General features: G+C 46.6%; 1 protein-coding gene and 1 long non-coding RNA gene across 3 annotated transcripts; one reads left to right on the top strand and one right to left on the bottom strand.

The window, feature by feature from the left end:
- Nucleotides 1-22,175: 22,175 nt before the first annotated feature.
- On the bottom strand, nt 22,176-60,104 carry LOC118380860 (nuclear respiratory factor 1-like). The gene is made up of 9 exons (XM_052507593.1): nt 59,942-60,104; nt 51,092-51,205; nt 47,347-47,550; nt 45,416-45,514; nt 44,892-44,972; nt 43,181-43,291; nt 40,789-40,910; nt 33,282-33,406; nt 22,176-23,756 (listed from the first exon to the last, which is right to left on the bottom strand). Exons 1-9 carry the CDS (start codon nt 60,062-60,064, stop codon nt 23,596-23,598), a joined length of 1,140 nt encoding a protein of 379 aa, XP_052363553.1. The 5' UTR covers nt 60,065-60,104; the 3' UTR covers nt 22,176-23,595.
- LOC127923581 (uncharacterized) lies at nt 27,614-29,560 on the top strand. 2 transcript variants are annotated; one of them, XR_008114776.1, is made up of 3 exons: nt 27,614-28,254; nt 28,317-28,525; nt 29,504-29,560. It is a non-coding gene; the product is annotated as an uncharacterized LOC127923581 (long non-coding RNA). The 2 variants fall into 2 exon arrangements; XR_008114775.1 differs by having other exon boundaries at nt 28,298-28,525.
- Nucleotides 60,105-60,692: the final 588 nt, after the last annotated feature.

Genomic DNA, 60,692 nt, shown 5'->3' with positions numbered 1-60,692 from the left:
AGGGACATGGACACTGGGAGGAATGTCAGTGATGAACATGTGTTACTGCCAATAGGCCCCAACACAGACATGAGTTATACAGGACAACTACTGTTATACTGTCGACATCAGTTGCCGATTGATTTAATTGTTGCAAACAGGGGAGCCATGAACCTAATATTCTTGAGGAGGAACTTTTTAAACAGACAAATGAGCATGACATGCCTCTGGTCGTCGCTCAAAGTCACAAGCACTTTGGTGTTCAGAGGTGGGATTTGAAACATGCAGTACCAGGCCACAGCCTACACAGAGAGGAAGAACACCAGCCTCCACACCACTCCCCCACCCTCCTACCTTCTCCCTGTAGCCGTGGAGGATGGGCGGAGGAAGAGGCTTCCTTCCACAGGCCTGACCTCCAAGAGTCCAGAAACCCGAGCTCCTCAATGAAATATTTAGAGCTGCTGCTTTATCCGCAGTGCGTTGGTCAAAAGGGCTGCGCCACCCGGGCCTGGCTGCATGACGTAATGCACAACCTCATACTGACCTTCTGATAGGACGAGGCAGAGCCCTGTTGGTCAGGTGACCCGTGGGCTGTGCCTCTGGCGCTATTATAAAACATCTCAATTCCCCCAGGCTCCACAGCGGACTGCTATTGGTTCGACTGCTGTAGGCTAGTTGGTGAATGATGCCCTCATGGCCTGTGGACCCATTAGCTGAATACTGAGAGTAAAGATACTCACTGGCAAGGACTGCAGGACAGCGGCCTTCCTTTGTCAATACATGTGTTTTACCCAGAGCTACTGATAGTCCTCAGTGTGTATGTTTTGAACTACACAGTCATCAGTGTGTATCTTTTGAGTTACTGACAGTCATCAGTGTGTATCTTTTGAGTTACTGACAGTCATCAGTGTGTATCTTTTGAGTTACTGACAGTTATCAGTGTGTATCTTTTGACCTACACAGTTATCAGTGTGTATCTTTTGACCTACACAGTTATCAGTGTGTATCTTTTGACCTACACAGTTATCAGTGTGTATCTTTTGACCTACACAGTTATCAGTGTGTATCTTTTGACCTACACAGTTATCAGTGTGTATCTTTTGACCTACACAGTTATCAGTGTGTATCTTTTGACCTACACAGTTATCAGTGTGTATCTTTTGACCTACACAGTTATCAGTGTGTATCTTTTGACCTACACAGTTATCAGTGTGTATCTTTTGACCTACACAGTTATCAGTGTGTATCTTTTGACCTACACAGTCATCAGTGTGTATCTTTTGAGTTACTGACAGTCATCAGTGTGTATCATTTTAGCTACTGACAGTCATCAGTGTGTATCTTTTGAGTTACTGACAGTCATCAGTGTGTATCTTTTGAGTTACTGACAGTCATCAGTGTGTATCTTTTGAGTTACTGACAGTCATCAGTGTGTATCTTTTGAGTTACTGACAGTCATCAGTGTGTATCTTTTGAGTTACTGACAGTTATCAGTGTGTATCTTTTGAGTTACTGACAGTTATCAGTGTGTATCTTTTGAGTTACTGACAGTCATCAGTGTGTATCTTTTGAGTTACTGACAGTTATCAGTGTGTATCTTTTGAGTTACTGACAGTTATCAGTGTGTATCTTTTGAGTTACTGACAGTCATCAGTGTGTATCTTTTGAGTTACTGACAGTTATCAGTGTGTATCTTTTGAGTTACTGACAGTCATCAGTGTGTATCTTTTGAGTTACTGACAGTCATCAGTGTGTATCTTTTGAGTTACTGACAGTTATCAGTGTGTATCTTTTGAGTTACTGACAGTCATCAGTGTGTATCTTTTGAGTTACTGACAGTTATCAGTGTGTATCTTTTGAGTTACTGACAGTTATCAGTGTGTATCTTTTGAGTTACTGACAGTCATCAGTGTGTATCTTTTCAGTTACTGACAGTTATCAGTGTGTATCTTTTGACCTACACAGTTATCAGTGTGTATCTTTTGACCTACACAGTTATCAGTGTGTATCTTTTGACCTACACAGTTATCAGTGTGTATCTTTTGAGTTACTGACAGTCATCAGTGTGTATATTTTCAGTTACTGACAGTTATCAGTGTGTATCTTTTGAGTTACTGACAGTTATCAGTGTGTATCTTTTGAGTTACTGACAGTTATCAGTGTGTATGTTTTGAGTTACTGACAGTCATCAGTGTGTATCTTTGAGTTACTGACAGTTATCAGTGTGTATGTTTTGAGTTACTGACAGTTATCAGTGTGTATCTTTTGAGTTACTGACAGTTATCAGTGTGTATCTTTTGAGTTACTGACAGTCATCAGTGTGTATCTTTTGACCTACACAGTTATCAGTGTGTATCTTTTGACCTACACAGTTATCAGTGTGTATCTTTTGACCTACACAGTCATCAGTGTGTATCTTTTGAGTTACTGACAGTCATCAGTGTGTATCATTTTAGCTACTGACAGTCATCAGTGACTGCTGCCATCTCTAACAAGTTTCTCTTGTGAAATAGATTTGATGTCAGTGAGACTAAACTGTATATTTAAATGTTAAATCAAATATAAACTCTGTAACCATGGTAACCATGGTATAATGTTGTTACAGAATGTCATTACGTAACACACTGTGTCAATCTACAAACATCCAAACTGAATGAAACCTGCAGAAACATTTTGAGATTGGGAGAAATGTAATTCTGTAAACAACGTGCACAATGCACACATCTCATGCTGCACTGCTTGGGGGAGGGGCTCTCTGTGAGCTTAATGCGGGATGCTGGTACAAGGGTGTGGAGTCAGAATCCTGCTGTCCCAGAATGCCGCAGTGGGATTGAGGTATGGTCACCGCCCAGATGGTCTCTCCTCTCTGTTTTTAACGGAGTAGGATGAAGTTGCCTGTATACGCTGATTTTGGGTCAGTTTAGCATGTCCCCCAATGATGGTGAAAGGCCCAGCCCAGGGCAGTCAAATGGGTGATTTTCCAGTGTTTTATATATGTCCACACTGAGGTTGGAATAATACTGTGAAATTGTATAAATGATGATAATGCCATTTAATTGTTAGAGCTGTTTGAAAAGACTACATGAAATTTCAGCCAGTTTTGGTGGGATGGAATTTTGGCCTTCCATGGTGACATCACCATGCGGTTAAAGTAGTTAATAGACCAATAAGAGAGAGAGTTCCAAACATCTGCCAATAACAGCTACATTTTGATTTTCCCCTCCCAACTTCCAGACAGTTCTAGCTAAATTCTTGCTTGAGAAATGGCTCTTTACTAAGAAACTATTTTTGTTCCTTTTTGATGATTTGAATTGAAAACAACAGTTCAGTTCACGCTACTCCATCTATGTCAATTTCCATTTCATATCATTTAAATGGTATTCACCCAAACAGCATTTCACACCAGACCTGGCTTCATGTTTAAGTCCAACCTCCTCCCCAGGCTGTTTGAGGCTAGAAACGAGTTAACTCTAAGCCTAGGCCTACTAGTGATGAAAGTACAACTACAAGACGGCTTTTCCCTCTCTCATCTGAGCCTGGTAGTCAGGAGACTGGGTGCCGGTCCCAGCTGGATGAAATGACATCCCCATGGGTGAATGTAACACCATGCAAACTGGCAGGGTTTCTCTGGCTGGGGCTGGGTAGCAGGCAGGCAGGCAGCAGACTCTCTCAGGTTTCCAGCTCAGTTTCAGGGGCACAGTGGGGGCCTACTGCACATTGATCCCAGGTCTTTATTAATGGATGACCTACTGATTAAAAAGGCCTCCCAGTCCACATATACAGGTACACACACACACACACACACACACACACACACACACACACACACACACACACACACACACACACACACACACAGAGACACACAACTTACAACCTCAAGCTATATATATATTTTTTTTTACTAAAGACTGCTTGGATGGAAAATTGAAATAATATCTAAAACACTATTGGTGTTGATGAAGTCCTCATGCTTTGATGTCGAGTTTTCCTTCAAGTCTACTGTATGTTATTCAACTGATTTTTGGATAGCAGTGCCGCAAATGCCCAATGGTAGTGCAATATTCTGCAGCAATATTGCATCATCACCATCATTTTCGATTCAGGCAAATATATATATATATATGTTGCTAATATATGCCAATATATATATATTCAAAATGTATATTGACAATGATACCCCGTAGTTGTATATGGAGACTCCATTATTATAATCTGATATTATTTCAATAATTGCATCGTGTGAGAAATGGACCCTAAAGAGTAGCCTATCATATTAAATATGGGCTATCATGTTAAATTAATATTTAAATTGTATATAATCTAAGGAATTTGTTGTAGCCTATTTAATTGTATTTATTAACAATTGAATGTAACCATAGCCTGCACCAAATATCCAGCCTTCTAAACATATTATAGACTATCTAACCTAAAAACCAATGTATAGACATCTTTGCCTACTGGTTTATATTTTTTAGGGTAAATGGTGTTGTGTGGTGTCCTTTCCATCCCAGAAAGATTAATGCGTCGTAATCCGCTACACAAGGGTGGATTAGCAGCACCAGATTTGCGTTCGAAATCAGGCAGAAATATCTAGCAAATGAATTTTTTTGGAACAAGCATATTTTATCCAATGAGCGTATTCTTACATTTGTTAAGAACATATAATTCAGGTCGAGGTTGTATATGTTTTCATTTAAGAAAAGTATGATTCCTTTTTCATTCATTCAAACATTCTGTCCATTTATTTATGCAGACATTCTGGCATTGTATCATATCAACATGAAACAAAATATGCACCTTGATATAAAGAAAATGTGTCCTACCCCTAACAAATTCATTGGATTTTCCAACTGATTATGTGTCATATTGCGCATGATACTAGGTCTATAGTCTATCTATAGGCTATATCATTGGATTTTCAAAATGATTATGTGTCATACTGCGCATGATATTATACATTTAGTCTATAGGCTATATGAATTTTGTATGATAGCCTCGGGAAAATTCAATGAATAGTGTGATCAGATAAAACAAATGAAATGATAGCGAACCCGAATGTAGAGGAACAACATAATACATCAGACTCTACCTTTTTATCATCTAGGATAGGGATATTTATATCAATGTGCAATTTCACATACACTACATGACTAAAAGTATGTGGACACCTGTTCACTAAACATCTCATTCCATAATCATGGGCATTAATATGGAGCCCCCCCCCCCCAAGGTTGGGCACTGATGTTGGGCGATAAAACCTGGCTCGCAGTCAGCGTTCCAATTCATCCCAAACCATTTCGATGGGGTTGAGGTCAGCGCTCTGTGCAGGCCAGTCACATTTTTTCACACCGATCTCGACAAACATTTTCTGCATGGACCTTGCTTTGGACCTTCCCCAAACTGTTGCCACAAATTTGGAAGCACAGAATCATATAGAGTGTCATTGAATGCTGTCACATGAAAATGTCCCTTCACTGGAACTAAGGTGCCTCGCCCGAACCATGAAAAACTGCCCCAGACCATTATTTCTCCTCCACCAAACTTTACAGTTGGTACTGTGCATTCGGGCAAGTAGCGTTCTCCTGGCATCGCCAATCACAGATTTGTCTATCATACTGCCAGATAGCGAAGCATGATTCATCACTCCAGAGAGCACATTTCCACTGCTCCAGAGTCCAATGGTGACAACCTTTACACCACTCCAGCTGATGCTTGGCATTGCGCACGGTGATCTTAGGCTTGTGTGTGGCTACTCGGCCAAGGAAACCCATTTCATGAAGCTCCCGATGAACAGTTGTGCTGATGTTGCTTCCAGTGGCAGTTTGGAACTCGGTAGTGAGTGTTGCAACCGAGGACAGACTAGTTTTACACGCTACACGCTTCAGCACACCGAGGTCCCGGTTCTGTGAACTTGTGTGGCCTACCACTTTGTGGCTTAGCCCATGTTGCTCCTAGACTTTCCACTTCACAATAACAGCACTTACAGCTGATCGGGCAGCTCTAGCAGGGCAGAAATTTGACTAACTGACTTGTTGGAAAAGTAGCATCCTAAGCTTATAGGCGGCAGGTAGCCTAGTGGTTACAGTGTTGGGCCAGTGGAATAGACTTCTGTGCCCAGTGGGTTGCCTTGACTTTGCCAAAAGTCCTATAAGCCTACTATTCTACAGGATAATGTTATTTATTTGATTATTCTTATTACTGAAGGTCTACCAATGAGAATATGTAATCGAAGAAGTATGCATATTTCACATCACTTGTCCCTAAAGGTGAAGGTGAGATGAACAAAGTGCAGACTGTAACACCAATTTGCTCGAGGCATCAACTTCAGATCCCGAATGATCTTCAAAAAACTGATGTCCATCATTAACAAGTGTACATGTTGAGGGCCCGCATTATTTATTCAGTTGGCCGCTATCGCATAGCCTAAACCCTGAAAAGGAGACGCCATGCCACACGAGCGGCGGTACATCCGATACCTTTCCTGGCAGGGGGGAGAGTAGGCTGAACCCAAAACGTAATCTGGAATGGCATGGCACAGTGGGGCAGAGCGAAATTAGATTTTTAAATATTCATTGGGCTACTCTTTCTTCTATACTGTGCCTGGTGCACAGATGATTCGCAGCTCGAATTTCCACTTTTCCAGGTGGAAAACAAGTATGCGACTTGGAGAGGTTTTGACCGCGCTCAGGTTCACCGCTGACTACTACGACAATGTGTTACCAAGGATATATTTCACTGTCGCTATTCTTTTTCAAAGGGAGGTAACCAGATCAGTCATATAGGGCTACTGAAGCCGTTTGGATTACTTTAAAATATTAGGTCGTTTTTTCCCCACTGCGATATCTGTCCAATTATCAACAGCAGGTAAATGGACTCTGGTTAGCTCTCAGAGAGGAGTATGGGTAGAATTCACCTACATATATTAGACATCCATAGCTCAAGAATGCCAAACCTAGTTTAGCCTAGTGGAACGACCTTGGCCTAGTGGTGAGGCCTCAGCTGCGTAAAACCGCACGGCCTGGCTGTCGGTTCACCGGTTTGTGCGTTATGGACGATGCGTTATGGACGAATCGAGTGACGTCTTCGCCGGAGAGTTGACTGTCAACTGCTTGGACTCTCTGCACGTCATGGTCCTCACTCTTCAGGTTGTATAAGATTATGATTGCGCGGAAATAATAGTATAGCAGAAAGGTGATGTCGTCGGCGGACAATTGGCAACATTTCATTCCCTTTAGTCTTACATGCATCCAACAAGCGCATGATGATTTATTTGGCAATTATCTCAGCTGTTTGGTAAATTACAATACACATATTGGTAGACTGAAATTGTGTAAGCCTATTGTCAGCCTTAACATGATGGGTTATAGGGACAGACGTATACCGCATTGTGACAGCTTGTTCATATGAAATGCTGCTTTTTAGTTCTTCTGGATAATTATTGGCCATCTGGACGCGGTCATTTGATCCTCCTACATCAATTTAAACCAAGAACTGCAGGCTCAACAGTATTCCAGCCGACTAAACCTAATCCTTGAGTGGGGGCTGGGAAGATGCAGCCATTTTCTCTGTATCACAGGCCTATGGCTTAATATCAGAAAATGCAGCATAGATAGACCTATTCTACAATTAGAAAAATCATATGATTCAATTAAAATAAAAAGTCTAATATGCAATGCCTGATGTTGTGGCTAGCTAAAAGTAGTGCACTAACTATTTATATGAATTGAGTTTATGTATTGTCGGTAAAACAAATCAAAAAGGCTGCGTGAAATGCGCAATGGCAATTGGATAGGCTTTGCCTGCCCTACATCCATAAATAGCTCATTGTAATAATCAGAGGTAATATCAAATAGCCCTTTCTAAATGTTTTTTTTTTTATACAATTCAGCACAGGGCAAGTCCGTCGATCCGTTATACTCCCTCCCCTCTCCCTTTCCTTTCCACCCTAGACAGAGCCTCTTTTGTCTGCTGGGCACCGCAGGTAAACACCTGTCTAACTTTATCCAGACAGACACAATCAGGACTGTCTTGCGTACACGTCGTTGCAAAAAAAGAACTTACTATTATGTTTAGATGTTATATAACAGGTATCATGTTGTATCATTGCCCTCCATAAAACAATGGTAAAATGATCCACAGCAGGATTTTGCTAAACGAATTTTGGATAACTTCTATTTAATTTGTAATATGTGTATGTGAGGTCAAAATACTTGCTAGAAATATCAACTAAAAGGCATTAAAAAATAGAAAAGTTGTATTCCTAATGGTTACAACGTAGGCCTCTCGCCAATGTAGTCCCAAAACCATCAGAGCACCATAGATACAGAATCATAGAGAGCCTCTGTTAAATCAGGCAATAGCCTAAAGAGGGGCTGGACCAAATTATTCGCCATTAAATAATTTAACCCAGGGAGCAACCAATCCTCATCTGCTCAGGCTGCAATGGTCCTCCAGCCAAAATCGAAGCACTTTTAATGTTGCCTTGCCTCCCGCGAGCTCCACCTTAAAAGAAAAAAAAAAGCACTTGAGCCAGTGACATCGCAAAATACGAGAGACAGAGGCGGGTTTGGATTATTCCTTTGGTACGATAGTAAGATGCTTACAAACTAATTATCTTTTCCATTGGCAAATCCTTGCTCTCACAGCCCAAACAAGGAGCAACGGTTTGTGTGCAGAAATAGAGCCTTTGCAGCATGCGGCAGGATAGAAGGCAGGAAAACGAGGCAACAGGAGACCGGCGCACCTGGAGTCGACAAAACGCCGCGGATTGAGCCTCTCTCTCAGGTAAAAGAAAGGTTGGGAAAGAGAGGCGAATCGTATGGGGGGAACGGGGTTGGAATTGACATTTGATACTCAGGAAGTTAACGACGCCGCTTGGATTTCTTTGTTTCATTGTAATTCTACAGTTTTGCCGAGGTTTAGGCAGCTTCGAACGAAGTTTTATTTGGTCGAAATGGGGCGAGCACATAGCTTTATGTTTTAAAAAGCGTTGGCTAGTCAAATGTTGATTTGAATATGTTCTGCTCAAAGTGGTGAGCTCTGAAAAAAAGTAAACCTCAATTAAGTGTTTATTTCCCCCCCAGCTTTTAGAATAAGTCTAGTCTTAGGTTAGGTTAATGTTTCATTCGATTTGCTAATGCACATTTCGTCGCGCATCGAGAACAGGTAGGTTGATTCTTATTTTTTAATATAGGATAATAATGCGATTTGGTAGACCATCGGTCCTCAAAAACTTTTTTTAATGACTGTATTTTCCTTTAAAAATGTCTTTATTTTGTTGGAGAAACAGTTCATCTGTCAACATTACATTTCTGTAATCCGTTAGCCTATTCCAAGATAAAGCAATTCGGACATGCTTCAGCAAACTATAACAATTATTAGCCTATAAATTAGGCTAGACTAGAAAATTACATTCAGTAAAATATATAAACCTTGTGTAGCCTAACATTTACTTTTCTTATTTTGTTACAATATAACATTTGGAACAATATTTTACTGGATGGTTGTAGCCTAGCTATTACATTGTAATGAGCCATATCGTTCTTAAAAATGTCTTAGGGAAATGATTTGTATCCTACCACAGGCTACGGGTGAAATTAGAGCAGGTGTAGGCGAATTATGAGCCATTACACCTGTTTATACAGTAGTTTATACGTTTGTATAGGATAACTGCTACAACTAGTTTCATATGTCTGTATTTCATTTAGTCTAACTGTAGTGTAGAATATTTATGGAATTGTATTTTGGCTACAATCATTTGTAAATGGAAAAATGAAACGAAATCCTCCATATAGCCTAGGCTACAATATGATGATCTTAAAATTAAATTATTTACATTTTCGTTTGTTTTATTTATGTGCCATATAATGCTGCACATGTATATATATATATTATTAAAATTCGAATTTATTTCCCATTTTTACAGTCTTGATTTTTCATCAATTGGTAATTGCACTTGTCAACTAATTCGTCAACCCTATTGTGCCCTCAGAGAGAGACCATAGCAACATCGCGTCAAATCTCTCCTAAAATAACCGAAGTTGGAGGACTTGCAGACTCCGTAATCAGACAAATGCGATTAGACGAAAAGGCTTTGCAACTGTCATTGGGGTTAAATGAACGATGGGTGTCCAGAATACACCGCGGTAGAGACGGGCACGCAATACACAGCACCTTTAGTTGGCATTGAGTACTTAGTAGGCTAATGATTGTTTTGTCTCTGTACTCAAAATAGCTTAATTCATAGATAGGCCTAGGCTACGTAATACATGTGGATCAGTTTACTAATTTAATTGTTTAAAAATGTCTATGTTTAAACATATTTCAAATCAATGAAAACTCAACCTCTAACCAGAATGTCATTTATTTTCTGTTTCAAAATTTGAAATAATCTTATTGAAATATTTGAAACCTCATCTTCATTCACATAAAACACTTAGTGAATGACTTGTTTACCATACTATATTTCATTTCAAATCTGTCTGTTTACTCATAGAATCTTCTGCATTTTAGGTTCATTTTTTCATTATCTTTGTCCATTGGACGAATATAGAATTTCAAACAGCTTTTAGATAAGCAATGGGGGGGGGGGGGACACTACCGTATGTAAATCTCAGGTTTTTAAAATTAGAATGAATGGCCAATGATACACAGAAATTAGGCTCTTTAATCAGCTGAAAAAACTGAAGACAGGTCAATCTGACTGGATGCAGGGCTTTTCCAACTTGGGCTTTTTAGTGCTATTGATTTCTCCAGGAAATGGCAACAGGAGTTCTGCTCTGGGAGCCATTTGGGTGTCTGAGAAATCACTTAGAACATGGGTTGAGAGCTGGAATCAATGTGGGCTCTCCTCCACTGCAGGGCCCAGGGTGAGGGAGCTAATGGCTGAGTGTGGGGCCCATTGGGGTGGAGCAGAGCAGGGCAGTTTAGGATGGAACATCACACTCACAGACAGATGGTAGGGAAATAATAAGCTGTAAATGAGAAATAGACAGGCTAGATGACTCGTAAGGGAGAACTTGGTTTATGTCCTATGGAGGAATATAGGTTTGTTTGATGGGGGTTATTTTATGCGTGGGTTCTACTTGGAACCAAAAATGGTTCTAACTGGAACCAAAAAGGGTTCTCCTATGAGAACAGCTGAAGAACCCGTTTGGAACCGTTTTTCTAAGAGTGTATAGCCTATAGCCTTTGGATTGGATAGAGGACAATGCAGTTATGATGTCAAACTGCTGCACTTTCCCTGCAACGCCTAGTGCAAAGGCAGGCTGGCGGCCATTTTCTGTTTCGAACAGGGACTGTGTTGCATAGCCCAGAAACCCATGGGTGACCGTGAGACCCATTGACTGGCTGCCAACACACACAGACCATTGTCTCTGTTGTGGACAGAGGGCACTGCAGCATCCTGAGCTTGGCGGCACACTCACCATAAAGGACTATGCTCATTACCTCATAAAGGAATCTATGCATGATAACATTATGCTGGAGGTTTTCTCTTTATAAATAGATTACTGCTGCAATATGTATGTTGTTTGTCTGTGCTTTATAGTCAAGGGAAATGTGTTAAGGGTGCTGGTATCATAGAACAGTAGGCTATGTAGAAATAAGGGCCTCTTTGGCACAATGGAAAGGGAAAGGGGGAGACCTAGTCAGTTGCACAACTGAATGCATTCAACTGAAATGTGTTCTGCATTTAACCCAACCCCTCTGAATCAGAGAGGTGCCATAATCGAAATCCACGTCTTCGGCGCCCGGGGAACAATGGGGTAACTGCCTTGTTCAGGGGCAGAACGACACATTTTTACCTTGTCAGCTCGGGGATTCGATCCAGCAACGCAGGATGTTAGGGAGTCAGGGACAACGTCTGTTTTCTGGATCTTTCCATTGCAGCCATGTGTCTCTAGTGTAAAAGCTGGTGCAACAACAACAACCTTGATGAAAACAGTTGCAATTTGCCAGGGCACAATAGCTCCCGTGGATATCATCCACAATATTGTTCTATTTTGAATTTTGGTTTAATCTGTGAAGATTAAATGATGGAAATATTTTAGCTGCTGGGCAGAACAGTCAGTTCCTAAAAGAGGCCTGTAAAGCCTCTATGGATGGTACATTTGCATTCTCCCTGGCCTGCCTGTGCAAAGACCCTAATGTGTCAATGTATCAATGGGTAATCAATCTGCTAGGCCAGTATAGCCAATTAAGATGTCAATTGGAGGGCGTCATACCGGACTATATCAGCATTTCTCTGACAGAAGAGCGTAGGGGAACAGAGGTAGATGTAAAGAGATCACCTAGCAACCAAGGGTCCTCAGGACCACTGCTGTCACAACCAGGGTCGTGTTCATTAGGGTCCTCAGGACCACTGCTGTCACAACCAGGGTCGTGTTCATTAGGGTCCTCAGGACCACTGCTGTCACAACCAGGGTCGTGTTCATTAGGGTCCTCAGGACCACTGCTTTCACAACCAGGGTCGTGTTCATTAGGGTCCTCAGGACCACTGCTGTCACAACCAGGGTCGTGTTCATTAGGGTCCTCAGGACCACTACTGTCACAACCAGGGTCGTGTTCATTAGGGTCCTCAGGACCACTGCTGTCACAACCAGGGTCGTGTTCCTTAGGGTCCTCAGGACCACTGCTGTCACAACCAGGGTCGTGTTCATTAGGGTCCTCAGGACCACTGCTGTCACAACCAGGGTTGTGTTCATTAGGGCACGTGGTGCCAGGTAGTCCCTCCCTTTTTCAGTACATTTTCTTCCATTTTGTGCTTAATGAGCATGACCCACCCTTAAACTTGAGGAAAAAAGGCTTATGGGTAAATGTTGGATGCTTCTAAGACGGGATCTTCCTCAATGAGTCTCCATGCAGACGGTAATCGTCTAGATTCGGGTAGAAGACTTCAGGTTACTTCTGGGTTTGGTGCTACTGCCATGCTATTTGGATAACCGAATGTTGGGCCATTGGCACCCTTTGGAAGGTTAGAATGGTGGTTAGTGTGAGAGGATGACTGGCATATTCTGTGTCCTTATTAATAGTTTTTTGTTGTTCCATCTTTTTCACTTGGGGTGTTATCAGGTGAAGATGGTGTAATAAGCAATTCTGAAGGTCAGATGGGCACAGATGTCATCAGTTCAATGTCTAGTTTTGATTTACATTTGGTTGAGATGTCAACTAACGTGAATTCAACGTGAAATCAACATAAACATTTACCATGTCACTGGATTTAGGTTAAAAGTTGGGTTAAAAAAATACAAAATTCCCTTACTTTGAAGACTAATCAGTTTTCCATGTTGATTCAACTTCATCACATTACATTTTGTAGTTGAAATGACATGGAAACCATGTTGATTCAACCAGTTTTTGCCCAGTGGTTTTTGTGTTTCTGTATCCTATAATGATGCCTGATATCAATGTAATATATATATATATTTGTTTGAATGCTAAGGATATTAAGACCCCAAAACAAATCCCAGACATCTAATAAAGATGGGTGAATAGTGATGTTGAACAGCCTTTTACAAGATGACAAGCTTTGGCCAAGGACCATCTGGCATCTTTACCAAAGGGCTGGGGTAATCTCGTAGTCCTCTTCATACGTTGTGTAAAAGTACGGCATATCTTCCAGCTAAATTTAAAATATTCAAACTAAAGATGCCGGTTTTGTAACAAATGATTGGCACAAGAAATGCCCTGTTTTCAAACTTACAACTCAAGTGAATGAAGTGTGCAGTATCATCTTGGAAACAGTGAGAATTATGTTATGAATGGATGACACATTATTACACATGTACCTCTTCACTGCCCTAAATGTAGTGACTGTGTATTCACTCGCTCTATTGCTTGCACACAATTGCCAGAATTGCCAATATTGCACAGCCTTTCCCAGAAATCCAAAGATGGCAGCTCAGGGCGATTAGCAGGGAGGAATTAGTCGCGGCAGTCTACTATCTGAGGAAGTGGACTTACGGTCAGTCTCACATCTCCAAGGCATGCTGACCATCGATTTATTTCCTCGAACGCCATTCCATCCACTGCAGCAGTGCCTCTGTGGCTAAGCTGCGTCACTCCATTCAGGTGGGGAAAACATGTTGTCACCTTTCTCTCAGTCTGTTTACATCTCTCTTTCTACAGTCTACTCTCACCTGTCTCCCTCCCTCCTCACATTTTCTCTCAGTCTGTTTACATCTCTCTTTCTACAGTCTACTCTCACCTGTCTCCCTCCCTCCTCACATTTTCTCTCAGTCTGTTTACATCTCTCTTTCTACAGTCTACTCTCACCTGTCTCCCTCCCTCCTCACATTTTCTCTCAGTCTGTTTACATCTCTCTTTCTACAGTCTACTCTCACCTGTCTCCCTCCCTCCTCACATTTTCTCTCAGTCTGTTTACATCTCTCTTTCTACAGTCTACTCTCACCTGTCTCCCTCCCTCCTCACATTTTCTCTCAGTCTGTTTACATCTCTCTTTCTACAGTCTACTCTCACCTGTCTCCCTCCCTCCTCACATTTTCTCTCAGTCTGTTTACATCTCTCTTTCTACAGTCTACTCTCACCTGTCTCCCTCCCTCCTCACATTTTCTCTCAGTCTGTTTACATCTCTCTTTCTACAGTCTACTCTCACCTGTCTCCCTCCCTCCTCACATTTTCTCTCAGTCTGTTTACATCTCTCTTTCTACAGTCTACTCTCACCTGTCTCCCTCCCTCCTCACATTTTCTCTCAGTCTGTTTACATCTCTCTTTCTACAGTCTACTCTCACCTGTCTCCCTCCCTCCTCACATTTTCTCTCAGTCTGTTTACATCTCTCTTTCTACAGTCTACTCTCTCCCTCCTCACATTTTCTCTCTGTCTCTCTGCAGTGTTCTTCTTCTTCCCTCTCTCCCTCTCCTGTGGTCTCTCGTTTCCTGCAGAGTTTGGCTTTACAGGGCTGACTGACTGTCCGACTGGCTGGCTGGTTCTCTAATATGCGTTGGGGTGATGATGACTCCTGTTCTGTGTATGGCACTGGTAGAATTCACTGTGAAAGCACACTATCAGTGAATTACCATAGGGCCATAAACAGAGCAGAGAAAGAACCACTGGATGACGCCCATCCATTCCTAGAGCTAACTAAACTCTCCCGTGTCTTCCTCTGCTTGGGGTGAATGTGATATCTCTGTTTCGGGTGGTATGAGTACAGCTACGGATCTTTGATTTGGGTACCTTTGGGCCTTTGGGATGTTTGGTGTGTCGCTCACGACAACCGCATCGACTTGCATCGTCTCCGCCTCTGCTTTTCTTCTTCGCCCATTTTGGCACTAGCACATTTTTGCTTCTGTATATATGCTTTGAGCAATCATGTGTAGTGCCAATATAGGACAAGATAGATTGACGTCGTTGTTTGGGGGGAATTCAACATTCACTGTGTACTAATACTTCCGTGTCTTGTCTCCTGCATTGACAGTTGTAGGACTTTGACTTGATTGATTGATGTCTTCTCCTGTCTTGTGTAGGTCATTTTCTATTCTCAGTACAATGGAATCTGAGCCTCATTATCTGAATGGATCAACGGAAAATTCAATAGACCAATGGACCGCTTTTAAAATATATTCTGCTGACTGCAAGTGTGTGGGAGTCTCGCATGCCGTCCCCTCTGAAACCAGTCCTTTTAGCAGTGACAATGATGAAGATCAAAGTCAAGGGTTTTATTGCCTAAACTCAAAAATATCTATTAAATATAATAGCAGAGTGGAATGTTGCATGACAGCAGATAGGAGCAGATTGATTCATTGCCTGTGCCTTCTTCCCCCTGTAATAGCTGTGGTTTTAGAGACAATGCTAGACGCAACCTTAAACCATCCATGTCCCATCCATCAGAGGTACTGGTTCGCTTTTTGGACGGACAGGCCTGAATCGGCCAGGCAGCTCTCTGGCGGTGTTTGGCAATGGTAGAACTCACACTGGTGAGGTAGCTGGATCCGGTGGTTCTAGACTTGCCAACTACTGCTCCAGAGCTTCAGCTCAGCCCATCGAGACCAGTGAAGACATCATCACTCTCTATGGTGTAACTCTTCAATGTTCCTATAACGCATCTCAACATTCTCCAAATGAAGACACCTTCTGGATGGCTAGGATAGGGATAGCTTCCTCCCTGAGTGAGTGGCTGTTGGTGGTGAAGGGTGGGGTGAGTCTTCTGTATTCCTCCCCTCCACACCCCAGTCTCACAGCTCCATTGAACCAACCTTACAGCAAGTCTCACAGCTCCATTGAACCAACCTTACAGGCAAGTCTCACAGTTCCATTGAACCAACCTTACAGGCAAGTCTCACAGCTCCATTGAACCAACCTTACAGCAAGTCTCACAGCTCCATTGAACCAACCTTACAGGCAAGTCTCACAGCTCCATTGAACCAACCTTACAGGCAAGTCTCACAGCTCCATTGAACCAACCTTTATGGCAAGTCTCACAGCTCCATTGAACCAACCTTACAGGCAAGTCTCACAGTGAACCAACCTTACAGGCAAGTCTCACAGCTCCATTGAACCAACCCTACAGGCAACAGTCTCAGAGCTACATTGAACCAACCACACAGACAACAGTCGCAGAGCAACATTGAACCAACAATACAGACAACAGTCTCATTACTCCATTGAACCAACCATACAGACAACAGTCTCAGAGCTACATTGAACCAACCATACAGACAACAGTCTTAGTACTCCATTGAACCAACCATACAGACAACAGTCTCAGAACTACATTGAACCAACCATACAGAAAACAGTCTTAGTACTCCATTGAACCAACCATACAGGCAACAGTCTCAGAGGAAAAGAGGGTTTGTGTTCCAGCTACAGGAATATCAGTCAGGAAATGTGACCAGATCTGGTCTCTCCACCGTGGGACGTGACTGTATATGTAATGTACCCAGACTTTTCTTGAGTAGTTATACTAGTAAAACATAGCTTTTGAATAGAGAATGTTATTTATCATGCCTTACTAGCCTGGTCCCATATCAGCTTGTGCTGTTTTGCCAACCCCAATGGCCCTTGTCATGCCAAACAACCATAAGATGGCAAGACAGCACAAACAGATCTAGTGCCAGGCTATAGCTCCATCAGCGTTGAATAGAATGCAAGTCCAGTTCCCAAGTCTGTATAATGAGCCCCCTGTCTGTTCTGCCCATGGTCAGCCAACAGGGGGCCATGCCTCCCTCTCTGGAGTCCCAGACAGAATTAGCAAACTGTGTGGTGTCGTCTTACCCTCCTCTTTCAATGCACCTCTTTTTCCCTCCCGTCCCAACCTGCTTGAGAAAAGAGTGAGAGAGTGGGAGTCTGTATTCTCAGAGAGAGAATGACTTTGGTTGTTAGAGAAGCCCGTAGCCAGAAAGCTACTGCAGTGCTCTGCTCAGGGTCAGGGTAGATCAGGGTCAGGGTATCTGCTAGTGTAGGTGATTGGGGGGGGGGGGGTTAAAACCCTTCATCTGCTTTTGCATAAATCCTTGCTATACACTTCAGCTTCGGCTTATATGATTTGTATCGTCACTCATTCAGCCGGGGGCTGTCTGTTCTGTGCGCACGCTGTCATTTGACCTGCACAGCGGTGGTTTTAGCTTTTGTGTTGGAAAGCCATTCAAATGTAGAAATAAGGGAAGTGGGAAGATTGTGGTTGAGAGACAGCCAGTAAGCCTCGATAGACAGCCAGTAAGCCTCGATAGACAGCCAGTATGCCTCGATAGACAGCCAGTATGCCTCGATAGACAGCCAGTATGCCTCGATAGACAGCCAGTATGCCTTGATATACAGCCAGTATGCCTCGATAGACAGCCAGTAAGCCTCGATAGACAGCCAGTAAGCCTTGATAGACAGCCACTATGCCTCGATAGACAGTTAATATGCCTAGATAGACAGCCAGTATGCCTCGATAGACAGCCAGTATGCCTCGATAGACAGCCAGTATGCCTCGATAGACAGCCACTATGCCTCGATAGACAGTTAATATGCCTAGATAGACAGCCAGTAAGCCTCAATAGACAGCCAATATGCCTCAGTAGACAGCCAGTATGCCTTGATAGACAGTTAATATGCCTACATAGACAGCCAGTAAGACTCGATAGACAGTCAGTAAGACTTGATAGACAGCCAGTAAGCCTCGATAGACAGCCAGTAAGTCTCGATAGACAGCCAGTAAGCCTCAATAGACAGCCAGTAAGCCTCGATAGACAGCCAGTATGCCTCGATAGACAAATCTCTGGTGAGTGGTGCAACCTGTTTTCTGCTTGACAAACAGATTCAGATTCACTTAACTCTATTCTAGTCTCATATTGCCAAACTTAACATGCATGGGCGACATGTACATTATTAAGGAAAATGCATTTTTATCTCTTGATAATGTGATGATTGTGACTTGTGAAACCCAGTCCTGACTCTGTAATGTAAGTGCACCTGTTGACATTCTAGCTTTTACATTTTTTTCTCCATAGAAAATCACAGTCTCTCTCATGCAAATAATAAACTTATTCAAAAGACTAGCCCATTGTCTCAGACTCCTGTAACGATCTTCTCTGCTGTAGTATAGTGCATTGTGGGAAAGCCATCATCAATGCAGGGGCCTTCTCCAGATGGGCTGCACCTCTCAGGTTACACCACATTTTTCAGCCCCTTTTCTCTCTCTGTTTCTCTCTCTCTCTGTTTCTCTCTCTCTCTGTTTCTCTCTCACTGTTTCTCTTTCTCTCTATCTCTGTCTCTCTCTCTACCCCCAGCCCCTCACCCCGGCTCCCTCGGCCCTTCTCAATCTTCGTCTCTCTATCTCTTTCTCTGTCTCTCTCTCTGTCTCTCTGTGTCTCTCTCACTCTGTTGTTCTCTGTCTCTCTCTCTCCCTCAGAGGCGTGATGAGTGGTACTCAGGGTTAGGTTGGGAGAGTTGGGCTGAGGGCAGAGACAGCCGTGCCTGTACTCCTCTAATGCACCCAGGGGCATTAGTGAAATGAGATTAGGACCCATCGTTCTTACGCTAGTGTCTATGCCAGAGGGAGGGTAACAGAGGTGGTGTGAGTTGGTAGTGTTTCTCTGGAAGGTGTGGAGGCCATTATTGGGGCGTGAGGGGAGACTAGAGGATGCAGCATCAGCACATGCTGATTGGCTGTCAATATCTTTGGGTGATCTGAAGGAGAGGTTAGAGAAGAGATCAAATGTGTTACACGTTGGTGCCATTAATTCAACCCAATTAAAGGTTTATACAGCTGTATGTGAAGCAAAATATGCCTTCCATTTAAATATTTAGTCTAATCTATGATGAAACAGGTAGAGCATATGCTAACTATCATAGTTATAACCCACTATGTGACAGAGTAGAGCACTTAGTATACTGATAGTAAATGTTGCTATAATTCAGAATTATCCCCTGGTTCATCCAACACATTGTGTGTGTGTGTAGAAGTGTGGACAGTGGAGTCTTGTTCAGCCCCTTCCCTTCTCCCCCTATAGACCAATCAGCCCCTCCCCTTCTCCCCCATCTCCTATCAGCTCCACCCACTCTCCCCCATCTTCTATCAGCTCCACCCACTCTCCCCCATCTTCTATCAGCCCCACCCACTCTCCCCCATCTTCTATCAGCTCCACCCACTCTCCCCCATCTCCTATGAGCCCCACCCCCTCACCTCCATCTCCTATCAGCCTCACCCCCTCTCCCCATCTCCTATCAGCCCCACCCCCTCTCCCCATCTCCCATCAGCCCCACCCCCTCTCCCCCATCTCCCATCAGCCCCACCCCCTCTCCCCATCTCCTATCAGCCCCACCCCCTCTCCCCATCTCCTATCAGCCCCACCCCCTCTCCCCATCTCCTATCAGCCCCACCCCCTCTCCCCATCTCCTATCAGCCCCACCCCCTCTCCCCATCTCCCATCAGCCCCATCCCCTTCCCCCTCTCCCCATCTCCTATCAGCCCCACCCCCTCTCCCCATCTCCTATCAGCCCCACCCCCTCTCCCCATCTCCCATCAGCCCCACCCCCTCTCCCCATCTCCTATCAGCCCCACCCCCTCTCCCCATCTCCTATCAGCCCTATCCCCTCTCCCCATCTCCTATCAGCCCCACCCTTTCTCCCCATCTCCTATCAGCCCCACCCCTCTCCCCATCTCCTATCAGCCCCACCCCCTCCCCCTCAGCCTATCAGCCCCCCACCTCTCCTATCAGCCCCACCACCTCTCCCCCTCTCCTATCAGCCCCACCCCTCTCCCCCTCTCCCCAGCCTCACCCCCCATCTCCCCCCCCTCTCCCCATCTCCTATCAGCCCCACCTCCTATCAGCCCCACCCCCTCTCCCCCTCTCTTATCAGCCCCACCCCCTCTCCCCCTTCCCTATCAGCCCCACCCCCTCATCTCCTAAGGCTGGTGCTGGGACGAGGGGAGGGAGTGGAGATTATCCCCTGTGCTGGAGTATTAAGAAACGATTAGTGGAGATTAAAGGCCTGCCCCAGAGTCTGCACGACTCCAGGCAACAAGAATGGAGCTGGCTCAGCCAGAGAGAATCAATATCAATACGCCTCCTACTACTACTACTGTGTGTGTAGGTACTGTGTACAACTGAGTACCAGCACACACAGCCAATGATGTCATATGTAATAAAATGATATGCTATTGATATTCCGAGGCTCGACAGCAGTGTATGGTCCTGAGTGGTATTCCCTTGGACAGAGTAGCTTAGTGCTGAAACATAACTGGGTCGTGTTCAGTTGTCACGAAAAGGCCAAAAAACGGTCAGAAACAGAGTAAAACAGGGGGTACTATCTGAATCCAATAAGAAATGCAAGTTTTTGCCTTCCGTTGCAAATCACTTTATTACGGTGTGTCCTTATGAAAAAGACCTTGGTTTCCGGGGGCATGTAGAGCAGTCAGGATTGGTGGACAGGTGATTTGTCACCACAGATGCCCCCTGCTCTTCAGCCTTTACAGGTCAGGTCACACCTCACCGCATCACCGAGCCCCCCGACAGGCATCCGCATGGATCCATCTGCTGCCACCATTAGCTGATTACATCACCAGCACCCACCTCACTGACTGACCGGCTTACCACAGAACCTTCCATCATCAGACACTGGAGATGAAACAGTTAACATGAAGCGTGTGTCCTAAATGGCTCCCTATTATAGTGCATTACTTTTGACCAGGGCACATCCACTATAGGGAATAAGGTGCTGTTTGGGACGCAGGGTGCTGAGAGGTGTTAGGTGTATGTCAGGGCGCGTACACTGCTGCTCATGTTGAGTTACTATGTGCACTTAGTGGTTACTTCCTGCTACTTTGTTCATTCCTATTTTTAGTGGATACTTCATTCTATAAATCCTAGGAATATGTTTGGATGGACAAAACAACAAACAGGGATGGTAAGAATCAATCTCGACCCACAGAACTAAATCTGGTGTCTGCACTGGCCGGCTAGTCCATTAGAGTCCATTCATTTATGTAGCAGTCTGTCGTGAGAGACGAGGTAAGAACGAATGTGGCTTTAAATTCCCTGTGTAGGTGGATATTTTGGTGAGAGAGGGCAAGGCCTGTTTCCCAGGAAGCATTCAATGAGGCTTTTTTAATCTGGTGCTACAGGGTGATGCACACGTGTCACGCTCCTACCACCCCAGTGGCCAGCTGCCCTCCAACCCACAACATCCCCCACCCACATCATTTAGACATCCTCTCAACATGGTCTCCTTAAAATGTCTCCTAAACAAGCGCTTCAATACAGAGAAGAGAGCAAAGCAGGAAACAACAGAACATGGTGTATCTTTCCATCCATGAGGTTGTAACCTGCTTCCTCTGCTGTAATCTGGGAGGCAGAATGGGATGTGCGTTGACGCCTGACGGATTAGGGCCCGAACCAACGTCTCTCTCTCTCCCACTCCGCAACAGAAGGACCCAGCTAGCAAATCCCAGGCTTTAACCACGGGGAGGGCTGCACAGTGCTATACAGCTTATGATGTAACCAGGACCCTGAGCGTCCGTCACGACAGGCGTGTGTGTGGCGGGGTAGGGGGATGACAGTGGAGTGTATAGAGGTCATGGAGTTCTCATGGCAGGGTAACTACATGGATAAACCATGTAGAAGAAGAGGGGCATGGACCAACAAGGGCAACAACGACCAATATAGTGTATGATGTGAAGAACAATAGTAGGGTTTTGGAAAAGGAAGTATTTCACCTTCAGAGTTCAATGACGACACTGGCTAGTGTGACCGGTGAACAGTAGTCACTTTATTGGGCGATCACATGGACTGCATGCTTGGTGTAATTCAGTCACCTAATGTATTTCCTAAATCATTAATTCTACAGAGAGGATTCTCTGTAGTGAGCTGAATTTATTCATACCATCATATCAGACCAGACAAATGCACACGTATTCTGTACAAATACAAAAAGTCATTGAATGCTCTGTAGTATACAGTACGGCCCCCCTCAATTTATAAAATGATTTAGAATACGTTCCTACCACTGACATCAAAAGGAGCGTTTTTGTTTAATTTTTTTTTTTTTTTTTTTAAAGACTCAAGGGACAGCTACTCCTGCATTGGAGACACCAGTTGTGATATTCTCTGGAGTCAAAATGGCTGCCTAGACAGGTCATCAAAAAAAATACCGTACTAATAAATCCTGAGTCTTCAGAAATCCCAGTGTGTGTGTGGAGTGGACTACAGTACAATAAACCACACAACAACAGGTATCATATTTCAGAAGTAATGTTTCATTGGAATCATTCTAGGCAGTGAAGGTTCTTACAGGGGACAGTTGATAATTGGGATGCTTCGTAGACATCCAGGGTACAAGAAGAACATTGACTAATATAGTAGGGGGTGGAATTAGTGGAAAGGTTCCTGGGTTTCGGCACAACCTGATTGCATATGAAGTCCATGACAACAGAGCAGAGAGTGATTGTGATTTGGTAACCGCATTCTATAACAAACATGGAATAACACTCACATAGACATAGTACCAAAACGTCATTAATGGGACTGTGATATAGGTTCAGAATGAAAGGTGAATTGGTGGCGTCCCCCTTGGCTTTTTGGTTATTCTTTAAGTAAATGTTAAGGTGTGCAGAAATAAATACTAAATACTCTCTAACCCATGTCACACAATGCTCAACATCAAAGCTAAAAAAGGACATTCAAACAAAAAAAACACATCTTCTATATATACACACACACACACAGTAAACAATGCATTGATAAATCCGTCACTTTATGTTCCCCTGCAGATGTACATTAAAAATATATATTTTTACATTGTACAGAGCACAGCATGTGGAAACCATAGAGAATGATAGAGGCCTCTACTGGCCAAAAGGCTGTATTAGCATGGGCAGTGCCATTTAGGGCTTCCAACTTCATGGGCTGATCCTCCACTGACGGAGTAATGTCAAACCGAGTTATCAGGAGGTATCAGTCAATCGTGAAGAGGAAAACAGACTAATTCAAAAATGGAGATGGCCTCAATGGCACTGCCCATGCTGTCAGATGCTATAATGGCACAGATACAAAGATGAGCCCTCTATCTATCTCTATGGTGAAAACGGACTATCCATCCCTCAGCTCCCGGCGGCGGCCATTTTGGGACTTTGTTCCAGTGGAACACACCTGCCAAGGGAGGATTCAGTGTCACTGCTCCAGAGTCACTACCTCTACCGCCTGGCCGTCCAGTGTGACCGTGTTGTCAATGCGTGTGGCCACAGGCGCCATGGCCACTTGTACGGGCCGGTTCCCCTGGGCTAGGCTGGTAACCACCGTCTGGTACATGCTGACTGGGATCTGCACCAGGCCTGGAGAGAGAGATGGGGGGGATACAGGCTTAGACACGTTTAAAGAGTATAAAGTAGCCTTTTCTTCTGTTCTCCATCAACCTAAATGTCTTTTTATTCTATTTATTTCACCTTTATTTAACCAGGTAGGCCAGTTGAGAACAAGTTCTCATTTGCAACTGCCACCTGGCCAAGAATAAAGCAAAGCAGTGCAACACAAACAGAGTTACACATGGGATTAACAAACACAGTCAATAACACTATAGAAAAGTCTATATACAGTATGTGCAAATGTAGTAAGATTAGGGAGGTAAGGCAATAAATAGGCCATATTGGCAAAATAATTACAACATAGCAATTAAACACTGGAGTGATAGATGTGCCTAGGATGAATGTGCAAGTAGAGATACTGGGGTGCAAAGGAGCAATAAATAAATAATATGGGAATGAGGTAGTTGGGTGGGCTATTTACAGATGGGTTATGTACAGGTGCAGTGATTGGGAAGCTGCTCTGACAGCTGATGCTTAAAGTTAGTGAGGGAGATAGAAGACTCCAGCTTCAGCAATTTTTGCAATTCGTTCCAGTCATTAGCAGCAGAGAACTGGAAGGAAACGCGGCCAAAGTAGGAGTTGACCAGTGAAATATACCTGCTGGTGCGCGTGCTATGGGTTGGTGGGTGCTGCTATGGTGACCAGTGAGCTGAGACAAGGCGGTGCTTTACCTAGCAAAGACTTATAGATGACCTAGAGCCAGTGGGTTTGGTGACGAATATGAAGCGAGGGCCAGCCAACGAGAGCATACAGGTCACAGTGGTGGGTAGTATATGGGGCTTTGGTGACAAAACGGATGGAACTGTGATAGCAAACTGAATGCAGTCTGAGTAGAGTGTTGGAGGCCATTTTGTAAATGACATCGCCGAAGTCAAGGATCGGTTAGATAGTCAGTTTTACGAGGGTATGTTTGGCAGCATGAGTGAAGGATGCTTTTTTGCGAAATAGGAAGCCGATTCTAGATTGGAGATGCTTAATATGAGTCTGTAAGGAAAGTTTACAGTCTAACAAGACACCTAGGTACTTGTAGTTGTCCGTGTATTCTAAGTCAGAACAGTCCAGAGTAGTGATGCTAGGATGGGCAGGCGGGTAGTGATCGGTTGAAGAGCATGCAATTAGTTTTACTTGTATTTAAGAGCAGTTGGAGGCCATGGAAGAAGAGTTGTATGGCGTTGAAGCTCATCTGGAGGTTTGCTAACACAGTGTCCAAAGAAGGGCCAGAAGTATACAGAATGGTGTCGTCTGCGTTGAGGTGGATCAGAGAATCACCAGCAGCAAGAGCGACATTGATGTATCCAGAGAAAAGAGTCGGCTCGAGAACTGAACCCTGTGGCACCCCCATAGAGACTGACAGAGGTCTGGACAACAGGCCCTCCAATTTGACACACTGAACTCTATCAGAGAAGTAGTTGGTGAACCAGGCGAGGCAGTCATTTGAGAACCCAAGGCTGTTAAGTCTGCCGATAAGAATGTGGTGACTGACAGAGTCGAAAGCCTTGGCCAGGTCGATTAAGATGGCTGCTAGGTATTGTCTTTTATCGATGGCGGTTATGATATTGTTTAGGACCTTGAGCGTGGCGGAGGTGCACCCATGACCAGCTCGGAAGCCAGATTGCATAGCGGAGAAGGTACGGTGGGATTCGAAGTGGTCGGTGATCTGTTTGTTAACTTGGCTTTCGAAGACCTTAGAAAGGCAGGGTAGGATAGATATATGTTTGTAGCAGTTTGGGTCTAGAGTGCTTCCCCCTTTGAAGAGGGGGATGGCTGCTGCAGCTTTTCAATCTTTAGGGATCTCAGACGATACGAAAGAGGTTGTTTAATACAGTACGCTCAACCAGCCTCACAACCGCAGACCACGTGTAGTAACCATGCCAGCCCAGGACCTCTACAATGTTTAATGTCGTTAATTGTAATTGTTTGAAAATGTATTTTTAGTTGTGTGTCAGACCCCAAAGAAGACTGGCTGACATCATGGTGTCAACTAATGGGGATCCTAATAAACATTTATATTCCATATTTCCTTGTCTGATGTTATACATGTAATTGTGAAGTGAAATATGAATTTCCCAGAATGAGAGGACAATCCATTTTTCTATGCTATTCTATATTTTGGCCACACATACAATGCAGTATTGACAAAGGGGCTGATGAAATGGACGAATGACGATTGGCCATTTTAGTTCTGCTGTGAAGTGCCTTGGTCCATGAGGGTCTTTAAGGTGGGGTTAGGGCCTGAGAGAGAGCCATGCTAGAGTCAAAACGCATTAGGCAGCCATTTTAGAGAGGCTGCATTGCAGAACAATGGTCCAATTGAGCCTGCCTGCCTCTCCTCCCTGTCCAGCTGTGTGTGAGTGCGTGTGTGTGTGAGAGAGACTATGCCTGGGGATTACTACTGCAGTCACGTAGGTCTCTGCCCAGCCCCACAAGCTGTCACAGGCTAGGGGAAGGAGGTCATAGCTGGGTATGGTGGCGGGCGGATGCTCGGGGTCATTCCACATTTCAGTGATACACCGGCATAATGATAACGAATGCTGGCTTTTTGAAAATGATTTTTTCCTTATCCACTAGGTAAAGGATCCAGACCCCTCCTTTATAACATGTGATTAGTTTAAACGCCACATTTTAGTGTTAAAATGTAACGTGAGAAACTCAATTTAAACAGTGTCTGTCTACAGACACATAAATAAAGTCTCAATTATGTTTAATTTATAAAATCACTAAATGTAATGCCAAGTAAATCCATTTGGTCGACTCGTATGATCAATCTGTGCGTATATGCTTTCTCTAAATGAGGCCCCATGTCCCCCTCTGTAGTAGTCTAACAAGCCCCCTTGGTCCAGCTACGTGACAGAATCAAGTTGAGTTGATCGACTGGCTGTGATGATTGTATAGTAGCAGGGCTTACAATGGGGGGGGGAGTCTACCATGTCTTGACTGATTTCAAGTCAATGCTAATATGACACAATTTGCTAGCTAGCTGACCAACAACTAACAATGTATTTGAGAGACAAGCACTCATTGTGCAAATGTAATTATGTTTTCAATAAACATTTGGAGACTAAATATAGTTTACATGTTGTCAATATGAAGCAGGTAGTCTGGCATTCAGAGAGAGAGAGAGAGCCCGGTGCTTACCGAGTCAAGTACCAGACCAAGCCGCTCACACTTCACTTACTGTGACATTGAGGGCCATGGTCGACGAGTGTGTATGTGTGCTAGGGACAAAGCTAGCCAATCTGGCAGCACTTCAAACAGTGGCCCCTCCACTCCTCCATTACGGTGATTAGGTAAAGGTCAACAGGCTCAGGAGAGGAGCAGCACTGGGCCAACAGGTGAAGGGGCTGGTTGTTAGCTGAGTGGGGCCTGCTGCTAGCTAACAGACTAAAGGATGAGCTCCAAATGGCATTCTATTCCCTATACAGTGCACTACTTGTGACCGCTTTGGACAAAAGTAGCGAACTATATTGGGGAAAGGGTGCCATTTGTGATGCAGCCTAACAGCAGAAGCTACAAGGGAGGGAGGTTTAGCGCTGTGGCTTCTACCAACTGGCTAAAATTACCCACTTGTAGAATGATGGGGCATGGAAGGGGCTCCAGCTATCCCACAATGCCTTTTTTTGCTAGACTCAGGCTCCTCAGTTCTGCTGCCTCCCTCCCTGTCCATTCATGAAACAGAGTGGCTGGGTTTCCACTAGATAACACAGCCACAAAGTCGAAATGAGCTTTTCGGTCTTAAAGTTAGGGTTAGCAGTGTGGTTAAAGTTAGGTTTAAAATCAGATTTTAAGAGGATAAATTGTAGTAAGGGGCAGGGTTTTGCCATAATTACGACGTTGTGGCTGTGTTAACTTGTGACAACCCAACAGATGGGCGTCTTAAAAAGGGTAGCCATTTTGCAAATGACAGTATGATGCATGTCCAAATCAGAACATGTTTTTCGTCGGTCTGTCACTCCTGTGAAACATACCACACCCAATAGGAACAGCGTTAACTTCACTTAGGAGAAAAGCATTAGATTCTCACTGCAATGCAGTGACTGTAAAATGATGGACAGGCACATTGTGGGTGGGGGGGAAGAAGGCTTCCTGATGTCCATTTCTTTAAATGTAGTTGTAATGCTTGCTAATCAGCTTTGGGTGTTTAAAGACACGCCTTTACTAGTGGCCATCTTCCCAATGCAGCCTGTGGGCAGTGGTAGAGGAGGGGACAGTGTGTGTGTCACCATGAGGCCGGTTGCTGTCCGGTCCCAGGGCGCTGACAGCTGGCCCAGTGATTAGACTATAGACTGATAATGGAGTGGATCAAAGCCTCTTTAGCAAGAGCACTTCAGGGAGATGACAACGCCCCCGTGCCTGGGGGGGGGATTGTCACCAGCAGGGGCATGGCCCACTGTAGGACAGGGGACTGATGTGAAGAGACAGGAAACCAGCCCTGAAGGCAGAGAGGGAGGGCTTGAGGGGTGGGAGTTAGGTTGAGGGATGGGATGGGAGTTAGGTTGAGGGATGGGAGTTAGGTTGAGGGATGGGAGTTAGGTTGAGGGATGGGAGTTAGGTTGAGGGATGGGAGTTAGGTTGAGGGATGGGAGTTAGGTTGAGGGATGGGAGTTAGGTTGAGGGATGGGAGTTAGGTTGAGGGATGGGAGTTAGGTTGAGGGATGGGAGTTAGGTTGAGGGATGGGAGTTAGGTTGAGGGATGGGAGTTAGGTTGAGGGATGGGAGTTAGGTTGAGGGATGGGAGTTAGGTTGAGGGATGGGATGGGAGTTAGGTTGAGGGATGGGATGAGAGTTAGGTTGAGGGATGGGATGAGAGTTAGGTTGAGGGATGGGATGAGAGTTAGGTTGAGGGATGGGATGAGAGTTAGGTTGAGGGATGGGATGAGAGTTAGGTTGAGGGATGGGATGAGAGTTAGGTTGAGGGATGGGATGATGAGGGATGGGATTTAGGTTGAGGGATGGGATGAGTAGTTAGGGATGGGAGGGATGGGATGGGAGTTAGGTTGAGGTTGGGATGGGAGTTAGGTTGAGGGATGGGATGGGAGGGAGTTAGGTTGAGGGATGGGATGGGAGAGGTTGAGGGATGGGATGGGAGGTTGAGGGATGGGATGGGAGTTAGGTTGAGGGATGGGATGGGAGTTAGGTTGAGGGATGGGATGGGAGTTGCATTGAGGGATGGGATGGGAGAGTTGAGGATGGGATGGGAGAATGGGATGAGATGGGATTAGGTTGAGGGATGGGATGGGAGTTAGTTGAGGTTGGGAGTTAGGTTGATGGGATGGGAGTTAGGTTGAGGGATGGGATGGGAGTTAGGTTGAGGGATGGGATGGGAGTTAGGTTGAGGGATGGGATGGGAGTTATTGAGGGATGGGATGGGAGTTAGGTTGAGGGATTGGGAGTTAGGTTGAGGGATGGGATGGGAGTTAGGTTGAGGGATGGGATGGGAGTGGTTGAGGGAGTGGGAGTTAGGTTGATGGGATGGGAGTTAGGTTGAGGGATGGGAGTGGGAGGGATGGGATGGGAGGGAGGGATGGGATGGGAGTGAGGGATGGGATGGGAGTTAGGTTGAGGGATGGGATGGGTTGAGGGATTAGGTTGAGGGATGGGATGGGAGTTAGGTTGAGGGATGGGATGGGAGTTAGGTTGAGGGATGGGATGGGAGTTATTAGGTTGATGGGAGTTAGGTTGGGGATGGGAGTTAGGTTGAGGGATGGGATGGGAGTTAGGTTGAGGGATGGGAGTTAGGTTGAGGGATGGGAGTTAGGTTGAGGGATGGGATGGGAGGGATGGGATGGGAGGTTGGGAGTTAGGTTGAGGGATGGGAGGGAGTTAGGTTGAGGGATGGGAGGGAGTTAGGAGGGATTGGGAGGGATGGGATGGGAGTTAGGTTGAGGGATGGGATGGGAGTTAGGGATTGAGGGATGGGAGTGGGAGGGATTGGGAGTTAGGTTGAGGGATGGGATGGGAGTTAGGAGGGATGGGATGGGAGTTAGGATGGGATGGGAGTTAGGTTGAGGGATGGGAGTTAGGAGGGATGTTATGGTTGAGGGATGGGATGGGAGTTAGGTTGAGGGATGGGATGGGAGTTAGGTTGAGGGATGGGATGGGAGTTAGGTTGAGGGATGGGATGGGAGTTAGGTTGAGGGATGGGATGGGAGTTAGGTTGAGGGATGGGATGGGAGTTAGGTTGAGGGATGGGATGGGAGTTAGGTTGAGGGATGGGATGGGAGTTAGGTTGAGGGATGGGATGGGAGTTAGGTTGAGGGATGGGATGGGAGTTAGGTTGAGGGATGGGATGGGAGTTAGGTTGAGGGATGGGATGGGAGTTAGGTTGAGGGATGGGATGGGAGTTAGGTTGAGGGATGGGATGGGAGTTAGGTTTTAGGGGAGTTAGGTTGAGGATGGGATGGGAGTTAGGTTGAGGGATGGGATGGGAGTTAGGTTGAGGGATGGGAGTTAGGGAGTTAGGTTGGGATGGGAGGGATGGGAGTTAGGGGGATGATGGGATGGGAGTTAGGTTGAGGGATGGGATGGGAGTTAGGTTGAGGGATGGGATGGGAGTTAGGTTGAGGGATGGGAGTTTCTGGAATGATGGTGGTGGAATGTTACGTGGATAAAAGCTGCTGCTGAGATCATGATGTAACCATCAGCTGATGAGAGCTGGTATCATACGACCTGAAATCATTTAAATAACTAATCAGTATGTATTGGAAATGTGCATCTACAGTATGAACGGTCTGCAGCAGAGTTGTAGAGACACAGTAGGGATTGATAGAATGGTGGACATACTCACATGGGTCTCTCCTGCCCACTATCTGTTGCATCAACACAGAGTGGACTAGAATAGAGAAGCTCACTGGCAGCTCCTGTCCTATTCCCTCACACTGACCAGACCTGGGTTTAAAATACATGCCTATTTCAGTATTTTAAATACTTATTTTCTTGTTTTGAAATGTATTTGAAAGTAATTAAAATTCAGTAAATAGTACTGGAACCCAGGTGTGATACTGACACTACTGTGTAACTGGGAAGACTAGACTCAATGGAGGTAATGCTATTGGTAAAAATAACACCTTCACTAATGTGTCCCGGTGTTGCCACAACGCAAGAATGAAACTCATCAACAGTCCTTTTATGTGGACCTTCCCTTCTGGGGTAAAAGCAGAAGACAAGAAACTCCACAACTAAAGTACAGGACCAAATATCTAGTCATACCAACTCCCTTGTTAAATGCACATGGAAACCTACAGCCTTGTTAGAAACCTACAGCCTTGTTAGAAACCTACAGCCTTGTTAGAAACCTACAGCCTTGTTAAAAACCTACAGCCTTTCAGTGATTTTCATTTGTCACCCTTACAGATAATTTGAATGAGTTGAATATGAAAGGAGCTTGACTTGCTCAGACTGTAATGAATGATATAAATCTAGTGTAAACCGAGTTTCATTAACATTCAAACAAGGGAACTGGACCAGTCGTGGTTACTTAATGAAACATGGGCAGAGGGAAAGTTCAGGCAGGCCTCTGCGCTAAACTAAAACAATTCTCCCCCCAATTAGTCCTTTTGGAAGTATTTCTTGTTAAGCCCTTTTGTTGGTCTGGACAGAGTATCTAGTATGAGCCACACACACACACACACACAACAGCACAGTGGACATCCTGTCTGGGTTGGCGCCCCCCATTGGGTTGTGCCATGGCGGAGATCTTTGTGGGCTATACTCAGCCTTGTCTCAGGATGGTAAGTTGGTGGTTGAAGATATCCCTCTAGTGGTGTGGGGGCTGTGCTTTGGCAAAGTGGGTGGGGTTATATCCTTCCTGTTTGGCCCTGTCCGGGGGTGTCCTCGGATGGGGCCACAGTGTCTCCTGACCCCTCCTGTCTCAGCCTCCAGTATTTATGCTGCAGTAGTTTATGTGTCGGGGGGCTAGGGTCTGTTTGTTATATCTGGAGTACTTCTCCTGTCCTATTCGGTGTCCTGTGTGAATCTAAGTGTGCGTTCTCAAATTCTCTCCTTCTTTCTCTCTCTCTCTCTCGGAGGACCTGAGCCCTAGGACCATGCCCCAGGACTACCTGACATGATGACTCCTTGCTGTCCCCAGTCCACCTGGCCGTGCTGCTGCTCCAGTTTCAACTGTTCTGCCTTATTATTATTCGACCATGCTGGTCATTTATGAACATTTGAACATCTTGGCCATGTTCTGTTATAATCTAAACCCGGCACAGCCAGAAGAGGACTGGCCACCCCACATAGCCTGGTTCCTCTCTAGGTTTCGGCCTTTCTAGGGAGTTTTTCCTAGACACCGTGCTTCTACACCTGCATTGCTTGCCGTTTGGGGATTTAGGCTGGGTTTCTCTACAGCACTTTGAGATATCAGCTGATGTACGAAGGGCTATATAAATCAATTTGATTTGATTTGAGCTAGGGAACCTGGGTTATCCTAGCGGGAGCAGGGGGACAGGTGTGTGTGTTTGTATGTGCAGTGTTACCTGTAGCTGACACCCCAGACAGGTCATCATGGTATGGGAGGATTATGTTCAACTGAGTGACTTGGTCGTTTTGTATGCATGGTGTCTAGCTATATGAAACAACGCGCTGGGTTCAACGCTAGGGCCGCGTCGGCTTCAACGCTAGGGCCGCGTCGGCTTCAACGCTAGGGCCGCGTCGGCTTCAACGCTAGGGCCGCGTCGGCTTCAACGCTAGGGCCGCGTCGGCTTCAACGCTAGGGCCGCGTCGGGTTCAACGCTAGGGCCGCGTCGGGTTCAACGCTAGGGCCGCGTCGGGTTCAACGGTAGGGCCGCGTCGGGTTCAACGGTAGGGCCGCGTCGGGTTCAACGGTAGGGCCGCGTCGGGTTCAACGGTAGGGCCGCGTCGGGTTCAACGGTAGGGCCGCGTCGGTTCAACGTTAGGGCCGCGTCGGTTCAACGTTAGGGCCGCGTCGGTTCAACGTTAGGGCCGCGTCGGTTCAACGTTAGGGCCGCGTCGGTTCAACGTTAGGGCTGCGTCGGTTCAATGTTAGGGCTGCGTCGGTTCAATGTTAGGGCTGTTTGAATTGACATTTTGGTCATTTAGCAGACACTTATCCAGTGCAACTTACTGTTGCATTTATCTTCAGATAGCTAGGTGAGACAACCACATATCACAGTAAGTACATTTTCCATCAAAGAAGTAGTTAGGAGGTAAGTCAGAGCTAGAAAGGGGGGGTGCCAGTGTGAGTTCCCAAAAGCATTATTATTATTTTAAGTTAGGGGTGCGTTGTCATGTTAGGGGTGCGTTGTCATGTTAGGGGTGCGTTGTAATGTTAGGGGTGCGTTGTAATGTTAGGGGTGCGTTGTAATGTTAGGGGTGCGTTGTAATGTTAGGGGTGCGTTGTAATGTTAGGGGTGCGTTGTAATGTTAGGGGTGCGTTGTCTGAATGGTATGAGGAGTGTCAGTAGAGTATTTCACATTGATTTATACAGGTGAGTCAATTACCTGACAATAGTTGTTGAGAGGTTGTGTGGTACGTACCGCTGCCATCTTGCACTCCAGTCAGTGCTCCTACAGCAGCCGCCGTTTCCCCGGCCAGAACGATTTGACCTCCTCCCTGTAGGGTGGCCTCAGCCAGCGTCGCCACTGCATGGGCCGCAGCCTCACTGCAACACAATCACACACACCTTAAGAGATAGCAAGGAGGTGAGGCGTGGCTATGTGTCCCCCCCACGCATCCAAACAACGTTGACAGACTGGTGGACAATGACAATTATAGGGAGAGGGGACAACAACCCAAGCCCCAACCCTGAGAGTATGGTGGTACCAGAGGCCCAACATTAGCCTACAGTTGATTGTATGGTGGTACCAGAGGCCCAACATTAGCCTACAGTTGACTGTATGGTGGTACCAGAGGCCCAACATTAGCCTACAGTTGACTGTATGGTGGTACCAGAGGCCCAACATTAGCCTACACTTGACTGTATGGTGGTACCAGAGGCCCAACATTAGCCTACAGTTGACTGTATGGTAGTACCAGAGGCCCAACATTAGCCTACAGTTGACTGTATGGTGGTACCAGAGGCCCAACATTAGCCTACAGTTGACTGTATGGTGGTACCAGAGGCCCAACATTAGCCTACAGTTGACTGTATGGTGGTACCAGAGGCCCAACATTAGCCTACAGTTGACTGTATGGTGGTACCAGAGGCCCAACATTAGCCTACAGTTGACTGTATGGTGGTACCAGAGGCCCAACATTAGCCTACAGTTGACTGTATGGTAGTACCAGAGGCCCAACATTAGCCTACAGTTGATTGTATGGTGGTACCAGAGGCCCAACATTAGCCTACAGTTGACTGTATGGTGGTACCAGAGGCCCAACATTAGCCTACAGTTGACTGTATGGTGGTACCAGAGGCCCAACATTAGCCTACAGTTGACTGTATGGTGGTACCAGAGGCCCAACATTAGCCTACAGTTGACTGTATGGTGGTACCAGAGGCCCAACATTAGCCTACAGTTGACTGTATGGTGGTACCAGAGGCCCAACATTAGCCTACAGTTGACTGTATGGTGGTACCAGAGGCCCAACATTAGCCTACAGTTGACTGTATGGTGGTACCAGAGGCCCAACATTAGCCTACAGTTGACTGTATGGTGGTACCAGAGGCCCAACATTAGCCTACAGTTGACTGTATGGTGGTGCCAGAGGCCCAACATTAGCCTACAGTTGACTGTATGGTGGTGCCAGAGGCCCAACACTCTCACCCAAACACCCACTCCAACTCCCAGCATCTAAAGGGGAGTAGGCAGCGCACCATTGCACATATTTGGCTCTGCATTGGGACACTCTTTAAAACAATACACCCAAACCGACCCCAGTGCCCCAGGGACTGCTGACAAGGAATAAGGTCATTAGAACATGGGGGGACATTATAAAGCATCTTTTCAGCCATGGTCAACTTTGGGAATCTAAGAGACATGAGCTGGCACACACCCAGAAAAAGATTTTGTGTGGAGGTGCTGACGAACAGCGAATAAACAAAAATAAAGATAGTCAAACACTCTATATATAAACTCCCAGTAATTTATTGGATAAATCACCTTACTTTGGGAATCTGTCACATATTCCTCAACAGGGATACTAACTTCTAGTTCTCCTCTTCCAGCCAAACGACACAGGAAATATAATCAACACACAAGAGTTTCATCCACAATGATTCATAGAATGACTGTTTACAGCTCACATTTATAGAACAAACTAAAGATCACGCTGAAAAGAATTGACATCCCATTTTCTACTATTCTGTCATAATGAGAACATCCACTAAGATAAAAGTAAGCTCTCTATTTGAGAGAGAAAAAAACATTTTCCCTCAGTGGGCACTGGGGGTCGGGAAACAGGGACGGAAGGTTCTGGCAAAGTGCCGCACTGCTCACATGAGGTAACCAGGAGGGAATAAGGGAGGGAAGGGGACTCCTGTAACAAGCCCCAATGGGAACTCCTAGACACTGGAGGAAATGACAACAAACTACTGTAGTGTCGACGAGTGCACCGCCAGCATCTACCGTAGTGTTAACGAGTGCACCGCCAGCATCTACCGTAGTGTCGACTAGTGCACCGTCAGCATCTACCGTGGTGTCGACGAGTGCACCGTCAGCATCTACCGTGGTGTCGACTAGTGCACCGTCAGCATCTACCGTGGTGTCGACTAGTGCACCGTCAGCATCTACCGTGGTGTCGACTAGTGCACCGTCAGCATCTACCGTGGTGTCGACTAGTGCACCGCCAGCATCTACCGTAGTGTTGACGAGTGCACCGTCAGCATCTACCGTGGTGTTGAAGATTGCACCGCCAGCATCTACCGTAGTGTCGACAGGTGCACCGCCAGCATCTACCGTAGTGTTAACGAGTGCACCGACAGCATCTGCCGTAGTGTCAACGAGTGCACCGACAGCATCTGCCGTAGTGTCAACGAGTGCACCGACAGCATCTGCCGTAGTGTCAACGAGTGCACCGTCATCATCTGCCGTAGTGTCAACGAGTGCACCGTCATCATCTACCGTAGTGTCAACGAGTGCACCGACAGCATCTGCCGTAGTGTCGACGAGTGCACCGCCATCATCTACCGTAGTGTCAACGAGTGCACCGCCATCATCTACCGTAGTGTCAACGAGTGCACCGACAGCATCTGCCGTAGTGTCGACGAGTGCACCGCCATCATCTACCGTAGTGTCAACGAGTGCACCGCCATCATCTGCCGTAGTGTCAACGAGTGCACCGACAGCATCTGCCGTAGTGTCAACGAGTGCACCGCCATCATCTACCGTAGTGTCAACGAGTGCACCGCCAGCATCTGCCGTAGTGTCGACGAGTGCACCGACAGCATCTGCCGTAGTGTCGACGAGTGCACCGACAGCATCTGCCGTAGTGTCGACGAGTGCACCGACAGCATCTGCCGTAGTGTCGACGAGTGCACCGCCAGCATCTGCCGTAGTGTCGACGAGTGCACCGCCAGCATCTGCCGTAGTGTCAACGAGTGCACCGCCAGCATCTGCCGTAGTGTCAACGAGTGCACCGCCAGCATCTGCCGTAGTGTCGACGAGTGCACCGCCAGCATCTGCCGTAGTGTCGACGAGTGCACCGACAGCATCTGCCGTAGTGTCGACGAGTGCACCGCCAGCATCTGCCGTAGTGTCGACGAGTGCACCGCCAGCATCTGCCGTAGTGTCAACGAGTGCACCGCCAGCATCTGCCGTAGTGTCGACGAGTGCACCGCCAGCATCTGCCGTAGTGTCGACGAGTGCACCGACAGCATCTGCCGTAGTGTCGACGAGTGCACCGCCAGCATCTGCCGTAGTGTCGACGAGTGCACCGCCAGCATCTGCCGTAGTGTTGACGAGTGCACCGACAGCATCTTCACACTTAGTACACACAATAGGTTAAGAAAAAGCAAATGACTTTAAACCAGTTTTTAGCAGTTTTACTGTTTAGCTCACAAACACCCGTACGACACTTTTGTGAAAAGCGCAATCTCATTCAGTAGTGGTTTCCTGAGTAATAAATGTAGTGGCTGATTAGGTTGGTTAGCAACCACTTAACACCCCCAGAAACCAGGCGAGGCAGTTGAGTACAAAGGTAACGGCTAATTAATTAACTCAAATTAAACACTGAAATGGGAGGAAAAAGCAGCTGACCCCATGTCCCTATGGGACCCTTAGTTTCCTGCTCCAACTGTCCCCTCTTTCTGACATCACAGGTGTTATAGAACTACCTATGCAATTAGACTATGGGAATAATACTCTTCAGCCTAGTTGCCTGCCCTCCCTTGTTACGGCCCAGACCCCAGGGCCTTGTGTCAGCGCTTGCTGATATGAATACACCTAGATGCACTTTATTCACGCTGTAAGATGCCTCATTGCTAATGTAAGCACTGTCCTTAAAAGGTCCAATGCAGCTGTTTTCATATCAATATCAAATCATTTCTGGGTAGCAAATAAGTACCTTACATGATTGTTTTCAATTAAAACGGTTTAAACTAAAATAGCTTCTTAATAAAGAGCAATTTCTCAAGCAAGAACTTTGCTCGGACTGTCAGAGTGGCCTGAGTGGAGAGGGGAAAATGTTAATCTAGCTGTTATTGGCAGATGTTTGGAACGCTTTCTTATTGGTCAAATTTACCACATGGTGAAATTTCAGGCCGTGTTTTCAAACAGCTCTAACACTAAAATGGCATTATCATCATTTATACAATCTCACAGTATTATTCCAACCTCAGTTTAAATACATAAAACACAGGAAATCACCAGTTTGACTGCCCTGGGCTGGGCCTTTAACCGCCCTGGGCTGGGCCTTTTAACCGCCCTGGGCTGGGCCTTTTAACCGCCCTGGGCTGGGCCTTTTAACCGCCCTGGGCTGGGCCTTTTAACCGCCCTGGGCTGGGCCTTTTAACCGCCCTGGGCTGGGCCTTTTAACCGCCCTGGGCTGGGCCCCCTGGGCTGGGCCTTTTGGGCCTTTTAACCGCCCTGGGCTGGGCCTTTTAACCGCCCTGGGCTGGGCTGGGCTGGCCCTGGGCTTTTTAACCGCCCTGGGCTGGGCCTTTTAACCGCCCTGGGCTGGGCCTTTTAACCGCCCTGGGCTGGGCCTTTTAACCGCCCTGGGCTGGGCCTTTTAACCGCCCTGGGCTGGGCCTTGGGCTGGGCCTTTAACCGCCCTGGGCTGGGCCTTTTAACCGCCCTGGGCTGGGCCTTTTAACCGCCCTGGGCTGGGCCTTTTAACCGCCCTGGGCTGGGCCTTTTAACCGCCCTGGGCTGGGCCTTTTAACCGCCCTGGGCTGGGCCTTTTAACCGCCCTGGGCTGGGCCTTTTAACCGCCCTGGGCTGGGCCTTTTAACCGCCCTGGGCTGGGCCTTTTAACCGCCCTGGGCTGGGCCTTTTAACCGCCCTGGGCTGGGCCTTTTAACCGCCCTGGGCTGGGCCTTTTAACCGCCCTGGGCTGGGCCTTTAACCGCCCTGGGCTGGGCCTTTAACCGCCCTGGGCTGGGCCTTTTAACCGCCCCGGGCTGGGCCTTTTAACCGCCCTGGGCTGGGCCCCTTTTAACCGCCCTGGGCTGGGCCTTTTAACCGCCCTGGGCTGGGCCTTTTAACCGCCCTGGGCTGGGCCTTTTAACCGCCCTGGGCTGGGCCTTTTAACCGCCCTGGGCTGGGCCTTTTAACCGCCCTGGGCTGGGCCTTTTAACCGCCCTGGGCTGGGCCTTTTAACCGCCCTGGGCTGGGCCTTTTAACCGCCCTGGGCTGGGCCTTTTAACCGCCCTGGGCTGGGCCTTTTAACTGCCCTGGGCTGGGCATTTTAACTGCCCTGGGCTGGGCATTTTAACTGCCCTGGGCTGGGCATTTTAACTGCCCTGGGCTGGGCCTTTCACCGCCCTGGGCTGGGCCTTTCACCGCCCTGGGCTGGGCCTTTTACCGCCCTGGGCTGGGCCTTTAACCGCCCTGGGCTGGGCCTTTAACCGCCCTGGGCTGGGCCTTTAACCGCCCTGGGCTGGGCCTTTAACTGCCCTGGACTGGGCCTTTCACTATCATTGGGGGACATGCTAAACTGACCCAAAAATCAGCGTCTACGGGCAACTTCATCCTACTCCGTTATAAACAGAGAGGAGAGACCATCTGGGCGGTGACCAAACCTCAATCCCACTGCGGCATTCTGGGACAGCAGGATTCTGACTCCACACCCTTGTACCAGCATCCCGCATTAAGCTCACAGAGAGCCCCTCCCCCAAGCAGTGCAGCATGAGATGTGTGCATTGTGCACGTTGTTTACAGAATTACATTTCTCCCAATCTCAAAATGTTTCTGCAGGTTTCATTCAGTTTGGATGTTTCTAGATTGACCCAGTGTGTTACGTAATGACATTCTGTAACAACATTATACCATGGTTACCATGGTTACAGAGTTTATATTTGATTTAACATTTAAATATACAGTTTAGTCTCACTGACATCAAATCTATTTCACAAGAGAAACCTGTTAGAGATGGCAGCAGTCACTGAGGACTGTCAGTAGCTAAAATGATACACACTGAGGACTGTCAGTAACTCAAAAGATACACACTGAGGACTGTGTAGGTCAAAAGATACACACTGATGACTGTCAGTAACTCAAAAGATACACACTGATGACTGTCAGTAACTCAAAAGATACACACTGATAACTGTGTAGGTCAAAAGATACACACTGATGACTGTCAGTAACTCAAAAGATACACACTGATGACTGTCAGTAACTCAAAAGATACACACTGATAACTGTGTAGGTCAAAAGATACACACTGATGACTGTCAGTAACTCAAAAGATACACACTGATGACTGTCAGTAACTCAAAAGATACACACTGATGACTGTCAGTAACTCAAAAGATACACACTGATAACTGTCAGTAACTCAAAAGATACACACTGATGACTGTCAGTAACTCAAAAGATACACACTGATGACTGTGTAGTTCAAAACATACACACTGAGGACTGTCAGTAGCTCTGGGTAAAACACATGTATTGACAAAGGAAGGCCGCTGTCCTGCAGTCCTTGCCAGTGAGTATCTTTACTCTCAGTATTCAGCTAATGGGTCCACAGGTCACGAGGGCATCATTCACCAACTAGCCTACAGCAGTCGAACCAATAGCAGTCCGCTGTGGAGCCTGGGGGAATTGAGATGGTTTATAAAAGCGCCAGAGGCACAGCCCCACGGGTCACCTGACCAACAGGGCTCTGCCTCGTCCTATCAGAAGGTCCGTATGAAGTTGTGCATTACGTCATGAAGCCAGGCCCAGTTGGTCACATTTTTGACTGCACTAGGCCTTTAAGTAAACATGGATGGGTCATCCAATGGCTGTGGTATCTGTGTGTTGTCATTATGAAGGCTGGTCCCCCAGACTAAGTACTCTCAACAGTCACCTAATCCCAGACTCAGTGCAGATACAGCATTTGGCCTGATTGTCCACAATGCTGTTGAGTTGTACATTTTCTTCACCTGGCTGGACGACCCTGCTTGTCCCTTTAGACCAACCCCCTAGAACACGCCCTACCCGTTAAGTGCCATGGTGACAGTGTGCCCTAATGAACACGCCCTACCCGTTAAGTGCCATGGTGACAGTGTGCCCTAATGAACAAGCCCTACTCGTTAAGTGCCATGGTGACAGTGTGCCCTAATGAACACGCCCTACCAGTTAAGTGCCATGGTGACAGTGTGCCCTAATGAACAAGCCCTACCCGTTAAGTGCCATGGTGACAGTGTGCCCTAATGAACAAGCCCTACCCGTTAAGTGCCATGGTGACAGTGTGCCCTAATGAACACGCCCTACCCGTTAAGTGCCATGGTGACAGTGTGCCCTAATGAACAAGCCCTACCCGTTAAGTACCATGGTGACAGTGTGCCCTAATGAACACGCCCTACCCGTTAAGTGCCATGGTGAGTGTGTGCCATAATGAACACACCCTACCCGTTAAGTGCCATGGTGACAGTGTGCCCTAATGAACACGCCCTACCCGTTAAGTGCCATGGTGACGGTGGCTCCCTGCTGCATCTCCTGGGAGGCGGCGACAGCGGCCTCAGCGAGGGACGCGACCGCCTGATTGGCCTCGGACGCCTGTGTGGTCTGTATGGTCATCTAAGAGAGTTCTGCTCAACCTGGCCAGTGACAGAGATGCCCAGGAAGGAGAAGAAAGAAAGAGAGGGAAGTAAATAGAAGAGGGATGGAGGTGACAGAGAGTAAGAGAGGAAAGTGACAGAGAAAGAGAGGGGGGGGAAGTGACAGAGAGTAAGAAGGAAAGTGACAGAGTGAGAGAGCAAGTGACAGAGGGAAGTGACAGAAGAGAGGGGGAAGGAGAGGACAGAAGTGAGAGGAGGAAGTGACAGAGAGCCCTAAGAGAGGAGGAAGTGACAGAGAGGAAGTGACAGAGAGGGGAGGAGGAAGTGACAGAGAGTAAGAGAGGAGGAAGTGACAGAGAGTAAGAGAGGAGGAAGTGACAGAGAGTAAGAGGGAGGAAGGAGACAGAGAGTAAGAGAGGGGAAGTGACAGAGTGTAAGAGAGAGTGACAAGAGTAAGAGGGGAAGTGACAGAGAGTAAGAGAGGGAGGAAGTGACAGAGAGTAAGAGAGGAGGAAAGTGACAGAGAGTAAGAGAGGAGGGAAGTGACAGAGAGTAAGAGAGGAGGAAGTGACAGAGAGAGAGTAAGAGAGGACAGGAAGTGACAGAGAGAGTAAGAGGGGAAGTGACAGAAGTGACAGAGAGTAAGAGAGGAGGAAGTGACAGAGAGTAAGAGGGGAGGAGGAAGTGACAGAGAGTAAGAGGGGGAGGAAGTGACAGAGAGTAAGAGAGGAGGAAGTGACAGAGAGTAAGAGAGGAGGAAGTGACAGAGAGTAAGAGAGGGGGGAAGTGACAGAGAGTAAGAGAGGAGGGAAAGTGACAGAGAGTAAGAGAGGGGGAAGTGACAGAGAGTAAGAGAGGGGTGACAGAGAGAAGAGAGGAGGAAGTGACAGAGAGTAAGAGAGGGGGAAGTGACAGAGAGTAAGAGAGGAGGACAGAAGTGACAGAGAGTAAGAGAGGAGGGTGACAGTGACAGAGAGTAAGAGAGGAGGAAGTGACAGAGAGTAAGAGAGGGGGAAGTGACAGAGAGTGACAGAGAGTAAGAGAGGGGGAAGTGACAGAGAGTAAGAGAGGGGGGAAGTGACAGAGAGTAAGAGAGGGGGGAAGTGACAGAGAGTAAGAGAGGGGGGAAGTGACAGAGAGTAAGAGAGGAGGGAAGTGACAGAGAGTAAGAGAGGGGGAAGTGACAGAGAGTAAGAGAGGAGGAAGTGACAGAGAGTAAGAGAGGAGGAAGTGACAGAGAAAGTGACAGAGAGTAAGAGAGGAGGAAGTGACAGAGAGTAAGAGAGGAGGGAAGTGACAGAGAGTAAGAGAGGGGGAAGTGACAGAGAGTAAGAGAGGAGGAAGTGACAGAGAGTAAGAGAGGAGGAAGTGACAGAGAGTAAGAGAGGAGGGAAGTGACAGAGAGTAAGAGAGGAGGAAGTGACAGAGAGTAAGAGAGGAGGAAGTGACAGAGAGTAAGAGAGGAGGGAAGTGACAGAGAGTAAGAGAGGAGGAAGTGACAGAGAGTAAGAGAGGAGGAAGTGACAGAGAGTAAGACAGAGAGTAAGAGGGGAAGTGACAGAGAGTAAGAGAGGGGGGAAGTGACAGAGAGTAAGAGAGGAGGAAGTGACAGAGAGTAAGAGAGGAGGAAGTGACAGAGAGTAAGAGAGGAGGAAGTGACAGAGAGTAAGAGAGGAGGAAGTGACAGAGAGTAAGAGAGGAGGAAGTGACAGAGAGTAAGAGAGGGGGAAGTGACAGAGAGTAAGAGAGAGTAAGGAGGAGGAAGACAGAGAGTAAGAGAAGAGTGACAGAGAGGAGGAAGTGACAGAGAGTAAGAGAGGGGGGAAGTGACAGAGAGTAAGAGAGGAGGAAGTGACAGAGAGTAAGAGAGGAGGAAGTGACAGAGAGTAAGAGAGGAGGAAGTGACAGAGAGTAAGAGAGGAGGAAGTGACAGAGAGTAAGAGAGGAGGAAGTGACAGAGAGTAAGAGAGGGGGAAGTGACAGAGAGTAAGAGAGGGAGGAAGTGACAGAGAGTAAGAGAGGAGGAAGTGACAGAGAGTAAGAGAGGAGGGAGTGACAGAGAGTAAGAGAGGAGGAAGTGACAGAGAGTAAGAGAGGAGGAAGTGACAGAGAGTAAGAGAGGAGGAAGTGACAGAGAGTAAGAGAGGAGGAAGTGACAGAGAGTAAGAGAGGAGGAAGTGACAGAGAGTAAGAGAGGAGGAAGTGACAGAGAGTAAGAGAGGAGGAAGTGACAGAGAGAGGCAGAGTTAGGGTGTTTCTACACTACGACAAACAAAAACGAGTATGAACCTCCGACAAACATTTGTCGTAGTCAATGAACATAAAATGTGAAGTAGATCTGCCGCTTACAATAAACTGTGGCGACACCTCCATCGGTAACGTGCGACACACCGACATATTCTGGTGAAGAGTAAAGAGAACTTGCTATTCAGCAATGATATTGAAACAGAGTATGAAGTTGCATTTCAGGGTTACAGAACAGTAAACATGACATGTTCCTCAGCAAGAGATGAAGGCATAGTGATATGACAATCCTACAAATACCAGATCATGCAAATTACAATAAAAATGTTTTGTTGGCCAACATATTCAGACAACGCATAAAAGCTTTTTCTTTTGTTGATTAAAATGATTAAAAGCTTTTTTTCCTCCCCAATTTCATGATATCCAATTGGTAGTTCATCTTGTCCCATCGCTGCAACTCCTCTATGGACCCTGGAGAGGCGAAGGTCGAGAGCCATGCGTCCTCCGAAACACGACCCCGCCAAGCCGCTCTGCTACTTGACACACTGCTCGCTTAACCCTGAAGACAGCCACACCCAGTGTGTCTGAGGAAACGCCGCACAGTTGGCGACTGGAGTCAGCATGCACGCCCCCGGCCTGCCACAAGGAGTTGCTAGTGCGCTATGGGACAAGGACATCCCGGCCGTCCAAACCTTCCCTCAACCCGGACAACGCTGGGCCAATTGTGTGCCGCCTCATGGGTCTCCTGGTCGCGGCCGGCTGCTACACAGCCCGGGTTCGAACCCGGGTCTGTAGGGACGCCTCTAGCACTGCAATGCAGTGTTTTAAACCACTGCGCACTCAGGAGGCCAGAACGCATAAAAGTGGAGTATTATAAAATTGTGTTTAAAACCAAAGCCTTGTATCATGTCTTGAAAATGAAATAAGACAATAAACCAATAGGATTATTTATTAATGTGTGCACATCTATGGCTAGCAGTATCGCAGGATCCCAGAGTGTAAGGTCTACCACAGTGTTGCATGTTGTACAACACTTAACATAACAAAAACAAGACTGATTTCTATGGCGCTTTTTACATTAGCGCAGGGTTTTTTCTGGATCAAAAAAGGGCTTAGGTGGTGGGCGTGGCAACGGGCGCAGTCAGCCCGTAGGCACAGCTGAATTTAAAAGGCCCTCATCTTGATGGTGTGTACAGTATTATTTGCATTTTAAGCCAATTTCTCGCAGTTCTACACATTTCTCCATGGAGCTGAGATCATTTTCAGGAGGTTTTAAAAGTTAATTTCCTGCAGTGCTCACATTTCTCCATGGAGCGGAGATCATTTTTCGGGGGGTTTTAAATGTTAATTTTCTGTAGTTCTTCATATTTCTCCATGGAGCTGAGAGAAGATATTGCAGTTTTAAAGCACATTTCCTGCAGTTCTGCCATGGTTAATGCCGTGTTATTTTGCTCAAACATAATAACAAAATCAATACTGCTAAATTGATTGTTTTTACTTTGATTGTTAGTTCTCAAAAGATCATATTCTAATATATATATATATATATATAGTCTTTCCTAAATCTGTTATATCTGTCATTTAAGTTTACACTGAAAAGTGTTTTTCCATCCCGAAAATCGCTAAAAAATAAAAACGTTTTTCTCCCTCACTGTATGGACATAGGTGACTGGATAAAACGTTTAGGCGGCCCGCCCAAGGATTTCAATGGCAGAAAAATCCCTGTCAGCGCTTTAAATAGTAAGGGGGAAATCACCTCATCCATGACCAATGTGTAGAACCCACCTGGGTGTGGTCTGGACTGCCCCTTTGCGCCAGAAAGCTCACCACACATCAACTATTGCCGAGGAGAGGTGAGGAATGATATATGCCAATTAGGAATCAGGAGATGGTTAACATTAGCATCTCAAAAAGAGGAAACGCTGTCCGCACACTGCAGAAAAACGACCTTCAGGCTTTAAACGCCATCAAAATCGTTTAGTATTTATTTATTTATTTATTCTAAAAGTGATAAGGTGTAAAGGGGCATATTGCCTAAAAGTGTGTAATGGAGCCAGTTAGAGAAACCTTTCAGCTACACACCATGTTCACTACCCTGGAGACAGTAACATCTAACACTCCTCACAGAATAGTAGTAACACATCTCACACACAGGAGGGACTGCCATTACAACCGCATACAGTCATCAGATAGGAGAATCAGGTGTCTCTACAAGTGTGTGTATTTGTAAGTGTGTGTGTTTGTGTTCTGAGAGACTGATGAGGTGTGTGGTGTGTGTACCTCTCCGTCGTTCACAGTGTAGTTGACCTGGGCCACGGTCACTGTGCCTGGCAGCTCCGAGGCGTCGGCCAGAGTAGCCACCGTCTGCCCTGTGCCCACCTGAGGGGCAGAGAGGGAAAGAGAGGGGCAGAGAGGGAAAGAGAGAGAGAGAGAGAGAGAGGGAAAGAGAGAGAGAGAGGGAGAGAGAGAGAGAGGGAAGAGAGAGAGAGGGAAAGAGAGAAAGCGAGAGGGAAAGAGAAAGCGAGAGAGGGAAAGAGAGAGAGGGAAAGAGAGAGAGAGAAAGCGAGAGAGAAAGCGAGAGGGGAGAGGAAAGAGAGAAAGAGAGAGAGAGAGAGAGAGAGAAAGAGAGAGAAAGAGAGAAAGAGAGAGAGAGAGAGAGGAGTAGAGAAAGAGAGAGGAGTGGGGAAAGGGAGATTACAATGGGCAGCCTGGCTTGAGTACAAAACAGCCAAATCCTTCCCATGGATTATATCCCTCCAAATCATCATCCAGGGCATCTTTTAATCACCGCCTAGAGAGGGGGAGGCCCCGCCGGCCGCCTAGAGGGGGGGAGGCCCCGCCGGCCGCCTAGAGAGGGGAGGGGCCGGCCCCTAGCCCCGCCGCCCGCCTAGAGAGGGGCCCCGCCTGGCCCGCCTAGAGGGGGGAGGCCCCGCCGGCCCGCCTAGAGAGGGGAGGCCCCGCCGGCCCGCCTAGAGGGGGGAGGCCCCGGCCCCCTAGAGAGGGGAGGCCCCGCCGGCCCGCCTAGAGAGGGGGAGGCCCCGCCGGCCCGCCTAGAGAGGGGGGAGGCCCCGCCGGCCCGCCTAGAGAGGGGGAGGCCCCGCCGGCCGCCTAGAGGGGGAGGCCCCGCCGGCCCGCCTAGAGAGGGGGAGGCCCCGCCGGCCGCCTAGAGAGGGGGAGGCCCCGCCGGCCCGCCTAGAGAGGGGGAGTCCCCGCCGGCCGCCGAGAGAGGGGGAGGCCTGCCGGCCGCCGAGAGAGGGGGAGGCCTGCCGGCCACCGAGAGAGGGGGAGGCCTGCCGGCCACCGAGAGAGGGGGAGGCCTGCCGGCCGCCGAGAGAGGGGGAGGCCTGTCAGCAGCCGAGAGAGGGGGAGGCCCCGCCGGCCGCAGAGAGAGGGAGAGGCCCCGCCGGCCGCAGAGAGAGGGAGAGGCCTGCCGGCCGCCGAGAGAGGGGGAGGCCTGCCGGCCGCCGAGAGAGGGAGAGGCCCCGCCGGCCGCAGAGAGAGGGAGAGGCCCCGCCGGCCGCAGAGAGAGGGAGAGGCCTGCCGGCCGCCGAGAGAGGGGGAGGCCTGCCGGCCGCCGAGAGAGGGGCCTGCCGGCCGCCGAGAGAGGGGGAGGCCTGCCGGCCGCCGAGAGAGGGGGAGGCCTGCCGGCCGCCGAGAGAGGGGGAGGCCTGCCGGCCGCCGAGAGAGGGGGAGGCCTGCCGGCCGCCGAGAGAGGGGGAGGCCTGCCGGCCACCGAGAGAGGGGGAGGCCTGCCGGCCACCGAGAGAGGGGGAGGCCTTGCCGGCCGCCTAGAGAGGGGAGGCCTTGCCGGCCGCCTAGAGAGGGGGAGGACTGCGCCATTTGGATCCTTAGTAGAGTTGCAAAATTCCAGAAACACACCCAAAGTTCCCAGGTCTTTCCAAAATCCCAGTTGGAGGACTCCCAGGTTGGTAAGTCCTTCTCAGTTTATTCCCTTCTGAGTCAGGGAATCCTCCAATCGGGATTTCTGAAAAAACCTGGGAACTTTGAGAACGTTCCCGGAATGTTGGGACCCTAATCTTGACTTGGAGTAGGGTTAAGTTGCCCCTAGACGCTGATCTTGGGTCAGTTTAGCATTTCCCCACTAAAAAATAAACTGATCTTAGATCTGTTCCTAGGGGAAGCTTTACCCCGGAGCTTGACCAAATATTGGTTAAGGTAGATCCTAGATCTGTACCTATGGGGAACCTGACCTGTATGAGGGAGACGGTGCCGTCGGGGTTGCTGATGGTCTGCACCACGGTCTGTGAGGGCACCAGGTGGGTGATGCTGTGGGTGGCTGTCGTCATGGCCGTGTGCTGTGGCACCTGGTCCTCAAAGGCGTACAGCAGGTCCTCGCGTCCATGCTGCTTGTAGCAGTTCTTCACGATGGTCCGCAGCGCCTGCGTCCACGACACCTAGCGAGGGGCGCCACAACAAAAGGAGATGTTATACAAGGGGACTGGTAGATTGGGTTTCAAGAGTACAGGAAACACAAACCAGACAGAATTACGATACGTTTCACTGTAGTTTAACTTTACTAATTGATATAGTGGAGTGAAACGGAGCTGAATTCAGTCTGGGCTTTAGTTGCAATACTTAAGTAATTTCCTTGCAATGATATTCTGATGGTATACTTTTTTGTATATTGTTCTCTTTTATGTAAAAAAGTAAGTCACGAAACAAAATGTACATTTGTATTCATTGATACCTATGCTTCATAACTAAACATATTTTAAACAGTAAAGAAGTCATTTCCACATAACTTATAGTTGGATTGTCCCTGGTAGAACTCTGTCCCACCAAGTTATTATAGCTGGATTGTCCCTGGTAGAACTCTGTCCCACCAAGTTATTATAGCTGGATTGTCCCTGGTAGAACTCTGTCCCACCAAGTTATTATAGCTGGATTGTCCCTGGTAGAACTCTGTCCCACCAAGTTATTATAGCTGGATTGTCCCTGGTAGAACTCTGTCCCACCAAGTTATTATAGCTGGATTGTCCCTGGTAGAACTCTGTCCCACCAAGTTATTATAGCTGGATTGTCCCTGGTAGAACTCTGTCCCCTGGTAGAACTCTGTCCCAAGTTATTATAGTTGGATTGTCCCTGGTAGAACTCTGTCCCACCAATAGTTATTATAGCTGGATTGTCCCTGGTAGAACTCTGTCCCACCAAGTTATTATAGCTGGATTGTCCCTGGTAGAACTCTGTCCCACCAAGTTATTATAGTTGGATTGTCCCTGGTAGAACTCTGTCCCACCAAGTTATTATAGTTGGATTATAGTTGGATTGTCCCTGGTAGAACTCTGTCCCACCACCCCTGGTAAACTCTGTTATTATAGTTGGATTGTCCCCTGGTAGAACTCTGTCCCACCAAGTTATTATAGTTGGATTGTCCCTGGTAGAACTCTGTCCCACCAAGTTATTATAGCTGGATTGTCCCTGGTAGAACTCTGTCCCACCAAGTTATTATAGCTGGATTGTCCCTGGTAGAACTCTGTCCCACCAAGTTATTATAGTTGGATTGTCCCTGGTAGAACTCTGTCCCACCAAGTTATTATAGCTGGATTGTCCCTGGTAGAACTCTGTCCCACCAAGTTATTATAGTTGGATTGTCCCTGGTAGAACTCTGTCCCACCAAGTTATTATAGCTGGATTGTCCCTGGTAGAACTCTGTCCCACCAAGTTATTATAGCTGGATTGTCCCTGGTAGAACTCTGTCCCACCAAGTTATTATAGCTGGATTGTCCCTGGTAGAACTCTGTCCCACCAAGTTATTATAGCTGGATTGTCCCTGGTAGAACTCTGTCCCACCAAGTTATTATAGCTGGATTGTCCCTGGTAGAACTCTGTCCCACCAAGTTATTATAGTTGGATTGTCCCTGGTAGAACTCTGTCCCACCAAGTTATTATAGCTGGATTGTCCCTGGTAGAACTCTGTCCCCACCCCTGGTAGAACTCTGTTATTATATAGCTGGATTGTCCCTGGTAGAACTCTGTCCCCTGGTACCAAGTTATTATAGTTGGATTGTCCCTGGTAGAACTCTGTCCCACCAAGTTATTATAGCTGGATTGTCCCTGGTAGAACTCTGTCCCACCAAGTTATTATAGCTGGATTGTCCCTGGTAGAACTCTGTCCCACCAAGTTATTATAGCTGGATTGTCCCTGGTAGAACTCTGTCCCACCAAGTTATTATAGCTGGATTGTCCCTGGTAGAACTCTGTCCCACCAAGTTATTATAGCTGGATTGTCCCTGGTAGAACTCTGTCCCACCAAGTTATTATAGCTGGATTGTCCCTGGTAGAACTCGTCCCACCAAGTTATTATAGCTGGATTGTCCCTGGTAGAACTCTGTCCCACCAAGTTATTATAGCTGGATTGTCCCTGGTAGAACTCTGTCCCACCAAGTTATTATAGCTGGATTGTCCCTGGTAGAACTCTGTCCCACCAAGTTATTATAGCTGGATTGTCCCTGGTAGAACTCTGTCCCTGGTACTCTGTCCCACCAAGTTATTATAGCTGGATTGTCCCTGGTAGAACTCTGTCCCACCAAGTTATTATAGCTGGATTGTCCCTGGTAGAACTCTGTCCCACCAAGTTATTATAGCTGGATTGTCCCTGGTAGAACTCTGTCCCACCAAGTTATTATAGCTGGATTGTCCCTGGTAGAACTCTGTCCCACCAAGTTATTATAGCTGGATTGTCCCTGGTAGAACTCTGTCCCACCAAGTTATTATAGCTGGATTGTCCCTGGTAGAACTCTGTCCCACCAAGTTATTATAGCTGGATTGTCCCTGGTAGAACTCTGTCCTGAACTTGGGTGGCAAGTTATTAGGGACCACCTGGACTGATTGTCCCAAGTTATTATAGCTGGATTGTCCCTGGTAGAACTCTGTCCCACCAAGTTATTATAGCTGGATTGTCCCTGGTAGAACTCTGTCCCACCATTATTATAGCTGGATTGTCCCTGGTAGAACTCTGTCCCACCAAGTTATTATAGCTGGATTGTCCCTGGTAGAACTCTGTCCCACCAAGTTATTATAGACTGGATTGTCCCTGGTAGAACTCTGTCCCACCAAGTTATTATAGTTGGATTGTCCCTGGTAGAACTCTGTCCCACCAAGTTATTATAGCTGGATTGTCCCTGGTAGAACTCTGTCCCACCAGTTATTATAGCTGGATTGTCCCTGGTAGAACTCTGTCCCACCAAGTTATTATAGCTGGATTGTCCCTGGTAGAACTCTGTCCCACCAGTTATTATAGCTGGATTGTCCCTGGTAGAACTCTGTCCCACCATGTTAACAGATTGTCCCTGGTAGAACTCAGTCCCACCAAGATTCATAGCTGGATTAACATGTTACTCTGTCTCTACCAGACTTATAGCTGTAATGATTGTCCCAGGGAGAACTCAGTCCACCATTAGAACATTGTTATACAGGAGGCTTGTCTCCTAGACACCAGAGGAGATTCAGTGATATTAACATTTAACAGACTCTGTACACCAGATGAGAATCCTCCTACCATCTACCATATTCAACATTGTAACTGCCAGGGAGAATCCTCCTACCAGACCATATTCAACATTGAGATACCAGGAGGCAATCCTCCTACCACTCTACCATATTCAACATTGTAATGATACCAGGGAGAATTCCTAGTGATATTCAACATGTTAACAGACTGCTGTAGACCAGAGGAGATTCTACCATCTACCATGTTCAACATTGTAATGATACCAGGAGTCAATCCTCCTAGATTCAACATTGTAATGATACAGTGAGAATTAGCATGTTACCAGATTCAACATTGTAATGATACCAGAGGAGTCAATTCCACTCTACCATATTCAACATTGTGAGATTACCATGTTAACATTGAATGATACCAGGAGTCAATCCTCCAGAGGAAAGATTTTTCAACCTGAGATCTGTTTCTGTTCCTCACAGACTGCTGTAAACCCAGGGGATGTCCTCTGGCCACCAGATGGGTTTGCAGCTCTCCTTGCCCCAGCCAGGCTTGCCCCTGCCCGTCGAATACTTCAACATCTCTGGGATGAACGCTCGAAGCTGGGCCTGACCAGAGGAAACAAGATACGGGGGTGAGTGGTACACACACACACACACACACACACACACACACACACACCCTTGACTAGGGGGAGGAAAGAGGCACTGATTACCTACCAGCAGCTTGCTGAGGTGGACTGGGCCCAGAAATAGGATTTCTAAAAAGGAGACCACACTGCACTGTTAACAGACTGTCTATAGACAGGCTCAGTGAGAGGTTAACAGACTGCTGTAGACACCAGAGGAGACTGAGATTAACATGTTAACAGGCTCTGAACTGTAGCACTAGATGAGATTCAGACTGAAACCTAGCATGTTAACAGACCTGTAAACTGAGGAGATTCTGAGATTAGCATGTTAACAGACCTGAAGATTAGCATGTTAACAGACTGCTGTAAACACCAGAGGAGATTCAGTGAGATTAGCATGTTAACAGACTGCTGCACCAGATGAGATTCAGTGAGATTAGCATGGGCAGAAAACAGACTGAAACACTCAGAGGAGATTCAGTGAGTTAAGCATGTTAACAAACTGACAACATCCAGATAAAGACACCCATTTTGCACTGGCCAGATTAACCACAATTCAATAACATGTTAACAGACTGCTGTAGACACCAGAGGAGATTCAGTGAGATTAGCATGTTAACAGACTGCTGTAGACACCAGAGGAGATTCAGTGAGATTAACATGTTAACAGACTGCTGTAGACACCAGAGGAGATTCAGTGAGATTAGCATGTTAACAGACTGCTGTAGACACCAGAGGAGATTCAGTGAGATTAGCATGTTAACAGACTGCTGTAGACACCAGAGGAGATTCAGTGAGATTAACATGTTAACAGACTGCTGTAAACACCAGAGGAGATTCAGTGAGATTAGCATGTTAACAGACTGCTGTAGACACCAGAGGAGATTCAGTGAGATTAGCATGTTAACAGACTGCTGTAGACACCAGAGGAGATTCAGTGAGATTAGCATGTTAACAGACTGCTGTAGACACCAGAGGAGATTCAGTGAGATTAGCATGTTAACAGACTGCTGTAGACACCAGAGGAGATTCAGTGAGATTAACATGTTAACAGACTGCTGTAGACACCAGAGGAGATTCAGTGAGATTAGCATGTTAACAGACTGCTGTAGACACCAGAGGAGATTCAGTGAGATTAACATGTTAACAGACTGCTGTAGACACCAGAGGAGATTCAGTGAGATTAGCATGTTAACAGACTGCTGTAGACACCAGAGGAGATTCAGTGAGATTAGCATGTTAACAGACTGCTGTAGACACCAGAGGAGATTCAGTGAGATTAACATGTTAACAGACTGCTGTAGACACCAGAGGAGATTCAGTGAGATTAACATGTTAACAGACTGCTGTAGACACCAGAGGAGATTCAGTGAGATTAACATGTTAACAGACTGCTGTAAACACCAGAGAGATTCAGTGAGATTAACATGTTAACAGACTGCTGTAGACACCAGAGGAGATTCAGTGAGATTAACATGTTAACAGACTGCTGTAAACACCAGAGGAGATTCAGTGAGATTAACATGTTAACAGACTGCTGTAGACACCAGAGGAGATTCAGTGAGATTAACATGTTAACAGACTGCTGTAAACACCAGATGAGATTCAGTGAGATTAGCATGTTAACAGACTGCTGTAAACACCAGAGGAGATTCAGTGAGATTAACATGTTAACAGACTGCTGTAAACACCAGAGGAGATTCAGTGAGATTAACATGTTAACAGACTGCTGTAGACACCAGAGGAGATTCAGTGAGATTAACATGTTAACAGACTGCTGTAAACACCAGAGGAGATTCAGTGAGATTAGCATGTTAACAGACTGCTGTAGACACCAGAAGAGATTCAGTGAGATTAGCATGTTAACAGACTGCTGTAGACACCAGAGGAGATTCAGTGGTAGTTTTAAACCAGTAGTAGGTGGATGATGTTTCATTCATTCTCCATACTGTTTTAGTGGTGTGCTGTACTCTGAACAGTTAGGATTGACGACTAACCACAATGAAGCCTGATTGCTTGGACTCATCCAAACTATTTCATAACTATTGCATAAGAGGCTTCCTCATTTATTTATTCTGATTTTCCCCCTCTTCCTGGGAGACGAAGGGGGTGGGTGTGTGTGTCTTCCGCAGCTGGGGTGGGTTTCGTCTCCATGTCCTCAGTGTCCCTGGTAATACTGGGGCCGGGGCCACTGAGTAAATATGGCTAAAAATAGAATCACCACACAGCTATCCAGTTTGCTCTGTGTTCTAAGAGAGTAGACAAAATGGCGGTGCCTTGACTGGCTCTGGATAGTCTGAAACATGGATAGGTAACCTCTGGTGATAACATACTATAAATGGTTTTTGAGAAAGCCATTCTGAACCGTCATCGTCTCCGTTCTGCTGTAGTTGCAGCCAGTGAATTAGCGCTTGGAGAAACCCTCTCAAAAACAACACAAACACATTTGTCAGAGTTGATAAAATGGAGACCGACAAAGACTAGTTTACTAATGTAGCAGGTAGCAACAGCTATAGTAAGCTCCTCAGTGCCTCTGTTTCTCCACCTGTAGCTGGTGAGGGGGTGAATTGGGGGACAGATGGCCTAATTAGTGACTGTGTGTGGCGTTAACCCCCCCTCCCTTTAGTCTAATCCGGCAGGCTATCAGCCAATCAGCAGCCAGCCACTCCAAACCCAAAGAGCTGTAATTATGGGCTGGCTCACCCTCGCTGGTCTCTTGACTCACCTGCTGCTCCTAGGCTCTCCATGCCACCAGCCACCAGGGCCCTCTCGTGAACTCCCCAAACCCAGCCAGATGAGCCTCTCCAGGGATAGTCAGGCTGACTCCCCTCCCCTGGTTGTCACTCAATCCCTATCCATCTTACCACCTCTTATTTGAGCCTTTCTCCTGGCACAACCATGTCTTCCACTCCACTACTATATTTAACCTTTACATGTATACAGGTTTGTCTCATTGAGATCATCTCTTTTGAAAGAAACACCCATTCAGCAGAGTAGAAGTCGACAGACTGCATCTCCACAAAACGCGCACTCTCCCGTCACTCTGGCCCCAGCCAGGTGAGTGTCCTGGGATACTGCTTTGACCTGGTTTTCCAGGTGCTCCAGAACCCTCCCCGTAAAGTCTTCGAAAGCCAAGTTAACAAACAGATCACTGACCATTCCGAATCCCACCGTACCTTCTCTGCTGTGCAATCTGGTTCCCAAGGTACTAAACGATATCATAACCGCCATTGATAAAGGACAGTACTGTGCAGCAGTCTTCATCGACCTGGCCAAGGCCTTCCACTCTGTCAATCACAGTATTCTTATTGGTAGACTCAACAGCCCTGGTTTCTCAAATGACTGCCTCGCCTGGTTCACCAACTACTTCGCAGACAGAGTTCAGTGTGCTAAATCGGAGGGCCTGTAGGCCGGCCGACTCTCTTCTCTGTATATGTCAACGATGTCGCTCTTGCTGCGGGTGATTCCCTGGTCCACCTCGACGCAGACGACACCATTCTGTATACATCTGGCCCTTCTTTGGACACTGTTAACTAACCTCCAAACGAGCTTCAATGCCATACAACACTCTTTCCGTGGCCTCTAACTGCTCTTAAACACTAGTAAAACTAAATGCATGCTTTTCAACCGTTCGCTGCCCGCACTCGCCCGCCCGACTAGCATCACTACTCTGGACGGTTCTGAATATGTGGAACTCTACAAATACCTAGGTGTCTGGCTAGACTGTAAACTTTCCTTCCAGACTCATATTAAACATCGACAATACAAAATTAAATCTAGAACCGGCTTCCTATTTCACAACAAAGCCTCCTTCACTCACGCCGTCAAACATACCCTCGTAAATCTGACTATCCTACCGATCCTCGACGATGTCATTTACAAAATAGCCTCCAACACTCTACTCAGCAAACTGGATGCAGTCTATCACAGTGCCATCCGTTTTGTCACCAAAGCCCCAAATACCACTGCGACCTGTATGCTCTAGTCGGCTGGCCCTCGCTACATATTCGTCGCCAGCAGCACTGGCTCCAGGTCATCTATAAGTCTTTGCTAGGTAAAGCTCCGCCTTATCTCAGCTCACTGGCCACCATAACAACACCCACCCGTAGCACGCACTCCAGCAGGTATATCTCACTGGTCATCCCCAAAGCCAACAACTTTTTTCCATCTATGTAACATTGCAAAAATCAGAAACTTTGTCCAAAAATGATGCAGAAAAATTAACCCATGCTTTTGTTACTTCTAGGTTAGACTATTGCAATGCTCTACTTTTTGGCTACCCGGATAAAGCACTAAATAAACTTCAGTTAGTGCTAAATACGGTTGCTAGAATCCCATCTCGAACCAAACATTTTAATATTACTCCAGTGCTAGCTTCCCTACACCGGCTTCCTGTCAAGGCAAGGGCTGATTTCAAGGTTGTACTGCTAACATACAAAGCATTACATGGGCTTGCTCCTACCCATCTTTCCGATTTGGTCCTGCCGTACATACCTACACGTACGCTACAGTCACAAGACGCAGGCCTCCTAATTATCCCTAGAATTTCTAAGCAAACAGCTGGAGGCAGGGCTTTCTCCTATAGAGCTCCATTTTTATGGAATGGTCTGCCTACCCATGTCAGAGACGCAAACTCGGTCTCAACCTTTAAGTCTTTACCGAAGACTCATCTCTTCAGTGGGTCATATGTAGTCTGGCCCAGGAGTGTGAAGGTGAACGGAAAGGCTCTGGAGCAACGAACCGCCCTTGCTGTCTCTGCCTGGCCGGTGCCCCTCTTTCCACTGGGATTCTCTGCCTCTAAACCTATTACAGGGGCTGATTCACTGGCTTACTGGTGCTCTTTCATGCCGTCCCTAGGAGGGGTGCGTCACTTGAGTGGGTTGAGTCACTGATGTGACCTTCCTGTCTTGGGTTGTGCCGTGGCGGAGATCTTTGTGGGCTATACTCGGCCTCGTTTCAGGATGGTACGTTGGTGGTTGAAGATATCCCTCTAGTGGTGTGGGGGCTGTGCTTTGGCAAAGTGGATGGGGTTATATCCTTCCTGTTTGGCCCTGTCTGGGGGTATCATCGGATGGGGGCACAGTGTCTTCTGACCCCTCCTGTCTCAGCCTCCAGTATTTATGCTTCAGTAGTTTGTGTGTCAGGGGGCTAGGGTCAGTTTGTTATATCTGGAGTACTTCTCCTGTCTTATCCGGTGTCCTGTGTGAATTTAAGTATGCTCTCTCTAATTCTCTCTTTCTTTCTCTCGGAGGACCTGAGCCCTAGGACCATGCCTCAGGACTGACTACCTGGCATGATGACTCCTTGCTGTCCTCAGTCCACCTGGCCATGCTGCTGCTCCAGTTTCAACTGTTCTGCCTGCGGCTATGGAATCCTGACCTGTTCACTGGACGTGCTACCCTTTCCCAGACAAATTATTTGACCATGCTGGTCATTTATGAACATCTTGGCCATGTTCTGTTATAATCTCCACCCGCCACACCTCATAGCTTGGTTCCTCTCTAGGTTTCTTCCTAGGTTTTGGCCTTTCTAGGGAGTTTTTCCTAGCCAACGTGCTTCAACACCTGCATTGCTTGCAGGTTGTGGGGTTTTAGGCTGGGTTTCTATGCAGAACTTTGAGATATCAGCTGATGTACGAAGGGATATACAGTGGGGCAAAAAAGTATTTAGTCAGCCACCAATTGTGCAAGTTATCCCACTTAAAAAGATGAGAGAGGCCTGTAATTTTCATCATAGGTACACTTAAACTATGACAGACAAAATGAGAAAAAAAAATCCAGAAAATCACATTGTAGGATTTTTAATGAATTTATTTGCAAATTATGGTGGAAAATAAGTATTTGGTCACCTACAAACAAGAAAGATTTCTGGCTCTCACAGACCTGTAACAACTTCTTTAAGAGGCTCCTCTGTCCTCCACTCGTTACATGAATTAATGGCAACTGTTTGAATTTATCAGTATAAAAGACACCTGTCCAAAACCTCAAACAGTCACACTCCAAACTCCACTATGGCCAAGACCAAAGAGCTGTCAAAGGACACCAGAAACAAAATTGTAGACCTGCACCAGGCTGGGAATACTGAATCTGCAATAGGTAAGCAGCTTGGTTTGAAGAAATCAACTGTGGGAGCAATTATTAGGAAATGGAAGACGTACAAGACCACTGATAATCTCCCTCGAGCTGGGGTTCCACGCAAGATCTCACCCCGTGGCGTCAAAATGATCACAAGAACGGCGAGCAAAAATCCCAGAACCACACGGGGGGGGCCTAGTGAATGACCTGCAGAGAGCTGGGACCAAAGTAACAAAGCCTACCATCAGTAACACACTACGCCGCCAGGGACTCAAATCCTGCAGTTCCAGACGTGTCCCCCTGCTTAAGCCAGTACATGTCCAGGCCCGCCTGAAGATGATCCAGAAGAAGATTGGGAGAATGTCATATGGTCAGATGAAACCAAAATATAACTTTTTGGTAAAAACTCAACTTGTCGTGTTTGGAGGACAAAGAATGCTGAATTGCATCCAAAGAACACCATATCTACTGTGAAGCATGGGGTGGAAACATCATGCTTTGGGGCTGTTTTTCTGCAAAGGGACCAGGACGACTGATCCGTGTAAAGGAAAGAATGAATGGGGCCATGTATCGTGAGATTGAGTGAAAACCTCCTTCCATCAGCAAGGGCATTGAAGATGAAACGTGGCTGGGTCTTTCAGCATGACAATGATCCCAAACACACCGCCCGGGCAACGAAGGAGTGGCTTCGTAAGAAGCATTTCAAGGTCCTGGAGTGGCCTAGCCAGTCTCCAGATCTCAACCCCATAGAAAATCTTGAGGGAGTTGAAAGTCTGTGTTGCCCAGCAACAGCCCCAAAACATCACTGCTCTAGAGGAGATCTGCATGGAGGAATGGGCCAAAATACCAGCAAGTGTGTGAAAACCTTGTGAAGACTTACAGAAAACATTTGACCCCTGTCATTGCCAACAAAGGGTATATAACAAAGTATTGAGATAAACTTTTGTTATTGACCAAATACTTATTTTCCACCATAATTTGCAAATAAATTCATTAAAAATCCTACAATGTGATTTTCTGGATTTTTTTTGTTCTCATTTTGTCTGTCATAGTTGAAGTGTACCTATGATGAAAATTACAGGCCTCTCATATTTTTAAGTGGGAGAACTTGCACAATTGGTGGCTGACTAAATACTTTTTTGCCCCACTGTATATGCATTTGATTTGATCACCTCCTTTGGCCGACCATCCCTTCCATTTCTCTGCTGCCAATGACTGGAACGAATCGCAAAAATTGGAGACTGATACTTCCCTCACTAACTTTAAACATCAGCTAACCGATTGCTGCAGCTGTACATAGCCCATCTGTAATTAGCCCATCCAATCTACCTACCTCATCCTCATATTGTTTTTATTTACTTTTCTGCTCTTTTGCACACCAGTATTTCTACTTGCACATCTATCACTCCAGTGTTAATTTGCTAAATTGTAATTACTTCGCTACTATGGCCTATTTATTGCCTTACCTCCTCACGCCATTTGCACACACCGTATAGACTATTTTCTTCCCATTTTTTTTCTCCATTGTGTTATTGACTGTATGCTTGTTAATTCCATGTGTAACTCTGTGTTGTTGTTGGTGTCACACTGCTTTGCTTTATCTCGGCCAGGTCGCAGTTGTAAATGATAACTTGTTCTCAACTGGCCTACCTGGTTAAATAAAGGTTAAATTAAAAAATAAAACCACCTTCCGTAACCCCATTGTCAACCAGCTTTGGCAGAGTGAAGTAAGGCAACAGATCCTCCTCCCCTCAACTCAGAAAAAAACACACAAAAACAACAACCATCAAGATTCTTCCTGGTTCTATAACGCCTGCCCCAGAGGAGACAGGATTGGCCGCTCCTCTCCCTATGGGCCCTGTGATTGGCTGTTTCTATCCCTGCGGACTCAGTGATTGGCTGCCTCTGTCCCCTCGTCCTGGGGTAGTGTCTCTGAGGGCGATGTATGGTACCAAGTCTCTGATGATGACGATCCAATGACTGTGTCAGCAGTGAAGTAAACAAGCTAGCGCCACTTGGGATGATGACTACTCTGTGAGCCATCTCTGGGCTGTGTTCATTAGGGCACAGCGAAGCAAAACACTTTGGAATGGAAAAACAAAAATGAGTGCCTCTTACGTTTTGGATAAGTTCAGATAGCACCTCCCTGTTTCAGTCCGCTTCGTGCCTACAGAACAGAACTCTGAATGCTGTGTCCTGGTTAACACTACTTTCTCTCACATACTGGACTGGCACCACACCCTGATATCCTCCATTTGGTATCTGCCTCTTAAACGGGCATATCGGAAAGCCTTGTTTGGATCATTGTGGATTCCAAATCTGTCTCATGAAAATATTAGATTACAAACTAGATTCAAATAGGATCTATAGTTCTAACGAGCAACTCATGCTGGAGAAACTAGTGGCAACTAGTATCTTGAGAACAGGTGAAAACCTTAACGAAATTGACCAAAAAGGGGCATTTGACCTTGAAGCATGTCATTTTCTAGCGTAGCCAACGCATGAAACCATAGTCTGAGCAGTGAGGGATTTATAACCAACTGGCTCCATCTGCTGGCCAGACGATGGTTCTCATCTCACCCATAAACATGAAGAAATATAGCTGTGTGTTTCAATGTATCGTCTCTCTATGGGCTCACCTGTGTCATCTTGTCCACAGAGACAGGGATGCCGTCAATGGTGAGGGGGGGCAGCTCGGAGGTTAGTTCCCCCCCGGGGGGTGCGTGCTCGGCCAGGGCGTTCTCCAGGTCCTCCAGGATCATGCCCTTGTACTTCCTCACCTGCAGGGAGAAGGAGGGGTAGGAAAAACATGGGTTAGTGGACAACCCAGAGTAGGGGGCAAAGGTCAAGGGAAGGTTATCCCTAACTTTGTAAAAGCTGTCTGAGAACCAAACATTGTGACATAGCGAAAATTGCAGGCTAGGGCTGGGCGATATGGCCAAAACCTCATATCCTGACATAGGTCAATTCATATCCCGATAACGATACATATCACGATATAGCACATTTTCTGTCAATTCAATGAATAAATAGTTTATATAAAATGACCACACGTAAAGGCCCATTTCTTATTACATTTTGAATTAAACTCAACAAATAAAGGTATTTACTCATATTTGATTATTTATTTTATTTAGAACCTTTGTGCAAATTTTCAATTAAGCATGAAACAAAATATAAAATATTAGTTTTTAAAATCAACAACAAAAAAAGGTAAATAGAAAACACTTCAACTATAGTTGCAAACAAAATAAATATAGGCCTAAAATATAGGTAGTCATTGAAAATAAGAATTTGTTCTTAACTGACTTGCAGGCTTTTTAAATAAAAGTTATTATTAAATTAAATAAAAAACATATCAATTTGCATTTGGTACCTTGGGTCAAAACT

The sequence above is a fragment of the Oncorhynchus keta genome, unplaced genomic scaffold (genome assembly GCF_023373465.1).
Source record: "Oncorhynchus keta strain PuntledgeMale-10-30-2019 unplaced genomic scaffold, Oket_V2 Un_contig_30111_pilon_pilon, whole genome shotgun sequence".
Taxonomy (NCBI): Eukaryota; Metazoa; Chordata; class Actinopteri; order Salmoniformes; family Salmonidae; genus Oncorhynchus; species Oncorhynchus keta.
The sequence above is the reverse complement of the archived record's forward strand: the minus strand, read 5'-3'. Positions and strand labels throughout refer to the sequence as shown.

Excerpts from the sequence above, each read along its gene's own strand:
- LOC118380860 (XM_052507593.1), bottom strand. The coding sequence starts at position 60,064 with ATGATCCTGGAGGACCTGGAGAACGCCCTGGCCGAGCACGCACCCCCC. Across the intron at positions 51,206-59,941 it reads CTGTGGACAAGATGACACAG|GCCCAGCTTCGAGCGTTCAT; the intron begins GTGAGCCCATAG and ends TCCTCTGGTCAG. Across the intron at positions 33,407-40,788 it reads GTCACCATGGCACTTAACGG|TGAGGCTGCGGCCCATGCAG; the intron begins GTAGGGCGTGTT and ends ATTGTGTTGCAG.